Source organism: Pelobates fuscus, chromosome 3 (genome assembly GCF_036172605.1).
Source record: "Pelobates fuscus isolate aPelFus1 chromosome 3, aPelFus1.pri, whole genome shotgun sequence".
Lineage (NCBI taxonomy): Eukaryota > Metazoa > Chordata > Amphibia > Anura > Pelobatidae > Pelobates > Pelobates fuscus.
In genome coordinates this window covers 317,584,100-317,656,188 of record NC_086319.1, presented here as the reverse complement: position 1 = coordinate 317,656,188, position 72,089 = coordinate 317,584,100, and the positions used below count along the sequence as shown (strand labels likewise).

General features: G+C 42.3%; 2 protein-coding genes across 2 annotated transcripts; both read left to right on the top strand.

Moving 5' to 3' along the window:
- The first annotated feature begins 1,348 nt into the window (after positions 1–1,348).
- Positions 1,349–3,229, top strand: LOC134601790 (uncharacterized). The gene is made up of 2 exons (XM_063446290.1): positions 1,349–2,194; positions 3,137–3,229. Exons 1-2 carry the CDS (start codon positions 1,349–1,351, stop codon positions 3,227–3,229), a joined length of 939 nt encoding a protein of 312 aa, XP_063302360.1.
- Positions 3,230–15,662: 12,433 nt separating this feature from the next.
- LOC134601188 (gonadotropin-releasing hormone II receptor-like) lies at positions 15,663–70,757 on the top strand. Its single transcript, XM_063445645.1, has 4 exons — positions 15,663–15,708; positions 20,088–20,632; positions 40,646–40,850; positions 70,198–70,757. The coding sequence occupies exons 2-4, from the start codon at positions 20,090–20,092 to the stop codon at positions 70,671–70,673; spliced, it is 1,224 nt and encodes a 407-aa protein (XP_063301715.1). The 5' UTR covers positions 15,663–15,708; positions 20,088–20,089; the 3' UTR covers positions 70,674–70,757.
- Positions 70,758–72,089: the final 1,332 nt, after the last annotated feature.

The following is a 72,089-nucleotide window of genomic DNA, read 5'->3' as shown; positions in this document are numbered from 1 at the left end:
GTACATAATTATCTGGGTGCACCTTTTATCACGCTTTGAAGCACCTAGAAAGACACTTTGGTCTACTAATGGTCTGTAAACCACTATATATTGGATGTCGTCTGTATCAGATTTACATGGGTTATTTTCTAAAGTGAGAATTCAAATAGAATTTCAAATTTAAGGCCAGATAGCTGCACTGAAAGCATAGTCCGATAGCTGGGAGAATTTGTCCAGTTTGGCTATTTGGCTTATTTCCAATTCACCTTTATGTCTTACCTTAGTGAGAATCATCTCCCTAAAGTTAACCCTGTTAGTCAAACATTTGTAAAGAAGGCCACGTCCCAGAGTGCATATACTAGTTGGGTATTGAAAACAAAATTGCAAAACGTAGCCCATAATAGGTGGTTCCTCTCTGAATTTCATGTCATCGCACATCAATATTATTGGATATATTTATTGAAACGTGAATAAATGACAAGGGCCAAATCTTGTGTTACTCTGCATAAAAAGAACATAAATTAGAAAACAAATAAAATTAAAAAAATAAATACAAAAAATGTACATTGATAAAACTTGCATCCAGCTATTCCCACTTTATCAGGTCCAGAATATGTAGTGCAATAATTGCAGCAATGGAATAACCTAAAGCAATGTATATAAACATTGCAATATCACCACTGTCTGAAAATATGGGATTATCAGCCTCCGTCAATCTCTGCCGTGCTACCAAAGCACAAATATATATAAATCACACATATAGTTTGTATATAAAGAATTAAACAGGTCAACAACAAGTCTGGAAATGTGTAAAGGCAATGATAAGATATCTTTGGAGGATATGTCAATAAGAATAAATACATTTCTGATTTTGGCCTAAATTTAGCAAATCTGATTTTCCATTTAACTCAATTCAATTGCTCATATAATCCTATAGATGTATACAAATATATATAATGTCATGAATAGTACAAGTATATTAATACATTCATGTTATATTGATGTGTTTAATTATTTATATTAAAACTCTTTGTGTGATATAAATACTGTCTGGGGAGAGGAATATATATATTCCATATGTAACCAAATGAAATGAAAATACATCTCATTCCCATAGTTTCCATACATGGCTGCAGTGACCTCTACATTCCTTATTTTAGGTAATTTTCTTAAGGGTGAAAATGCACACTTCCAACTCTGGGAATCTTTTTCCCAAGGACCCCCTGCTCTCTCCCATGAAACCTTGATGCATTTCTGATGACAGTGAAGGTGACAATTCACACCTCTGGAAGCAGTATAAAGGCAGGGCTGCTCTGTGGCTTGCAGCATTCACCAGTGACTGACAAGACAAGCACAGAAATCCAGAGACATGGACTTCTCTCCAGCACAGCTACATCTAAAGGATATTACCGAGTCCCCAGAGTGGAACTCACAGCAGCAATGGGGATACCCTGATTCTGAAGGCTACTGCAGCCTGTCCCCAGCGTCTTCCACAGATTCTTCCAGCTTCTCACCTCCATATGGGTTCTATGCTTTCCCTAAAGAGATGTCCACCAGTTGTAACACAGTTCTGCCTCAGACAGACATGCAGTCAAGAACCAGGAATCTAGCTCCAAAAAAGAGCATGAAGAAGAGGTTTATGTGTGGCCAGAGGCAGAATGCAAGTGAGAGGGAGAAGATGAGGATGAGGAATCTCTCTACTGCCCTTCAGCACGTTAGAAGATACTTACCTCCAGCAGTGGCCCCACCTGGGAAAAACCTAACAAAGATTGAGACTCTGAGGCTCACCATCCGCTACATTGCCCATCTTTCAGAGGTTCTAGGACTTGATGAGGAGGCCCTGGTGAGGAGAAGAGAAGAAGCCATCAGGGGCTCTAACATGTGCCCAGTTGGTCTGAGCTGTTGCCAAGGCAGCATGCATGCCATTTGCCCAGAATCTAGAGACATGCTCCCAGCCACTGCCACCCCATCCTACCTGTCCTACTCACCAGCACCACTTCAAAACCACACAGGCCTTGGCCAAATAGACAGAGAACTGAAGACGGCTGTCCCACAGGCTTATGAATGTGAAGCTCCGGCCATGACAGCAGCAGAGACAATGACATTTTCTCCATGTGCACTAAAAGGCAGGCCATCCCACGGAACAACATACATGGACACCAAGGGTGGACTCACTGCTCCTTCACCTGTCTCTCCAGACCTGGGCTTTTGTTCGGTATGTACAATATAATATTTCTCAAAATAACTTTCTATATCAATGTATATATCTATAACTTTATACCAGCACTGATTAATTCTAGAACAGCTGTCAGACATGTATGATTGAAGGGGTGGATGGATATTAACTTGTTGCAAACATTCATGTTGCTTTGAGTGTAGGATTCCAGTTTCCTCTAGTTCTCTTCCAGACTTATGAATCTTATACAATGTTGCTTCATGCATGGTCACGTTGCTATAGCTACGCCGTTCTTGCACAGTAGTTTTGCTTCATACAGGTGCAAATTCCATTCCATTCCATACTATAATTTTATCATTTTGGCACCCTATTTTGATAACTTTATTTTTCCTGTCTACAAAATAGTCTAACCTGGTTTATTCTATTATGTAGTACTAAGGAAATGTTGCAACATATACTTTTTTTGTGGAGAGGGGGGGAGGATCAGTTCATTATACTCAGTATACTTTAAAAGTTAATACAATATAATTGGCTGGAACCGTAGGAAATTTTTTTCAGTTCAGCATTTTTGCCAAATTGTTGATTTTGGCCTACATTTTGCAAATCTGATTTTCCATTTACCTCAATTCAGTTGATCATATAATACTGCAGATTTTTTAAAACAAATATTTTGTTATCTCTGTAAAGGGTTACTCTAAGCACTATAAACACTTCATTGATTTGAAGTGGTCATGGTGCCTGGAGTCCCTGATGCGGAGCTATGAAAAGCTGCACATACAGAGTTTAGCCCTCTGCTCCTGCTGGTGTAACGGAACCTGTTGTGTTAAAGGTCAGCCATAACTGTTTTAGTTTAACTTATTTGGGGATCCTGCCTAAGGTTTCAGATCTGCAGTAATAACAATAGAATTCAGCAATGCTTGCAATGCATTAGATCTATATCCAAAATGCATGTTCTAACATATCTTATCTTTACTCTTCTAGAACTTCATTGATGACATGTGGGATGATCTTCCAGAAAAAGATCTTTGGACATCGTTTCAGCCAACGGGAGTCCAGCCGCAACAATTCTGTTAAATTCTTTTGTTATACAATACATGCTTTTTTAATTTTTTTTATTATTTTGTGGATTTGTAAATATAAATTATTTAACTACAGAAAATATTGTTTATCTATCTATAAAGGTTTATTACTTATACTACATTTATATAGCATATATTTCATATATATATAAGTAAATATAATTTATATACTATTAAAAAGCATCTCCTGATTTCTGTTGTTGGTTGCATTCTTTGTGTACTTTTCTTTAGTACATGCAAGGGAGGGGTAAAACGGGGAACATGAATAGTATGGGCTTTATGAAATTTGAGTTTAACCCTTTGGGTGCTAGAGATGTGACCAGTACATTACAAAACAATGTGTGGGGTCACCTCTGGCACTCAAAGGGTTAAACCCGGTTTCAGTAAATTATAGAGAACTTCTGTATGTACTTCTTGTACAAGGGTGATGAGTTTGTCCCAAGATAACATTTTACTTGTGGGTGTGTTATCCCTTTAAAGCTCATTTGGCGTCATGACACTGTAGTCCATTTGAAACATGGGGTCTACAATGACTTCATTTTTATGACATAGACATTCACTTATCCTTAAAGGGAAACTATTGATAAAAAAAGAACCCCATATTTTTCAATGCATTTTACATTTTACATACATTTTTGAAAAAAAGATACAACATAAAATGAAAGATATCCTTATGTCCAAAACTCCCAGTGCCAACTGTAAACGTGTGGCCATAACTCGTCTCTCTCAGTTTTTGTTCAGTTTTCGTCTAGTTTGGTGTCTGGACACCACACAACTTCACTGAAATTAACACAGCAAAGGAGACAATTTTATTTTTAAATAGAGGTTTCTTCCAAGCTATACATTTGCTAGTCAATCTGCTAGCACAATGTAATGTAATGCTATACTCTTTCAAAAGCACACGTTGTAGGTACCGGATAACCTTTAATTTTCCTAACTCACATTAAATTAGGTTTCCTGGATTGGTGTCTATGTCTAGCCTGTAGGTACCAGAAGTGGCACCCATGACCCCAGGTTTACCACCACTATCCCATGCTACATACTTACATGTGTGTCTGACACATCTAACTCACCGCTTAAAGGCTTACTGCAACTACCATGACCACTTCTGCTTTTAGAAGTAGTCATGGTGATACAAGTCTGTATCTGTATGTGCAGTGTTTCTGCTTGAAGTGCTGAACATCCAGAGATATTTGGACTTGTGTGCCTTGGCCAGTTATACCCCCGGCACACATGACTCAGGCAGCCCAGAACTCTCTGTTAATTCTAACAAAAAAACAAGGTTAATTCTATCTAAAAATAACTGTCATCAGCGCACACAGCATGCTGGCGACAAACCTGGTCAGATTCTCTCTTGCATTAATTGTTACTGCAAGGGGAAGCTTTCCTGCTTACCCATTTGCAGTCCTGTTCTAAAGATTGTTTTTTTGTTTTCCCCTTACTGGTCCCAGGCATGTGCATGTACCCCAACCTCAGACAATAGAGCACCCTATATCCCCCCACTCCGGGTTGTACACATGCTATATCGCCACCCCAGATAATACATTACCCTATATCCCGCTACCCCACACCCCAGATAATATAGCACCCTATATCCCCGACCCCAGATAATACAGCACCTTATATCCCCCTACCCCAGATAACACAGCACTCTATCCTGCCACCCCAGATAATACAGCACACTATATCCCCCACTCCAGATAATACATCACCCTATATCCCCCACACCAGGTAATACAGCACCCTATACCCCCCACATCAGATAATACAGCACCCTATATCCCCCACACCAGATAATACAGCACCCTATACCCCCCACACCAGATAATACAGCACCCTATATCCCCCCACACCAGGTAATACAGCACCCTATACCCCCCACACCAGATAATACAGCACTCTGTATCCCCACCCCAGATAATACAGCATTCAATATCCCCCCCACCAGATAATACAACACCCTATATCCCCTCCACAAGATTATACAGCTCCCTATATCCCCACCCCAGATAACACAGCACCCTATATCCCCCTACCCCAGATAATATAGCACCCTATATCCCCCTACCCCAGATAATATGGCACCCTATATCCCCTCACCCCAGATAATACAGCACCCTGTGCTCCGGGTCCCAGGAATGTGAAGCCGAGGGAACCGCCGGTAGCCTCAGTGGGAGCCCCAGTGCTTGCAGGAACAGTTTGACATTTTGCAGTGAGGAGAGATTCAGTGTGGTTCCCTTTTTAGTCACCATTAGGGATCTCAGCAGTGTCCACCTGTAGTCGATGTTAGCTTCACGCAGTTGGCTTGTTACGGGCTCCAAGGATCTGCACCATAATAGAGTGGTCTGTGTTAGATCTTGGTAGAAGGTTAGGTGGGATGATTCAAAGGCAAGTGGGATCTCTCCCCGAACTTGTCAGGATCGGGACAGGGATCCAACATGCAGAGTACAAACAGTAGCCAGATACGTATACCGGACCTTAGAATGCCCGGACTAACGTAAGTAGTACAGTATAGAATGGTCAAAGACAAGCCGAGGTCGAGGGTAACAGAAGACAGGTAAGCGAGAGACAAGCCGAATCAAGGGTAACAGAGATAAGCAGAGTAAGGTAAACAAGCCGGGTCAAAACCAAAAGGGATAATAGAATACACAAGCACTGAGTGACTAGAAAAAGCTAGAACCACGACAGGGCAATGAGCTAATGAAAGAAGCTCTGTTAAATACTCTGTTCAGAGCAGTAACCACGCCTCCGAGGCGTCCTGATTGGTCCTGCAGCAATTGAGTGACAGGTTGTTCCGGAGGAGTGTCCTAATGACAACTTCCTGCCTAGATGCTGTAAAAGGCAGTCACTCCCTCGCGGCCGGCCTTGCATGACCGGATAGACCGTGGGGAAGGGAGCCATCAGGCCGTCTGGATGGAGGAACAGCTAAGTCTCTACCTCTTTCGGAGGTAGAGACCACAGGTACCCTGACAGTACCCCCCCTCTCAGATACGCCCACCGGGCGGAATACACCAGGGCGAGAAGGGAATCGAGAGTGAAACGCCCTGCGGAGACGGGGAGCATGCACCTCCTCCTGAGGTACCCAACTTCTCTCCTCAGGACCATAACCCTTCCAATCGACCAGATATTGCAGTTTCCCCCGGGAGATTCGAGAATCAACGATGGAATTGACCTCATACTCCTCCTGACCCTCCACCTGAACTGAGCGGGGAGGGGCGATCGTGGAGGAGAACCTGTTACATATTAATGGTTTTAGCAAGGAAGCATGAAATGAATTAGGAATGCGTAAGGCATTAGGCAACGCTAAACGATACGCAACTGGGTTAATTTGAGACAGTACCCTGTAAGGTCCAATATATCGAGGAGCAAACTTCATGGACGGCACTTTTAACCGAATGTTTCTAGTACTTAACCATACTCTATCGCCTGGAACAAACACCGGTGCTGCCCTTCTACGTTTGTCAGCGTGTTTTTTAACCAGCGTAGAATTGTGCAGAAGGATTTGTCGAGTTTGATCCCACAACTTTCTTAAATTGGCAACATGAACATCCACCGACGGTATCCCTTGAGAAGAAGACTCCGAAGGAAGGATGGAAGGATGAAAGCCATAATTCAAGAAAAAAGGGCTAGAATGCGTAGAATCACAAATGAGATTGTTATGTGCAAATTCCGCCCAAGGAATCAAACCGACCCAATCGTCCTGGTGTTCTGAAACGAAACAACGCAAATATTGTTCAACTTTTTGGTTAGTGCGTTCAGCAGCTCCATTGGACTGAGGATGATAGGCAGAGGAGAAATTCAATTTGATGCCTAGTTGGGAGCAGAATGATCTCCAAAAACGGGAAACAAATTGGGAGCCTCTGTCAGAGACAATTTGGGAAGGTATCCCATGCAACCGGAAAATCTCCCTGGCGAATATCTCCGCTAATTCGGGCGAAGATGGGAGTTTAGGTAAGGGAATGAAGTGAGCCATTTTAGTAAATCTGTCTACCACAGTGAGGATGACAGTCTGCTTTTTAGAGATAGGCAAATCAACAATGAAGTCCATTGCCAGGCAGGACCAAGGCTTTTCAGGAACCTCTAAAGGGTGCAGAAATCCGCATGGAAGCGAATGGGGTAGCTTGGTCTTGGTACAAACTTCACATGCCCCGATGAATTCTTTAATATCCTTGCGTAAGTCAGGCCACCAAAAATCTTTAGAGACCAGCGCATAAGTCTTGCGGATGCCAGGATGCCCAGCCACCTTGCTGTTATGGAGACAGCGTAGCACCTCCAGTTGGAGAGCGGCAGGAACGAAGTGTCGATCCCCAGGAGTCTGTTTGGGTGCCAAATGCTGAAACTTCATGATCTCAGAGAGCAATGGAGAGTGAATCCTAAGATTCGTGTTCGCGATGATATTCCCCTTAGGAACTATGGAGGACAGAAGTGGTTCAGTTATAGTGGATGGTTCATATTGACGAGACAAAGCATCGGCTTTAGAGTTCTTAGAACCAGGTCTATACGTAAGTACATAATTAAAGTGAGTGAGGAACAAGGCCCAGCAAACCTGCCTGGCGGACAAGCGCTTAGCCTCCCCAATATAAGACAAGTTCTTATGATCCGTTAGAATAGTAACAGGGTGTAGTGTCCCTTCCAGTAAATGTCTCCACTCCTTTAAAGCCTTAATGACCGCTAACAGTTCCCTCTCCCCGATGTCATATCTGCTCTCAGGCCCAGAAATTTTTTTAGAGAAGAAACCACAAGGGTGTAACGGTTTATCCACCCCTAACCTTTGAGACAGAACAGCCCCAACTCCTGTCTCAGAAGCATCGACCTCGAGCAAGAAAGGCAGAGTCGTATCAGGATGAACTAGAATGGGAGCTGAGGCAAAAAGTTCCTTGAGAGTCTTAAAAGCACCAAGAGCTTCCTCAGACCAGAACTTAGTATCAGCCCCTTGTTTGGTCATATTGGTAATAGGCGCAATGATAGAGGAGTAACCCTTAATGAAGCGCCTATAGTAGTTGGAAAAACCAATAAACCTTTGGATAGCCTTGAGTCCTTTGGGCAAAGGCCAGTCTAAAATAGATTGGAGTTTACCAGGATCCATTTTAAAACCTTCCCCAGAAATCACGTACCCAAGAAAGTCTACCTGAGACTGATCAAAACTGCACTTCTCCAATTTGCAGTATAGACCATGTTGCAGAAGTTTGTGTAACACCTTCCTGACCTGTCTATGGTGAGTCTCAATCTCCTTAGAGTGTATTAGTATGTCGTCCAGGTAAACAATAACACAATCATGCTGAAACTCCCTAAGTACCTCATTAATCAAATCTTGAAATACTGCAGGAGCATTGCATAGTCCAAATGGCATAACAGTGTATTCGTAATGGCCATACCGGGTATTGAATGCCGTCATCCACTCGTGACCTTGCTGGATTCTCACCAAATTGTAAGCCCCTCTGAGATCTAACTTGGTGAAGATTTTGGAGCCCTTAAGACGATCAAATAACTCGGTAATCAGTGGGATAGGATAGGCATTTCTGACAGTTATTTTATTCAAGCCTCGGTAATCGATACAAGGTCTCAGCGTGCCATCCTTCTTCTTAATGAAAAAGAACCCCGCCCCGGCCGGAGAAGAAGACCTCCTGATGAATCCCTTTTCTAAATTCTCCTGAATATACTCCTCTAGAACCGAGTTTTCCTGAACAGACAAAGGATATACATGGCCCCTCGGAGGCATAGTCCCGGGTTGATTTTACAGTCAAATGACCTGTGTGGCGGCAAAGAATCGGCATTCTTCTTGTCAAACACTGCCCTTAAGTCTAGGTAAAGGTCTGGTATTTGTCTTTCTGTGGACTGAGTAGGATTCTCCTGTATGTTAGTATTAGCTAATGGAGAAACCTTGCACAAACACCGATCCTGGCAGCCCTGGCCCCACGAGAGTATCTCCCCTAACTCCCAATCGATAATAGGGTTATGTTCTTTCAACCATGGGTGCCCCAGAACTATGGGAACGGAAGGAGACGAAATGAGCAGAAGAGATAAATTCTCCACGTGTAGGATACCAACATTTAAATCAATGGGTATGGTCTCACGAAAGATAACAGGGTCTAGTAGTGGTCTACCATCTATGGCCTCAACGGCCAAGGGTGTCTCCCTTAGCTGGGATGGGAAATTGTTTTTACTAGCAAAGGCTTGGTCGATAAAATTCTCAGCAGCACCGGAATCTATCAAAGCCATAGCCCTTACTACTTCCCTCCCGCAAGTTAAGGAAACTGGTAGCAGAAGCCTGTGATCTTTATAATTAGGAGTAGAGGACAAAATAGAAACACCCAAGGCCTGTCCTCTAGAGAGACTTAGGTGCGAGCGTTTCCCGGGGCGGTTAGAACAGTTTGAGAGTAAATGACCCTTAGCTCCACAATACATACACAAACCCTCTCTTCTCCTGTACTGTCTTTCCTCCTCAGAGAGGCGGGTATACCCTATCTGCATAGGTTCAGGAAGCAAAGATACCGTGGAGTCAGGACTTGGAAAAGCGGGGGCTAACCTAAAAGAAGGTCTCCGGTTCCTCTCTTGAGTGTTCTGTCTCTCTCTTAAACGTTCATCTATACGAGAGATGAACGAAATTAAATCCTCTAAATTCTCAGGGAGTTCTCTGGTAGCAACCTCATCAAGGATTACTTCAGATAAGCCATTCAAAAATACATCCATATACGCCTGTTCATTCCACTTGACTTCTGACGCCAGAGACCTGAACTCTAGTGCACAATCCACCAGTGTTCGGTTCTCCTGTTTCAGACGCAACAGTAATCTGGCTGCATTAACCTTTCTACCTGGAGGGTCAAATGTTCTTCTAAAAGCAGCTACAAAGGCGTTATAGTTATAAACTAATGGGTTGTCGTTCTCCCATAATGGGTTGGCCCATCTCAGAGCTTTCTCAATAAGTAGGGTGATAATAAATCCTACCTTTGCCCTATCTGTAGGATAAGAGCAAGGTTGCAATTCAAAGTGGATACTAATTTGGTTTAAGAAACCACGACCCTTCTCAGGAGCCCCACCATAGCGTACTCGGGGGGTAATGCGAGAAGAAGCACCCACTGTGGCTACCTCTAGACCTGAACCGACAGGAGAAACAGGGGTATTACGTATCTCCTCTGGTGGGTTATTGGCACGAGATAATAGAGCCTGTAGCGCAAGCGCCATCTGATCCATTCTGTGATCCATGGCTTCAAACCTAGGATCAGGAGAAGCCAGCTGACTGTTTGTACTTGCAGGATCCATTGGCCCTGTCGTAATGTCAGGATCGGGACAGGGATCCAACACGCAGAGTACAAACAGTAGCCAGATACGTATACCGGACCTTAGAATGGCCGGACTAACGTAAGTAGTACAGTATAGAATGGTCAAAGACAAGCCGAGGTCGAGGGTAACAGAAGACAGGTAAGCGAGAGACAAGCCGAATCAAGGGTAACAGAGATAAGCAGAGTAAGGTAAACAAGCCGGGTCAAAACCAAAAGGGATAATAGAATACACAAGCACTGAGTGACTAGAACAAGCTAGAACCACGACAGGGCAATGAGCTAATGAAAGAAGCTCTGTTAAATACCCTGTTCAGAGCAGTAACCACGCCTCCGAGGCGTCCTGATTGGTCCTGCAGCAATTGAGTGACAGGTTGTTCCGGAGGAGTGTCCTGATGACAACTTCCTGCCTAGATGCTGTAAAAGGCAGTCACTCCCTCGCGGCCGGCCTTGCATGACCGGATAGACCGTGGGGAAGGGAGCCATCAGGCCGTCTGGATGGAGGAACAGCTAAGTCTCTACCACTTTCGGAGGTAGAGACCACAGGTACCCTGACAGAACTGCAGCGAGAAGCCTGATTTTGTCGGTAAAGGAGTGGCACCGTACAATGACATCCTGAAAGACAGCAGATGGTGCTTGTCTAGGTTTTCTGATTCTAAAGAAGCTGTCCAGCACAGGTTTTTCCACCTGGGCGTGTGGTAAGAGTGTGGCACGGAGACATCAAACATAGTGGGGCAGTTTGGTTGAGTAAATAGTGTCAGGGATCCCCCTGATTTTGATGTTAGTGCGTCTATTGCGGTCTTCTGCCATATCTACTCTTGTAGTGAGGGTGGATTGGGAGGCTTGCAGTCATTGAACATTTTCCCTTAGCCCCTTTACTTCCTGCCTCAGGTCCAGTATATCCTCCTCTGAGGCCTGTGTGTGTGAGGTCACCACCTGTATTTCGGTCTTGAGAAAGTCATGGTCCGCGGCATGCATCTGTCTCATTTCTCATTGTCTAATTTCCTTCCGTAGGTCAGCAATGTCTTGCTTAGTAGCTGGGGTTTGCTTGTCCCCCTTTGCTGATGCCACTGTGGTTGGCTGTGCTGTAGAGGACCCCAGCAGATCTACAGGAGGCTCTTCCGAGTCATGTAAATTCGGCCCGCGGTCCGGCGAGGCCGCCATCTTGCATCTTGGGCGCCATCGGACGCTGTAACAGGGCACCTCTGTCTTGGGTGTCCCTGATGACGCTTGGGTAAGGCCTCTGGGACCTTCGTCCCATGTTGTGAGTGTCTGGTGCGGTAGCACTGTTCAGTGGTTGGTTGTCACTTTGTGTACCATCAGTGCTGTTATCTCCGGCGCGGCCTTCGCCGTGCAAAACTCGATGTAGGCCCCAGTTTTCCGTTGGGTCTTCTTGTCCGTTTTCAGGAACAGAAAAGGCATCAGCGTGTTGCTCTTATTCACGGAGTGCCAAGGTGGGTAGCTACTCTCTTTGATGGCACTGTGGGGCATAGATTATTCACCAAGTATCAGGAGCTCTGCAGGATTGCATCCATTCAGATCATGCGCTAGGCTCCGCCCCTCAGCAGCAGTAAGACTTTTCATCAAAACTGCTTCTTTAACCTAGAATTCTTTAAGTGCTTAAAGTAAACATTAAATACAGTATACCATAAGTATATAGTAGTTATAATATAATGCATTTATAGCAGGCTAAAAGTGTCTGAAGTGATGCAAAAATGGAAACGGGCAATGTGCATGCTAGTTCCACCTGTTTCCAAGGTGACTGCTCCCCTTTTAGTACTTTAGATCACTTCTCAGAACGCAGCACTTTTTATATATAACCATCACAGTTCATTAGAATTGACCTACAACTTAGATGACAATGGCTTGTGTTTTATTAATAAAATGTCAATCGATCAAAACGTGTCCACTACATTGTATGTCTGCATGACACCTCAGCCAATACAAAACATCAAAACAAATGTATAATACTACACGAGTTCCAAGTCTACCTAAAATGGTATTAGCTGAAGCCAAGTCAAAATATATAAAAAGAATGGAAATAATCCACCAGATTAATTGAATTCCTGCAGGTTTTCTGGCAGCAAAATATCTCATTCTCTTGAGTTTGATACATAGCCCACCCGGCCTTTAAGAATAACTTTGAAAGAGACTGATGTGATGCAAAAAAACATCAGGAGCTTTTGTCTAGCTGATAAAATTTGCTTTGTGTAGAACGTACCGGTGATTTAATATTCTGTCAATTGGTATCAAGTGGAATAAATTTGCCTCTGAATTAGCTAAGTATTCTGCAATGTGATGATGCATTGATCTAATGTACCATTGGTCTTAAAGGAACACTTCACGCACCATAACCACTAAAAGCCACTGTAGTGGTTATGGTGCCAGGAATTTTAGTATGGTTTGAAAACTTACTGTGAGCCCTAAACGCCTGCACCAATATTTGTTCTTCTCCTGCTGGGGAAGCCAAATTTCCCTATAGAATAAAGCATTTCAAAATACAAAACAGGAACAGCGCATACACTGTGGTGTCACACAAACCAGAAACACTACCAGTTCCTTGAAATATAGCAAATATAGAGAACAGATGACCAGGCACACACAGGATAAGGATGTCCAAAATGCAGAGTTTATTAGAGCGGAATCCCAATGTTTTTGATCACAAAAGACGTCAGCCTAATGTGGATGTGCTGTGAATGACGCGTGTGCATTAGTCTTACATCATAGACAAGCATTGAATCAATGCCTATGGCTCAAATTTTCTACTTGCCCACTGGCCATTGGCGAGTGAAAAATCCACCCTGGTGAGTGGAAATTCTGCCATGAATCTTATATGCTTGCAGGTGCGAGTAACTTTAGGCCTGTCTAGTAGCATAGGGATTGATATTTTGAGTCCTATTAATACCTTTGTATAAACACTATCTCTACAAAAATTTAAACCTGTAACTAGTCACTCTTTGCTTATTGTCTGAGGATTTTATGCCCCCTAGTGGCTATGATCATCTCGTACATAGTAAGACCAGTTGTGGAACTCCTATTCAGGTGGGTTTAGATACAATCGATATCCAGAGACATGGGGTGTGATCAGGGATATCAGCTAGGAGACAGACGCTGGACAGTCACGAGATAGAGGCACATAAACACATGCTGTACAGGATAACAAGGACTAAGGAAATATACATTAAGAACATACAATAACTAATGCAAACATTTCGAGATTTTAAATTAAGTATATAATATATTTTGATACAAGTCCAGATGGTGGACTGAAAAGTCGACTACTGTGTTTATTACTACCGTTGATAAATAAAGGCAGCACAGCAAGCAATTTAAAATAAATCCAGTAACAGGACTTTTATTTTTTGGTTTTGTGTGTATGGCTGTGGTTGCGTGGTGGCCATGAACTATTAAGACATCGAGTGCAGAGACCTTCTCGATTTTATATATATATGTAATTGCCCTGAGATAAAAATAAAACTCTTCACCCTAATACCAGTCATAATGGAAGTTGAAGGATATGATTAAATATATTGAATTCACTTCTAATATCCATTTTCTAGGCATTTACCTCACAGGCAACATGAATTCTTAAGATAATTGCATGTTTCAGTTGAGATTAAAAATTACATTTTTCTTTTCTACGTCATGGATGGGTAAAGACTGAATTAATCATATTGTTGATTTTTTTTTTATACTTACACTTTTCATTGATTTTCACAAGGGCTTTCAACAGGCCATTTTTTTCCTCAGAGGGCGTAATAACCCTAGAAGCCTATGTCTTATTTTGTGCATGAATTTTTATTTTTTTTCAATTTGACGATTTTTATTGTTTTGCACAATGTAGGGGGTACAGAAAGAAAGAGGGAAAAGGGGAGAGGGAAATTGATTCCATCAATACAAAATTCAAAGTTTAGACTCGTACATAGCAGGCAATGGATACAGGTATAGTATACGTGTCGTGCGCATAAGGACATTGTCTTGTCATCAGCTTTCATTATGTGTCTCGTACTATATACATGTTATCTTATCTTATACTTATACTTGGCATAGCTCCATAGGGGGCCTGACGGTCCCGTCCACATCTCTCGCTCCATGTTGACATACAATTCCCTTGTTAGTTTGTATGGTACATTTACAGTTATTTGGTACGCGATCTCCACGTCCCACATACCCCATGTTTTGAGGGAAGTGTGATTTGGTGGGAATAGTGTTTTCAATCCCTGCTCATATGAGCTTTGTGTGTCCAGGTCAGTAAGTAAGCGCCTGAGACACGGGGGTGTCGATTGTTTTCAGTTTTGAGCAATTAACCTCTGTGCTGTCAGCACAACATGTAGTAGTAATTTTTGTGCGCGCCCTTGGTGGTCCTATCGGTAGGTCAGTTAGTAACAGCTGTGTGCATGAAATTTTTAACCGCTGATTGATGGATGGATTTGTGTCTCTAAAGTGTTTTCAAACACTTATTCCCTCAGGCAAGGTGGGGATATATAATGTCACTAGCACAGAGGGAATACTTAATAGGACTGGTAGCTTAGTCATTTTGTTTCTAGGCACAATAGTACAATTACAGCACTTAACACGCAAAAAGAGAAATATTAAATATATTATACTTATCAATAAAACTCTCTCTCCTTGTGTGCATCTCACTCTCTCTTGTAGAATGTTGGTACATGGTAACATTTTTCTAAAGTATTCTATGCACTTCTTCAGCATTAGCACCTTCTTCTGGTAACTCAACAAGCTAAAAGCACACAGAATGATGAAGCTTAAGTGCTAAAAGGTAGAAAGGTCTGTCTGACATTTGGAAAAACCTGATAAGAGGAACTTATTTTTTTTTTTTTTTTTAGCTTTGAAGAAGAATGCCATTTATATCTAAACTTTTTGTCTGGAACCAGAGCAACCTCATTCACCAACAGCCTGTTTGTCAATGAATGACTTCTAAAGAATAAAAAAAAAAAAAAAAAAAAACCAGGGATTCCCAATTTAGCCTTTATTCTTTGACAACTGCTGTGACTTTTAGTATCTTAGCTGCTGCAGGAGGATATTTCCCCGGCAGGGGGTGCTGTGGGCTCTATGACTTGCTTTACATATTTCATCTGCTTTGACTTAAAGGAAGTTTTCAAGCATATACCTTGTATTGCTATTCTCTGCATCCTCTATTCTGTTGCTGGGAGAGGAAAAGGGATCTTTCTTTCAAAAGGTATGCAGCCACCATCATATCACTTTTTTATATCATTATTACATTCTGGAGGGTATGTGTGTAACTCAAAATGTTTGCTTTCCTTCAAGGGGTGAAAATATATTTTCCAATAATTTAATATTAATGCCTCTATGTTATTTGCTCATGTTTCTACATATTTGTAAATATTTGATAAATAACTTTTCAAAAGTAATATTGGATTCAATAAATGGATTATATGTTGTATTTTCTTAATATCATAATCTCCATTAACACTATTACAATTTGTATGGTCTTCAAAACCATCACTTAATACTGGAACTTGCTATAAATGCCAATATTATAATAGTATTTAATACTGACAATATAATATAACACAGATATCTAACTTCCTTCCAAACGCAGCACTAATTTATTAATTATTATTTATGTATTATTTATTATCTAAATATTCATCATTCTGTCTCTGTTATGTTACATTATCACACTATAAGACCCCCATATGTTTCTGCAGGTATGACCTTGATAAACACAAAGCAATATAGACATATGATACAGTGTTTCTGTTTAGAGGTGTATATAAACGTGATAGACCATTGTGTATAATACAGATGTGTATCCTTCTGGAGTTATATCACACCAGGGCTGGGGTAAAGTAGTTCAGCTGTCACAGAGCTCAATCTCCCTTTTCTGGTCAGTCAGTGTTTTCTGAGACAGCATAGTAGGAGTTGCAGTTGAAAGGAAGGTAGGTAATGCCCAGTCCTGACCCATCAGGTAAACTGCTTGCAATGTGTTTAGTATACAGGTACCTACCTGCAATGATTACTAAACTGGCAATATCTCTGATAAAATCCCATGTGTATTTCACTACAACAGCTGACTCATCATATTTAACCATCCTAGAAAGGTGTGAAAAATCATTAGTTCTCAAAGCAATTCAATACCAATTTGTGGTCTCTGCAAGTCTAAAAGAAACTGCTTTGCAGATAGATGGTACTTGGTCATTTTAAAAGATCTTAGTGCCCTTGGCTATGTATTATTTTTTTGAATATCTTCCAGCATCTTTTTGGCTCAAATAAGTGTCCTTGCAGCCTGGCACCTTAGACATACACCTACTGGCAAGCTTGCAATAGCATGATGCATTTGTATTTAACCCTGTCCTAATTATAATATAATCCCCCCTCTTATAGTATTGTAAAGCACTGCGGAATCTGTTGGCGCTATATAAATTAGTAAATTAGCAATTAGTAAATAATAATAATATTAATAATAAAAAGCATTTGGAATACAAAGGATCAGCTGATCATTATTTATTTTTCTAGAGAAACTGTTAGTGATTTGAATTGTGAGAGTTTTCTAGTGGAGATAGTAAGCCTGGCTGACAGGTATCTGTTTTTGGTAATTGACATATTGTAGAAAGTAGAATGTTTTGATGTCTGTGATAATAGCGTTGTCATCAAGTTAATGTATTTCAATTAAGAGTTGAATTGTTATCCTCAAGTAGTGTTTGTCTTCTACATCACTTGAGCTGTAAGAGTCATGATCTAAATTAAAGGACTTTGAAGTAAGGATTCTCTGGTTTGTAGTCCAAGGATTTAGTTTTCATCCAAACTGCAAAATTTAGATAATATAATTAAGCAGGAAGACAATTCAAAATTGGCTTTTTGATAAAGGAAATTAAAGCACCAAAACAACTTTAGTTCAATGCTGTAGTTTTCGTCTAAAGATGAGTTATCCTCTTAATGATTGAGCCAATTGTCTAACAAGAAAAAAAATATGAGGCACAACTTTGGTTCTTTGTTGAGCTCATTTGCATACACCTACCCAGAATCCCTTGCAGTAGTGAGAACATTGTTAAAGTGAGATTTCTGTGGTAAAAGCAAGTTTTATGGCTTGCCTGGTGTGTGTATTTGTGTTTAACATTGCATTAACTAAGAAAAAAAAACTAGAATTTGTGCAATGTGTTTGATCCGCTGTAACTTAAAAGGTTCTCTTTCAGTGCACTATTATATATAGTTTTCAAAAGGACAGAAATGGGTTTCTTTTAATAACTAGTAGCCACCAATCAAGATACACAACAAAATAACCAATATTCATTCCAATTCTGGAAATCAGAAAAATAGACCATAAGAAAATATAATCACTGCACCAAAACTGTCCTGCCTGACACACACCTAGAATGTGTTACAAAGTTACTCTGGCAAACCATATTATTTGTTATAGAAAACAAAAAAACGAAAAAAAAAAACAATCAGATTGTGCTGGACCTTAGTCTCGTGTGGTTGTCAGTAACACCATGTTACTGACAACTGCTCAGCCCGGCAGTTCTCAGTAACAGATATAACAATTGTAGTGAAAGAAAAAAAATCAAATGATTGACACGCTCAGAAATAAGAACATGTGGAATAATCCAGATATTTTCATTGAACAGAAATACATATGTATTGATACAAGCAGGGGACTAAAGAACTAGTAGGTGTAATATCGCAGTAGCAAACTGAGTACTTTTCATTAAATTATTGTCTCTGCTGGTAAATATGTTAAGGCCAGGATTCCTATTAGCAATCATGGCAGGTGATCATACTGCTACCTTTTTTATAGAAAATCTCATGATGAGCCGAAGTGATTTAATATACACACCTATTCCCATCCACGGCTACACTACTGTTATATAGGAGCCAACCACTCTTTTTTTAAAGCTCTCCCCATTTTTGTTCAAATTTTACCCACATTTGGCCATAACCCACCCACTTTACTCCACTGTCCCTCCAACGAAGGTGTTTATTGATGTGTTAGTTTATAATTTGTACTTAGTAATATATTTATCTATCCCAACATTTAACAAATATGAATTTGCAAGGTGTGAAAAATAGAATTAAATGGAAAAATGCGCACCTCTTTATCCTTTAACTGGGCGTCTCCATCTTAGCTCCCTGCCAATCATTGTTCTAAACTCTATACTTTACACCTGGCAGTCAGCATAGAGAAGAAGAGAAATAAAACCATGTTTCCATTTCTTCTTTTCTTTAGCAATGCTACCCCTGGATTTGCCTTGTCTAAACTGAATTATGATGTCAGTTGCCAAATCTTTAACCCCTTAAGGACCAAACTTCTGGAATAAAAGGGAATCATGACATGTCACGCACGTCATGTGTCCTTAAGGGGTTAAAGGGACACTATAGTGCCAGGAATTACAAAGCTGTATTCCTGGCACTATCTCTTTCTGTCTACCCCCTCCCTCATGCACCCCCTACTCTGCTGCTGCTGTAAGTAAAGGGTTAAAAACCCTTTATGTACTTACCTGATCCCTGAACTGATGTCCCTTGGTGCTGAGTTGCGGCTCCACCTCCTCCGACATCCCTTGACGGATGGGCGCTAATGCACATGCCCGGCGAGTGCCACTTGCGCATTAGGCCTCCCCATATGAAAGCATTGAATCAATGTTTTCTTATGTGAAATAAATCTGACCTGGATGTCCTTATGCAGAGCGTGAGGACGTCTAGAATCATTTACCAGACCAAAAGTCTGTTAGGATCCAGGAAGCGCCTCCAGACAGCCACTAGGGGAGGACTTAACCCTGCAAGGTAATTATTGAAGTTTATGAAAACTGCAATAATTACAGTTGCAGGGTTAAGGGTAGTGGGAGTTGGCACCCAGACCACTCCAATGGGCAGAAGTGGTCTGGGTGCCTGGAGTGTCCCTTTAACCCAAGAAACTGGAGTGCTAGCCAATGGAAAAAGAAGAGGTGTGCTATACCTTTCTCTTAACAGATACTTGTTTGGTACTGGGGAAACCAGGGTTAACCCTGCACCCTCCACTTAAATGAAAACCTTTTGCTTATTGTAAGTGTGTGCTGAGTGCTTCGTGCGTTTTTTAAACTGATGTTGCACATCGGAATGAAACGTTGTTGATGGTGGCTTACTAGTTGAATAACATAGTATGAGCAATTAATATTTCTTTTTTACAGTGTTACACACAATCGTAAATATAAAGATAGCATTTTAATCACTCCTAAATCTTAAAAAACGTATAGACAAAATAATGCAGGTAGATCACATTCCAAATGTTCACTGTTATGTGTGAAGAATGCAATGCTCCCTTTCATCATTTCATTAAGACATATAGGAACGTGGTTCCCTCTGAAAATATGGTAAAGGAACTGGGTCCCATATAATCCCACTGCCCTGATAGTAAACTATTTTTCACTATGATGAAGTGGCCAGCTGTGCAATTGGGATGTAATTGTTCTGAAACATAAATAGGATTGATAAAAGCAATCTGAGTCTTAATAGAGTTTTTAACATTCAATAAATATATCAATATGAAACATTTCTGCTGTTGTTTACATTTCTTATTAAATGTTGTATTGTCTTTGTAACTGGATTGTTTCTTATCTGCAGAAATGAATGCCACTCGAAACACGGAGAGGTTGGGATGCACCAATGCTCTCTGGCACAGCACCATCTGTGCACAAGATCGAAACAGAACTTCATTTAATATGACTCACGGAAATCTCCAGCTCCCTACCTTTTCTCCCGCTGCCAAAGCACGTGTGATCATCACATTCGTTATTTTTATTTTGTCTGCCTTCTGCAATCTAGCTGCTCTCTGGGCAGCGGCCCGTACAAGTCGGAAGAAAAGGTCTCACGTGCGAATTCTAATCCTAAACCTTACGGCAGCAGATCTCCTTGTGACCTTCATTGTGATGCCGTTGGATGCTATCTGGAATATTACCGTGCAATGGCAAGCCGGAGATATAGCCTGTAGAATCCTCATGTTTCTGAAGCTTCTATCAATGTACTCCTGCGCGTTTGTCACCGTTGTTATCAGTGTGGATCGCCAGTCTGCCATCCTAAACCCACTTGCCATCAATGATGCCAAGAAGAAGAACAAGATAATGCTATTAGCGGCATGGCTGATGAGTGCTCTGCTATCAGTACCACAGGTACATAGAATATTTAAAGCAGCACTATTATCATTTCATCTCAATGGTGCCCATGGCACTGTCCCTACACTCATTGTTAAAAATGTTTTAAATAGTTTAACATTGTATAAGGATCCCGGCCACCCAGAGCCCAGTCCCTGCTGGAGGTATGTCTAAGGCAGAGATTACATGCTTCCTTCTAGCCATGCCAATTCATATTAACAATGGGCACTGTGTTAGGCTGAAAGCCATCAAGTGATACTCACAGCCAAGCCCAGCCACCCATTGTTGGTTAAACTTATGCTTCTTCAGTAGCCCGAGCAGCAGAGATAACATGCACTTTTCGCAGCAAAACAATACACATACAAAGTTCAGAAAAAAATACCTTAATCCATTGTTATGCTGGTTGCTGAAGTACTTTATATGTCTGATGTCTGTTTTTTTTGTGACAGTTTATAAAAGTGCGAATTTTTTTTTTTTTTGAAACTTAAAGTTTATTTGTTTTTGTTTTTGTTTTGTTCACTTTTTCGCAAACATTGTGGGAGGGGGTAGGGTACAGAAAGGAAAAAGGGAAGGGTTCAGGTATAGGGATACATCAGTTGGTTTTATTTCAACTGTACAGGTAGTAATATTTCAACTTATTACAGCATTGTTCAGATCGACAGTGATGAGCATTGGTTTTGGTAGCATGGTTGTGTACTGCGGCGTACTTACGAGGTAATGTTTGTTTCTGGTTTGGTGTTATGTTGCTTTGCTCTGCGTCTTGGGGGGTTTTGTGCGTCTGAGGGCGGCTATGCCTTTACCAGTGTATGTACCTCTCCGGTGATTGCGGTCTAATGCTCGATACTCCTCCACGTATCTCTTTTTCTTTATTTATCAAGTAACTATTCAGTAATTATGTGATTTTGGGGACAGTCTCTCACCACACGGGCGTGTGGGGGTAGTTTGAGTCGGTGTCTCATTGGGTGTTGCTGAGCGTCCTAATTTTTCCCCACGTCTCGTGGGCCGTTCGGACGCTCGGGCGTGTGCCAAGCTGTGCCGTTGCCATTAGTTCATATGACCAGTTTTGATCAACCTGTTTCACCAGCTCGGTTATCGTTGGCGTGGTGGTTTTTTTCCAGAGCCTAGATATTAGTAGGTGGGCAGAAATCAGAGTGTGATATATAGTGATTTTAATATGTTTTGGGATGCCCCCTGGTATCATGAATAATAGGCATTCCTGTGGCTGGTCCAACCTTGTGTCAGGCAGTAATTTTTGGAGTAAATGAGTCACCGCTTCCCACAGTGGGCTTATTTTGTCACAGGACCACCAGACGTGGAGCATCGTGCCCACCGCCCTTCCGCATCTCCAGCATACATTGCTGGTGTGGGGCCATATTTTATGTAGCTTCGCTGGTACTAGGTACCATCGATACATGATTTTGCGTTGCAATTCTAGGTGGGTGGCGCAGGCAGTGAGCCCACGATGTGCCGAGTACGCCCTGTCCCACTCATCATTAGAAAATGTTTGGCCTATTTCCCCGTGCCATTCTCTTTTTATGTGCTCTAGTGTGTGTGTTTGTGCGGAGACTAGTTTTTGATACCCCCAAGACATTGTCTTTTTGAGAGGCGCCGCTCCCACGCATTGCCTTTCAAATATCGTCATTTCTTTACTGTCGCTGATACCTGTTTGGTGTTTCAGTTTGTCTGCTACATATGATTTGAGTTGTAGGTAGGAGAATGTGGTCTTGGTGGGCAGTGTGTATTCCTTCTGGATGTCTAGCAGTGTTTTTAGTTTTCCCCTGTCTATAACTTGGTATATGTGGTGTATACCCCCTTTCTTCCATGTTTCCCATGCGAATGTGGGGATTTCGATGCCTATTGTTTGTATTGGCGTGGCCATAGATAGTTTAGGGCTCGACATCATTTTATGTTTCATTGTGTCCCACATTCTTAACAGGTTCTGTGTGCTGGGTAGTAGGGCCTCACGTGTGTGCTTAGGGCATCTATGTAACCATAATATAGCTTTGAGGTCTTGTTGAGGTGCCCAGTGGGATTCTATTGTTACCCATTGTGGGGTTTGGGTCGGGAGGTTTATTTGTGCTATGTTATGGAGGTATGCTGCTCTACAGTATGCCGTTAGATTTGGCAGGCCCAACCCCCCTTTGCTCACTGGTTGTTGCAACGTTCCCGCTGCTACCCGTACCTTTTTTCCTTCCCATATGAATGTGTTAAGGGAATGTTGCATATTTTTTAGGAACTTTTTCGGGATGGGTATTTGCAATGTACGAAAGAGATATTGAATTTTGGGTATAAGTGTCATTTTTACCGCAGCTATGCGGCCTGTCCAGGATAGAAACTTTCCCTTCCATTTTTGTATGGTGTCCATGATCACTGTTCGGAGACTTTCGTAGTTTAGTTTAAATAGTCGTGCTGGGTTTCTGGGAATCTTAAGTCCCAGAAACGACACGTAGTCGTCCCTCCAGTCCAGTTGAAATGCCATTTTCAGCCTGTCCACTAGGTCACTATCCAAATTTATCCCCAAAGCTTGCGTCTTAGTGACATTTAACTTGTAGTACGAGACTGCCCCATACTCATGTATTTGTGCCATCAGGTTTGGTAAGGATATTAACGGTTGTGTAATTGTTACCAGGATATCATCCGCGAAGAGGTTTAATTTGTACTCTCTCTCTCCCAGGGTTATTCCCCGTATGGATCGGTCTGCTCTTATGGCTGCTGCCAGTGGTTCCAGCGCTAGAATGTATAGTAACGGGGATAAGGGACATCCCTGTCTCGACCCATTAGTTATCGTAATTTGTTTAGACATGAATCCAGCATTCAGTACCCTTGCCGTGGGACGGGAATACAGTGCTTTTACTGCACTCAAAAACCCCTGGGGGAATTTGTATTTGCGGAGCACAGCTTCCAGAAACGGCCAGGCAAGCCGATCAAAAGCTTTTTCGGCATCCAGGGAGAGTAGAACACCCCCTCCCCGGATCCGAAGCAGGCTGTGCACAAGGTCCACTACCTTCCTTGTGTTGTCGGATCCCTGTCTACCCGTGGTGAAGCCCACTTGGTCGTCATGTATCAGTGTGGGGATGATGTGGGTGAGCCTGGTGGCTTGGACTTTAGCATATAACTTGGTGTCAGTATTGAGCAGCGATATCGGTCTAAAGTTTTGGCTACACGTGGGGGATTTCCCTGGCTTGGGCAATGTAACAATATGCGCTTCTAGCATATCTGCGGGGGTTTTCTCTTTCTGCGTGGATACATTAAACAGGTTGGCTAGGTGTGGGGTCAAGGTGCTGGCAAATTTCTTATAGTAGGCGTTCGTGAGGCCATCCGGCCCTGGTGCTTTCCCAGGAGGGAGATGTGTGATGGCCTGCAGAATTTCGGCCTCGGTTATAGGGGCCTGTAGTGTGTTTATTTGTTCCTCTGTTAGTGAGGGTAGGGTTATTTTTTCCAGGTAGCGTTCTATGTTCCCAAGGGTTGGCTGTATGGTGTTTGGATCTTGCCCTAAATTGTACAGGGTCGTATAGTAGTCTGCAAATATGTCGCTGATGTCTTTGGGCGTTACTCTTTTCTCCCCATTGGAGTTTAGTAGGTACGGGATCTTTGTGTTCATGCTTTTTTGTGTTAGTCTTCTGGCTAGAAGTTTGCTCGCCCTATTGCCTTGTGTATATTGCGTCGCCTTGAGTTTTCTAAGGCTAAATCCCATTACTGCCAGGTCGTGTTCCCTAATGTCATTTAGTTGTTCCTTTATTTTCGTCTGTAGCATTGGTGACGGGGTCAGTTGGTTTTGTTTGTTGAGGCTATACAGTGTTTTCAGCCAGCTTTTCATTTTTGCCTGAGATTTCTGTTTCAGTGCGCTAGCTTTCCCTATGATTAATCCTCTGATTACTGGTTTGTGTGCTTGCCAGAGGGTTTCTGGGGAAATGTCTGGGTGTGTGTTCGTCTCAAAATACTGTTTAATGTCTTCCCCTAAACGCTCGCAGAAACGCTCATCATGTAGTATGGACTCATTCAGGCGCCAAGGGCTGCGATGTTTGTAGTCATAGGCATCCTGTAGTTCTAGGGTTATGGGGGCATGATCGGACCACGTGATGGTACCTATGGAGCAGGCCTTAAGCTGATTTAGGAATGAGCCTTTTATGTAAAACCCGTCTATGCGAGAATACGTGTTGTGTGCTTGAGAAAAGAAAGTATAATCTCTCTCTTCCGGGTGTAGCACCCTCCATGCGTCGTATAAGTCATGGTCTCTAAATAGTCGCGTTAGAGGTTTACATTCTCGTGTCAGTGTTGTGGACCTGGGTGTGTGTGGGGGGACCGTGGTGTCCCATCGCGGATCCAGAATGTGGTTCAGATCTCCACATATGGTGGTAACGCCTCTTTGAACCGGTGTGATTTGTGCAATCAGTTTATGCAAAAAATTTCTCTGATTTGTGTTGGGTGCATACATGTTGATTATCGTGTGTTCCAGATTATTAATTTCACACACTAGTATTATATATCTCCCTTGCGGGTCTATAGATTCGTATAACAGCTTAAAGGACACATCTCTACTGATTAAGATAGATACTCCCCTAGTTTTTGATGTGTAGGTGCTATGGTACTGCGTGGGGAATTGTGCCCGTGCTATGGTTATGGTCTGTTTAAGGTGGGTTTCTTGTAGGCATACAACATCGGGGTGTATTTTGTGCAGATCTCTGGTCAGGCAGTGGCGTTTCACCGGGGTATTCAACCCCTTTACATTATGACAGTATATTCTCATGTTCTATTGGGTATACTGGCGGTTGTTTCGTGGGTCATTGGGTGGCAAGATTTGTCTGTAGGTGCTACCTTCTTTAGTGAGTATCCTGATCCTAAGGGCTCGTGTAGCAGTCCCGCTGCTCATTCCCCATGTGACCAACTTTATTCTCTGGAGGTTCCCTGACATAGGTGTATGCTCTCCCTGATTTGCGCTTGTCTTGTGCTTAAGGGTTGACCTGCGGACTGGTCCCTGTTTGGAGGGTGAGGGTTGGAGAGGTGGGTATAGGTAGGGTGCAACAGTAATGCAGTCTTTTTCCATAACATAGGAAGAAAACATTACAACATTTAACATATATACAGTAAAATCAAGATCAGTGTACATTTCCCAATGAAGGGTGAGGCACTAACTAGATAGTGCCGGGTAGGAGCGTGGTAGTCGTGTGCGTGTATAAGAAGTAGAGATCAGTGGGTGAGCTCGCTAGGCCCGATATGTGCTGTCATTCATCACATGACAGCCATGTCCGTGTCGTGTGTTGATTACTTATCGGTAGATGCGGGTGAAGCCTGGGTTCTTTCTTCCCTTACAATGGCAGCCTGCTTCTACCAGTGTGTGCAACTACTTTTTTTTTTTTTTTTTTTTTTTGTTTTGTTTGTAACGTGTCTCTGCCCTATCAATAGGCACTTTTTTACCCACGGGAACTATCTCTCGTTCCCGGTATCGTCTATACGTTGTTTCATCTGTTTGCATGTGTGTGGTGCAGCCTCATGGTATAGCCTTGTGTTATGCGGATGTGTGGTGTAATTATACTTGCGACTCGTTGGATGACCAGTCTTGGTCGGGACCTCGTTTGGTACCGCAACAGAGTCCATATATTTGTCAGTCAGTTCATTTTTTTTGCTTTTTCCACTCCGGTGGCATTCTGGCTCGTGGTGCAGCGTTCTTTCCCTCTGGGTTCGTTGCAATGTTCCAGCTGCGCAGGATTTTCCGACCCTCCTCTGGTGTGCTGGCCGTCGTCACCGTACCGTTTCTCCTTATTAGAAGGCGGATTGGGTATCCCCATCTGTATTGCACATCGTTCTGTCGCAGTGCTTCCGTGATGTCTTTGAATTCTTTTCTCTTTTGAAGTGTGGCCGCTGATAGATCAGTGAATACTTTGATGTGTCTGTATTTCTGTGGCAATTCACGTTCTCCCCTTGTGGCTTGTAGTAGTGCCTCTTTTACATGGAAGTAGTGCAGATGTGTGAGCACATCCCTGGGGGTATCTTGTGGTAGGAACGTTGGCTTTTGGACCCTGTGGTACCTGTCTAAAAGTAGTACCTCTGCGGGCAGGTCTGGTGCTAGTTCTTTAAAGTACCCTATCAGGAACGCATGGAGCTCCTGCTGCTTCACTTCTTCAGAGATGCCTCTTATTCGTAAGTTCTGGCGCCTAGAGCGATCCTCTAGGTCCATTACCTTGCGCTGTGTGAATTCCAATTGTTGCTGTACATGCTGCATCTGGTCAGCCATGTCATTATGTGCTGCAGCTTGGTCTTCCACTCTCTGTTCCACATGTGTTGTCCTGTCTCCCAGTTCTTGCACTTCTTTGCGAAGTTCCCGCAGGGTGCTCTGGATTGAGGTGAGAATTTTGCTGGACATGTCGTCCAGACAGCTCTGCAGGAAATCCTGCGTGACAGGCAGGTTTTGCGGCCCAGGAGACGATTGCAGCGGCACTGTGTCATTCCCGCCGTCGCCATCTTGGTCCCGTTCCGTGAGGCCTGAAGTTTTAGGCGTCGATGTACGGGTCTGAAAAAAGTCGGATCGGTCCGTTTTTTCCGTTTGTTTTTTCTGCTTCGTGTTAGCCATGATGTTTCCCAGTAGTCAGGTCTTTTGGAGTCAGCGATAAGCTTTTTTCTTAGCTTTGTTGGGCCGGCGGCTTGCGGAGCTCAGATCAGTGCGACCATCCGCGTTGCTCGCTAGGCCACGCCCCAAAAGTGCGAATTTTAATATAAATTATCCTTTTATCATTTGAGCAGAAACACCTGTAGACATCCAGGGAGGTGTTCATCTGCTTTTGCTAGTTCCTCACCCTCATGAGGTGGTACAGGGCTAGCGCGCACCTGCCTTTCACTCTACATTCTCACTGTTCAATTTAGGAGTTAAATCTCTTTGCTTATGCAGCTCTAGACACGCCTCCACTGACTGACACTCACATAGCCTCCCTATACACTTCCTGAACAAAATAACTCACATTTTTAAACTACCCTTATTGGATATTGTTTTCAGTTAAAAGTTTATCGCCTGCAAGAGCTGGAAAAACAGCCCTGTTAGTGTGATTAGAGTTCAGATATTAGTGCAGGAGATTAGAAATTCTAAAGTAAACACACTGAATGTGAATTCAAAATGGAGGTGTGGCTACATAAACAAAAGCGATTTAACAGCTAAATACCAGAGAGGTGAATAGTGAGACTACAGAGCTATGATTTATACACCAAAACTGCTTCATTAAGCTTAAGTTATTTTGGTGTTTAGTCTCTTTAATGCTACCACTCACACAAGGAAAATATCCTGTTTTCATTAATTTAGAGGAGTGCTTTTTAAAAATGTTCACATATCTTGCCTTAAGTGATACTAGAGTCACCCAGACCCATGCATCTCATTATTGGTGCAGTGTCCCTATCACCTTAACCCTGCAATGTAAAACATTGCAATTTCAGAGAAACAGCAGTGTTTTCATTGCAGGGTTAACACTGCCTCTAGTGACTGTCTATCTTCTGTTTTACAGAGTTTAACTCCATGAAATGATGCTGGATGTCCTCACGTTTTGCACGAGGACGTCCAGCACCTTCTAAATCCTCATAGGAACGCATTGATTCAATGCCTCCTGAAGGGAAGGCCTAATTCTCATGGTGTCCTTAGTGTATTTGTATAATTATAAAGACCTTAGAATCCAGGATTCAGGATCATCCATTATTATCCTCTGTGATTTAGGGCCATGTTTCTCAACCAGTGGGCACGCACACCAAAGGCAGAGGGTATGCCAAGCGCTGGCCAGCTGGCCACCTGGCCACTTTAGCACCCCTCAAGAGGCAGCAAGCTGTGCACTAAAGCAGAATAGACACCTGTTTACCCGGACAGCACGTGCCTACGTTGCCCAAATACATTGTGCAGAGCAAGAATGAAGGTGGAGGCTACGAGGGATCTGTAATCTTCATGATCTTCCAGCACTTCCCGCTTGCGTGCTCTGCAGTGATGCCAGGTTATGACGTCACTCAGGACCGATCCTAGGGTCATTGACTAACTCCTCCCCTTCACAAACATAACACTTTTAACCACACTCGTTTTCTATGAAACCACTCCACCTTTTGGGCCCCCCAACTTCACCAGGTAACATGTCACCCACTTCCTGCAGTGACAGCTTTGCTATCAAAAAGCTTATCAGTGCCATCTTTGTGCCCAGCTTCCCAGTGCCATATCTGTCCACATACAGCTTCCCAGTGCCATCTTTGTGCCAAAATAGCCCATCAGTGCCTCGGGCAGAAGCAGAACCTAATCTTGGAAGGTGTACTGGTAGTGGGTTGTAGTACGGTGATAGGGGCTGTAATAGGGGATATTTTCTGCTGTGGAGAGGTAGGGATAGTTGTAGGAGGGTAAGGGGCTGTAGTGAGAAAGAAAAGGGACTGTAGTGGGGGTTAGGAGGCTGTAGTAGGGAGTTAGGGACTATATTTAGGGATAGGGGATGTAGTGTTGGATAGGGGATGCAGTGGGGGTAGAAGCTGCAGTGGGAATAAGGAACTGTAATAGGGAGTTGGGGGCTGTAGTAAGTATAAGGGCTGTACTGGGGGAGTAGGGGGGGAAGAGGGCTGCATTGGGGGAGTAGGGGGGAAAGGGGCTGTTGTGCCAAATCAGTGAGTGCGTGTCTGTCAATGAATGTGTGTGTGTGTCAGTGTGTGTCAAATCAGTGAGAGTGTGTTTGTTGGTGAGTGCGTGTTAGTGCCCTCTGTGTGTATCTGTCAGTGACTGTGTGTCTGTCAATGAATGTGTGTGTGTGTCAGTATGTGTCAAATCAGTGATAATGTTTATCAGTGAGTGTGTCCTTTGTGTTTAAGTGTGTGTGTATGTGTGTGTGTGTGTCTCAGTTTTCTCAGTGAATAAATATGTGTCAGCCAGTGTCCTCTGCATGTAACTATTATAATTTCATTTTGTAATTTTTATAGATCAGATTGATAGTTCATACACTCCTTCTTTCATATACAATATTCACATTATATTTTAAAAATATTCTTTGCTACCTATAATAATGCTTGTTCTCCAATATCGAATTAACTTAAATATCAGTGTTTATACATTTCATTTGGAATTGAAATCAATACAAATTACTTCCTCGAGGCAGGGGTACTTAAAAATCTTTGTTAGACCTACAAGGGTACTTCTACGTAGAAGAAACACTGCTTAAGGGAACATCACTGTAAGAATCAATATTTTATTTCATTCTGTACCATCACAAATCTATTAAGAAATTATAATGGAGGGAAACCATCTAGACAACACACAATAGATAAACCGACTGAAAACTCTTGCCACCTAAAGACTTAAATGTAGGTTTTGATCTCACCCACTGCACCTAACCAATTGGTACATCTGATTCGCTCATGGAAACAAAGCCATTTAATACATAAAACAAAAAAAATAAAATAAAGTAAATAAAATAAAAACTCCACAACCGCCGTAGCTTAACTGGAGCCGCGCCGTCTTCCTTCCACCCTGGATCGGCTTCTGTCCTCCAGGACCGTGTGGGGAAGACCTCTCCTCCAGGAGAGCGTATCCGGAACAAGCTCTTAAAAGAGCTAAGTGATTAAGCTCAGGGGAATATGCAGAGCATAGCAATTCCAGTGTGATACAGCAATTCCCTCCAATAACGAGACAAGGCTACGTTTTGAAGGGTCAAGAAGAACTGAGGTCTGGAATACCCAGCCTGTTTTTTATTACAGTCAGGTACAAATAGAACCAAAATAAAAGTGAAAATAACCAGTTAGATACAAGGTTCTACCCACACATCCCCTCCCCTCAGATAAACAGTTCATTTTTACCCAAGTTCTGGATGTTACAAAAAGTTACACCTCTGACCATAAATAACACCAATCCGAAAAAATAGCAACAGGTGTTCTGGATTGTTGAGAAAAATATGCAATATTTGAGTGTAGTAGAAGTTTGGTCACGGATAGACTGGAGATCAGTATGAGAATGAATGTCTGCCTGAAGCTGTCACGGCGTGCTGGGAGGATTTGGCGTGCCCTGTTCACTCCCTGGGCACCACGTGTCTCTTGGTGTCCCAGGAGTGAGTGGAGCACTCAGAGGTGTAACTAGAAACCACAGGGCCCGGTGCGAACATTGCCCTGGGGCCCCACCCCATATATCTCCCCCCCGCCTCCCCCTCCATTTGTATAATATGACAGATACATACACGGACACACATGCTAATACACAGACACGCAGAATGACACACATTCAGATACACAGAATGACACTTCTACAGATGCAAACACTGACACACATGCAGATACATAGACACACATACAGACAGATACACATATAGACATATGCAGATACACTTACACAGAATGACACACAAACAGATACAAACAGTGACACACATACAGATACATAGGGGCACACACTGACACACATACAGATACATAGGGGCACACACTGACACACATGCAGACAGATACACATACAGACACACGTGCAGAAAAACAGATACAAATACAAACAGACACACATACAGACATACAAATACAAATACAGACATATGCAGATACACATACAGACACATGTGCGGACAAACATATACACATACAGACATACATACAGTCACATATGCAGATAAACATACAGACACAGAGAACACACAGACAAACATGTGGAAACACAGACACACATATAGACACGCATGCAGATACACAGCCACACTTAATGGCAAACATTCAGATACACAGAATGATACGCATACATATATAAACACTGACACATACAGATACATAGGGGCACACACTGACACACAAATTCAGACAAACAGATACACATACAGACACACGTCAGGAAAACAGATACACATACAGACAAACAGATACACATACAGGCACACATGCAAATACAGATACACATACAAACAGATAGGCATACAGACACAGAACACACAGACACACATGTGGATACACAGATACACATACAGACATACACATATAGACATGCATGCAGATACACAGACACACTTAATGACAAACATTCAGATACAAACGCATACAGATAAACTGTGACACATATACAGAGGCATAGGGGCACACACTGACACACATGCAAAAAGATACACATACAGATACCCATACAGACAAACAAATACACATACAGACCCACATGCAGACAAACAGATTAACAGACAAAGATACACATTCAGACACACATGCAGACAGGGATACACATAGAGACAAAGAGTTATACATAGAGACAAAGAGTTATACATACAGACAAACAGATACACACACAGAAACATAGGAACATAGAAACATAGAATGTGACGGCAGATTAGAACCATCCGGCCCATCTAGACACACACACCCACACACACATACAGACATTCACATTCACATACAGATGTTCTCTGCAAAATCTTTCAAACTGTTGCTTGAGTCTCGACAGTTTTGTTTCAGATGTTTGCATGTTGTGATAATGTACTGTGTGTGCTTTTTGCTGCTATGCAACATAGATTCTCTGCATACTTTTTCTCCGGTTTTATGATAGATCCTACTTAAAATGCAATATACACAAAAGAAGAAACTTCAGTATTTAGTGGGAAATGATGCAACATACTGCTTTATGGTTGTCATTTTGCGAATTAGTTTCAGAAATTCACAGATAATCGCTTTTTTTTAATACTCTTTAAATATTGCAAAACATTTTTGTTGTGTGGGATAGATTATATAACTAGGGAAAACTAAACCAAGGTGTTTGAAAGAGTGTATTTTATTGATAAAAATCATTTTGTTTAATATACTACAATTTAGATTTTTTTTGGTAAAGTTAAATTTTTGGCCATGTAGGACTGGTAGTGTTGTTTTCTTCTTTAATAGTTATAAGGATGTGCAACTTACAAAATAAAATTAATACATTAATACAAAATGCATGGTTTAGGGGGCGGAGCCTGAGCTATGAAACGAGCAGACGCGTGGTGTACAGGCTCCCGGCAAAATGGCAGATTTCTTGGGTAAATCCCTAAAAAAAGAGCCTGAACTTGCACCAAAGGGCACTACCTCAGTTGGGGGAGCCCTGATTAACCTCCGGATACTTGCCAGACGGGTTTTAGCACAACCAGTACCCAGAATGGCCCATCACGGCCTACAGAAGATGGCACAGAGGAGAGACGGCAGCTCTCCTCTGGCTAACTCCGGCGAAACAGCACCACTTAGCTCCTCCCCCCTCCCCCCATGGACCGATAGGGGTGATCCCAGTCTGCCCCTGGGAGGCAACCCAGCAGGCTCAGGCCCAGAGGGTGAAGAAAGGCAGGCAGATTACCAGCATAGATGAACACAAAATGGTGGAAGCCATGTTTGCTCTTGCCGGCTACAGCCAGAAATCAGACCTCAAAGCTAAGCTGGACACTATATTCATAGCATTTTGGAGAAAACTGGCAAAGCGAGCAAGACAAGCTGACAAGCACAAACCAGGTACCCACTCTACTAGGGTACCACCCTCATCACCTATTAACAGACATAAGGGGTCCACAAAGTGCAGGGCCCAAAAATGGCAGCGACCTAAGCGACGACTCAAGCCTGAATGCAAGTCCACGCGACTTGGGCCGGATAACACTAAGCACCAGCAGCAGGGACTACTGACCCGCTCTGACTTCATTTACTTGCAGAGGCCAGAATTGCAGCTACACAGAAGCATATGCCGTGAATCATATGTGGCTCAGAAATCAGCATGGCGATCCCTGACAAAGGCACAGAACCAGCCCAGGCACTTAGCGGTGACCACTTTGCACCGGATGAGTTCCAGAGCCTGCACATGGAACTCTTGTGGCCGTACACTATCCCCCAAAGGGGCATTGGATGACTTTGCAGTTATCTCCCACTGGGACCCACGTTTGCTTTGCCTGGGAGGCCTCCTAGGCATTAGCTACACTACACAAGTTTGCATTAAACATATCAATCTTTATTATTTTTCTTATGTTACGCTACACACATGACAGTACTTGGTTATTCTAGTTTTTCATTTTTACGTTAATGCTGAGACCGGTCTACTGTTTTGTTTTATTTCTCAAACGACCAATCAAGCAGTCAGCCAATCTATACAACATCCTCTCTGAATATTTATGGCGACCGTGAAACGCCAACTATATTTCTTGGGGGAACATAAAACGGTGTAACATTATCAGCTAAGCTATAACTATACACTTTCTTTACACCATACTGCCTTGATAACTCACACTGCTTGTGGCGAAACCAACCTCACCACTGGGCATTGGAGAAGCCTGGTTGCCCGCCTCCTGCCTCCTGCCTTCTGACTATGGCCCCTGGGAGATTTGGCCCTTTAAATACAGTATTTGGGCATATTGTATTTTATTATGCTGCTGCTGGCCCTTTAAGAACCATCTGGGGACATACTGTGGAGTTACTGGGTGGCTACCATTTCATGTATCAGAGGCACATGGTGAGAACAATGGATGAAGCACATGGTGAGAACAATGGATGGCGGCCATTTTAACTCACAGATACTGTTTGGACATTTCTACATGGTGCCATCTCGCCGGTATTTGGTGCACAAAGACATTGTGCAGTAGTTTTAAACTATACAACAGGGGACACATTATACAGTAATTATTTTTTATATAGCCTGTATATGTTCTGCGGAATCTGCATTAAACTGTATCTTCCAAACCACTGAACGGATCTGGGTGAATTTTGGATATGTGGTTCACCCAGATCCCCTGGTTCCAAGGATATTTTATGGGGTTATTACATGTTTTGGGGTCCCTGTGATATGTTTTATAAAACTGTATTTCTCTGCCTGTGATAATTATATTACCCATTGTGTTCAGTAATCATATCACAGGCAGAGGGGAGGATTTTGTGTGGGAGTGTCTGTGTGTATTGTATGGATTGATTGGTTGTATTTCAAAACCCTGTGGGCAATACTATGTTTGTGGATTGTGAATAAAAGAGTCTGTATGTGCCAGTACAGTCAGTTTTGCTTGACCTCAAAATGAAGTGTCGTCTCGTTATTGGGGGAATTGGATTGTATGCTGATTGCCAGGAGTGTAAGCTGATTGTATGCTTTTCCTATTCAGCTGTTTACAGCATTCATATGCTTGAGAGCATTCGTATGCTTCTCCGGTTCGGTGGTTGTGGTGTCTGCTGCAGTGCTTGGAGTCCTCAGGAAGCGCTAGGAGCATCCTTCAACGGAGGTACCCAGTCGGGGGGGGCCCGTCGATCCGTTACACTGCTCCTTAGCTCTTAAGAGTTGCCATACAAATTGCTTTTGGTACTTTTGGTATAACAGGTTTGATGTTCCAGGAGGGATAAGCCAAATGGCTAATGATTTAGGTAAACTAGAAAAATGGTCAGAGTTGTGGCAACTGACATTTAATGTGGATAAGTGCAAGATAATGCATCTTGGACGTAAAAACACAAGGGCAGAGTACAGAATATTTGATACAGTCCTAACCTCAACATCTGAGGAAAGGGATTTAGGGGTGATTATTTCTGATAACTTAAAGGTAGGCAGACAATGTAATAGAGCAGCAGGAAATGCTAGCAGAATGCTTGGTTGTATAGGGAAAGGTATTAGCAGTAGAAAGAGGGAAGTGCTCATGCCATTGTACAGAACACTGGTGAGACCTCACTTGGAATATTGTACGCAGTACTGGAGACCGTATCTTCAGAAGGATATTGATACCTTAGAGAGAGTTCAGATAAGGGCTATTAAACTAGTTCATGGATTGCAGGATAAAACTTACCAGGAAAGGTTAAAGGATCTTAACATGTATAGCTTGGAGGAAAGACGAGACAGGGGGGAAATGATAGAAACATTTAAATAGATAAAGGGAATCAACACAGTAAAAGAGGAGACTATATTTAAAGAAGAAAAACTACCACAACAAGAGGACATAGTCTTAAATTAGAGGGACAAAGGTTTAAAAATAATATCAGGAAGTATTACTTTACTGAGAGGGTAGTGGATGCATGTAATAGCCTTCCAGCTGAAGTGGTAGAAGTTAACGCAGTAAAGGAGTTTAATAATGCGTGGGATAGGCATAAGGCTATCCTAACTATACGATAAGGCCAGGGACTAATGAAAGTATTTAGAAAATTGGGCAGACTAGATGGGCCGAATGGTTCTTATCTGCCGTCACATTCTATGTTTCTATTTGTGTTTATGATTTGCTAGTCTCAGTTTTCATCCGATAATACTTGTTTGACACTGCCTAGCATGAACATTGCCTAGCATAGATACATAAAAGGCACCATATAGATGAGCTGTCAGTCTTTCTAGCCAGGCCGTTGATCATCTTGCAGCATTTCAGCGTTACAGTGTTTCTCTGTGATTGTGTGTGTGTCTGTAAGTGTATGTGTGAGTGTGTGTCTGTGAGCAGAGTACTTGTAGAATAGAAGAAAGAAGGAACAGAGTACTTGTAAAAAGGAGAAAAAAGGAAAAGGAGAGAATTGTTGTTGGCTAATAATAGTAAGTGGGCTACCTAGCTCAGCCTTCCTACTGGGCATTGCTATAAGGAAGGTTAAAAAATGGAAAAAAGGGGGAAAAAAGGTGGGGAGGGGAATCTACCACTGGTTTAGATTATAGACCTATATACCTCCTTCTCGCATGTCCATAAAGTTGCGCTCAGCCCTCTATGTGGAATATTGGTGATAAGTGTCAAGTGTAATGAAAGGTTCTGTACTTAAGCCCGAGGCTATAATCCAGACAGGGTTTGAGAATTTATCTAATGTGATATGAAGCATTTACCGGTAATCAAACCATTAAAACCACATTACCGCTCAATATGTTAAATATTACCCGGAAAACCAGTTGTGTTTACTCCATGTCTTGCCTTAAAATGATATTTATAAAAAAATTGTTACATTTTTTTTTGTTTTCACACGTGTAACAGAGGTGCTCATCCAGTTAAAATTTGACACATTTATAGCTTTAGGATCATCATTCCTCTTACCTTTCAATGTCCAAACCCTAGAGAAAAATACTAATTTAATTGTGTCAATTTGTACCCTACTTATATTTTTGACAGGTCTGATTAATTGTAGCCTATAGCCATGTGACGCGAAGAGAGCACAGTGGTTGGCTCAATTTCTGCATCAGATAATACTTCTTAACCCCCTTTGCTACCAATTATCTAAACAACAAATAAAATGGCATTTATTTGAAACATGTATTGCATTTCTGACATAGACATGTAAGATAAAAGAGCACATTTTATTTTCTTCCTTTACAGAAATATTTGGTATACACATTTTAGAGATACTGTGGTATACCTTACATTGCACATTTTTAAACAGGAGCTGATTTATTTATTTTTACAATCTTTATTTAGTCCTATTAGATATACATCGTAACAAAATGAAATGACAAAAAAAGGAATAAATACAATAACGCACAGGGTCTACTTGTACAAGCCAAGGTCGACTTCTATTGTAAATCACTATAACACTGCAGTAGACTGTACTTGATGAAACATACAGATTCAAAATCGACCAGTGCATTATTCTGTGCCAAGAATTTTGTTTAGGGATGAAAAGAAGAAAACAGTAAAAGAAGAGGGACTGCAATATTAGCATGGAAGCGGAAACATCATATTTTCACATTACACCCACATCTGTATTATATAGGTTCTTATAGGCTGTAATTGCATCCTGCAAAAATAAACCCGTTGACTGCACTGTACTGTACGTATTCTATTGAGTGACCTCCATGGCTCCATCATTTTCCTCCTGTGTTGCTAGAATACAACATTGAGATTGACCAACAAAAGGTTGCAGTAAGTGTAGGGAAATGGGAGAACCATTAACTGTACCTCTACTCAGATGCAGATCAGTGGTATAAGCAGTGAGAGGCTTTAGCAGGGCTTTATGTCCTTCGAGATTTTAGTACTCTTTATTATTATATGGATACTGATATATATATATATATATTACAATACTGCCGGATTGTATATTGTCAGCATGATTTTGTAGATTTAATGGCTGCAGCGTAGCTCAGAGCTGAATAACAGCACAGTTTGAGTATCCAGGAACAAATTGATGTATACAGGTATTAGGCATTGTGTTTGGGAAGTAATTGTGGAAGCTTTACGTTGAATGAGTGGTACTTTATGTAGAATACTGCTCTGCCACGAAACCCCACGGCATATTGTGTCAGTCTTACCAGGCTGTAAACAAGTTCCATACATGCGGAAAATAAAATTCAATGTAGAAATCAAAACCTTTTCATCCTGTAACTGAACAACATCCATCTTCCAGGGTTCCTGTCGGTCATTGCTATAAACTATGTCCTTCACACCTGGCAGTCAGCATACAGAATTTATATGAAGAAGAAGAGCAATTAAACAAGCACTATAGGGTCAGGAACACAAACATGTATTCCTGACCCTATATGGTTAAAACCACCATCTAGACCCCCTGGTCCCCTCATGCCTCCCTAAATATAGTAAAATCTTACTTGTATTCAAGTCTGCAGCTGCTTAGTTTGTCCCGGTTTCCTTTAGACCTGCTCACTGCCTGCTGACATCAGCAGAAGTGGTAGCCTGATCCAATCAAAATGCTTCCCCATAGGATTGGCTGAGACTGACAAAGAGGCAGACCAGGGGCAGAGCCAGCACAATTCAAACAAAGCCCTGGCCAATCAGCATCTCCTCATAGAGATGAATTGAATCAATGAATCTCTATGAGGAAAGTTCAGTGTCTGCATGCAGAGGAAGGAGATACTGAATGTTTGGATGCATTTTAGGCAGCCATGACCCAGGAAGGATCTCTAACAGCTATCTGAGGAGTGACCAGTGTAGTTATCACTAGGCTGTAATGTAAACACTGCATTTTCTCTGAAAAGACAGTGTTTACAGCAAAAATCCTGAAGGTAATGATGCTACTCACCAGAACAAATTCAATAAGCTGTAGTTGTTCTGGTGACTATAGTGTCCCTTTAAATTATGTTTCTATTTCTTCTTCACATTTGCAATGCCTGCTCTGGCTGTGCAAGGATAGCAATGGACTGTGATGTCAGGTGCTAAATATTTAAGAAAGATTTAATAGAAAATGGAGCATCTCATCCTAAAAAGGTTAACGTAATCTATAGGTGATTTAAAGGTGTTACTCAGGGTGTAATTTCCAGAGTAAAAGTGACGATTCCCCTTTAAATGGTCACGTCTGACTGGCTCCCCTTATTATCCCATTGTGCAACGCTGCAGAATCTGCTGGCGCTATGTAAATAATAATAATAATAAAATTGTCACCTCTTGCAATGCATACAAGATAATCTATTAGAATAATACTCAAATAACTTTAGATAACAAGTAGGGCATTGCAGCAATTCTGTACCTTGTGCAGAGAGCTGTAAATGGCTGAGATTGTTCCATCAGTCCTGATTTTTACATGGGAGTGCTATGCACACTCCATAAGTCTTGCTGTGGCAGGAATTAGTGCGATTTGTGGTTCAGTGGCCCATGTAGTTTTATTAATGAATATATTTCATTCTTCAACTTTGCCCTGTCCCACCAAAACACACAAAGATAAGATTGAATTCCAAAAAGCAACACTCTGTAAATCGCCAAATATATAATCATGTAGCACGCATCGCACATATTTGGCGACATATCTGCAGGACAAGGGAGAACAAACCTGGGACAGAGAAACAGGAAGCCAAATTCAGGCCTGTCTGCTAAATGCTGAGGTATTGTCCCTACAGTGGTTGCTCCTTATTAGCACTTTTAGCCAATTTGCCTTGATTAATTTCCTACTGCTGCATTTGTTGTGTTTTTCATCCCTGATAACTTCTATACTATAGATCAGGGGTGCCCAAAATGTAGATCCCCAGACGTTGTGAAACTACAACCCCCATGATGCTTTGCATGTCTTTAGAATGCTTTAGAATGGCAAAGCATCATGGAAGTTGTAGTTGCAAAACATCTGTGGATCTACCTTTTGGACACCCCTTCTATAGATCCAAAGCAGGAGGTCCTAGTCTCCTAGATGTACTTCGAACATTACAATATGGCTATCTTTAATATAGATACACACACACACAAACAATATATGTGTTCAATAATCAAAGGCTGAAATAAAGACTGAAACCCGACGCGCGTTTCGGTGCGTCTAATGCACCTTCGTCAGGGGTTAAGACATTGTCATTAGAGACATTTACTTTTGCTTCCCAAACCGCCTGTATACCTACACATTGATTGGCATTACATTTATCCACTCAACCTGACCTAGAGATCAATCACTGCTGGGTCCGGCAGAGTGGGTTATGGCACTCATAGACTCCTCACTTTGATTAATTATTTGGCATATTATATTTTCTTAGCTCTAAGTTTTGCTGTCTCCGTCTAACTTTGAATGAATTACAATAAATCTTTTTTGTTTTTATTTTTGGAGACACTAATTGGATAGTATAATTGTATACTGGAATTTTGTATGCCAATATCGGGGGGCTGTTTCCTCCTTCCAATTGTATATATTCAGTGCTGATGGTTGGGCCAGGGGATATATTTATACTGTATAGTATTCTTCAAATATATTAAAACCAGCCTTTGATTCTCATGTTTTTGAGTTTCAAATAATTTTCTTTGACTCTATAACCTTATTTCGGGTACAAGCCCTATTTGGTGGATCTGGAACCACCATTCTGACCTCAGTGCGTCCTATTCCTCTTCTTGTATGAGGTATAGATGCACTTTCTTTATCTTATTTAATGTGTTCAATAATATCTGAAAATTAAAGAATTCAAAGCAACCCCATACAAATATATATATATATATATATATATATATATATATATATATATATATATATATATACACACACACACATACGCTCTCTCTCTCTCTCTCTCTCTCACTTATATGGGTTTATTTTGCATTCTTTTATTTTAAGATATTATTGGACACAGATTTTGCTTTGTGTCCATGGAACAGCATTGTTTGGCAATGAACTGCATTATATAATAATTATTATTTCCATCATCTATCCAGTCAGATTTCTATAACATGTAATTGAATTTTACAAAGCATTATCCGTGTTGTTTTCTTTTATTTCCCTTTTCTCTAGCTGTTTCTATTCCACACGGTCACCATTACTGAACCACAACATTTCACTCAATGTACTACCAGGGGGAACTTCCGAGAACATTGGCAAGAAACGGTGTACAATATGGTGAGCTTCGTCTGTCTGTTCCTTCTCCCACTGCTGATCATGATCTCCTGTTATTCAAGGATCCTGCTTGAAATCTCTAGACGGATGAGCAAAGGAACAAGTAAGTACTCTCAAGATTTACTGTTATTCCGTTATCTTACATTATTTGCTCTGCTTAAATATGCCATGTGTTCAACTGTATGGCCCAGCTGTTAAATGAAACACTTTGGATCTCTTTCAGTGAAGTCATCATCAGTTGGCTTTCTAATTATAATGGTTTCCTTAGAGATGTGTGGACCGAAGCCATTATTACACCTGTATAGTGCATTGTTTATTCCTCAAGTCATTATCCCTTTATAACACAGTTTTTACTCCCTGATGGACAAGTATCAAAAGTCTTCATTGTTATGAAAAGAACATTGAATCAGATTTGTTTAAAATAGAAAAGAGTTACTCACATCGCAGCTTGTAAAAATAAATGCAAAAGAAATGTGTTTTTTTCCAATTTGTGTTGATATTATAAGAAAAATTAAAAGGCCAGTGTGTCTACATGTGCCATTTAGAGTTTAAAAAAAAATTGACATTAATCTTTAAAAGGAACATTAAAATTTGTTGCATATATATATATATATATATATATATATATATATATACATAATACAAATAGTATGGCTGCACTCACGGATGTTTTCTTGTTAAAATATAACTTTTAATGAAGTTCCATAAAAGAAATCGACGTTTCAGTCCATCATGTGGACTTTCATCAGGATATACAGACATTAAAAAACATGTTGCTTATATAAGGATACAATAATTGTAATAAATCTGTAGAATATGTGTAACTCACCCCAGGTGCTGCTCGTGTAATTGCCGGCGTTCTGTCCGACCGTGTGCGCATGCGCGCCAATGTGCCCGCCCCTTTACGTGATGTCATCACGTTACCGCTGTTGTTATGGAAACGCGGCACAACAAAGTTCCGTCATCATAGCGATGCGGACTTCACCCGGATACAGTGAAAACCTAAGTGATCAAGTGTTAAAAGTGCTGGATGAAATAACAAAGTGCCTAATATTAAAGTGCATGATTAAAGATGATAAAGATAAGTGCTATCATTTACATAAGGGGTCTCATTACTCCCAAATTCCATAGTGTTCAGGGCAGCTACTTAAAGTTGCTATTGCTGTAATTGAAGGTGAAGGAGTCATGTGACTAAAAGTGCTCAATATGGTCATATATGTATACAATGTTAAATTTAAAGTGACAGGTGCTTAAAGTGACAAAGTGAAATCAAATGAAGTGCTGTTGGTGCAAAACCAAGTAGTAACTATTATATACACATATATACACAATCACCAAGAGAAGTCATTAAACTATTGATATTACAAATGGATGGCTGTATTCAAAGGGTTTTTTAAAGGGTTTTTGTTTTGTATACATATAGAGACCAAGGGGATTTATATAGGTGCCTGGTACATGTAGATATAACATCTATATCCAGTTTACTTATGGTTATAAGTGTGGCACTTCCCATTATATATCTACATCATGTGTATATATATACACATATATATATATACACACATATATACACACACACATATATATATATATATATATACACACATACACACACATATATATACACACATATATATACACATATATATATATATATACACACACATATATATATATATACACACATATATATATACATACATATATATATATACACACACATATATATATACATATATATGCATATATATATATACACACATATATATATATATATACATACATATACACACACATATATATATATATACATATATATACACACACACACACACATATATATATATATATATACACACACACACACATATATATATATATATATATACACACACACACACATATATATATATATATATATATATATACACACACACACATACACTGTGTGCAGAATTATTAGGGAAATGAGTATTTTGACCACATCATCCTCTTTATGCATGTTGTCTTACTCCAAGCTGTATAGGCTCGAAAGCCTACTACCAATTAAGCATATTAGGTGATGTGCATCTCTGTAATGAGAAGGGGTGTGGTCTAATGACATCAACACCCTATATCAGGTGTGCATAATTATTAGGCAACTTCCTTTCCTTTGGCAAAATGGGTCAAAAGAAGGACTTGACAGGCTCAGAAAAGTCAAAAATAGTGAGATATCTTGCAGAGGGATGCAGCACTCTTAAAATTGCAAAGCTTCTGAAGCGTGATCATCGAACAATCAAGCGTTTCATTCAAAATAGTCAACAGGGTCGCAAGAAGCGTGTGGAGAAACCAAGGCGCAAAATAACTGCCCATGAACTGAGAAAAGTCAAGCGTGCAGCTGCCAAGATGCCACTTGCCACCAGTTTGGCCATATTTCAGAGCTGCAACATCACTGGAGTGCCCGAAAGCACAAGGTGTGCAATACTCAGAGACATGGCCAAGGTAAGAAAGGCTGAAAGACGACCACCACTGAACAAGACACACAAGCTGAAACGTCAAGACTGGGCCAAGAAATATCTCAAGACTGATTTTTCTAAGGTTTTATGGACTGATGAAATGAGAGTGAGTCTTGATGGGCCAGATGGATGGATTGGTAAAGGGCAGAGAGCTCCAGTCCGACTCAGACGCCAGCAAGGTGGAGGTGGAGTACTGGTTTGGGCTGGTATCATCAAAGATGAGCTTGTGGGGCCTTTTCGGGTTGAGGATGGAGTCAAGCTCAACTCCCAGTTTCTGGAAGACACCTTCTTCAGCAGTGGTACAGGAAGAAGTCTGCATCCTTCAAGAAAAACATGATTTTCATGCAGGTCAATGCTCCATCACACGCGTCCAAGTACTCCACAGCGTGGCTGGCAAGAAAGGGTATAAAAGAAGAAAATCTAATGACATGGCCTCCTTGTTCACCTGATCTGAACCCCATTGAGAACCTGTGGTCCATCATCAAATGTGAGATTTACAAGGAGGGAAAACAGTACACCTCTCTGAACAGTGTCTGGGAGGCTGTGGTTGCTGCTGCACGCAATGTTGATGGTGAACAGATCAAAACACTGACAGAATCCATGGATGGCAGGCTTTTGAGTGTCCTTGCAAAGAAAGGTGGCTATATTGGTCACTGATTTGTTTTTGTTATGTTTTTGAATGCAAGAAATGTATATTTGTGAATGTTGAGATGTTATATTGGTTTCACTGGTAAAAATAAATAATTGAAATGGGTATATATTTGTTTTTTGTTAAGTTGCCTAATAATTATGCACAGTAATAGTCACCTGCACACACAGATATCCCCCTAAAATAGCTATAACTAAAAACAAACTAAAAACTACTTCCAAAAATATTCAGCTTTGATATTAATGAGTTTTTTGGGTTCATTGAGAACATGGTTGTTGTTCAATAATAAAATTAATCCTCAAAAATACAACTTGCCTAATAATTCTGCACTCCCTGTATATATATATATATATATACACACACACACACATATATATATATATATATATATACACACACACACACATATATATATATATATATACATATATATACACACACACACACATATATATATATATATATACACACACACACACACACATATATATATATATACATATATATACACACACACACACATATATATATATATATATATATACACACACACACACATATATATATATATATATATACACACACACACACACATATATATATATATATATACACACACACACACATATATATATATATATATATACACACACACACATATATATATATATATATATACACACACACACACATATATATATATATATATATATATATGTGACCCATCCCCTATACTCAGACTGAGTATATCCGTTGAGAGGTTCTCCCTATTCCTGCAGAATGAAAGTCTCTATAGCTCCCACCCAAACATCAGCCTAGACTTTTGAAAGGTGAAATGTATTGTGTGTTTATTGGTAAAAGCGCAAGGTTTTATACACAGACCCCTAGCATGTGGTGTCTACTCATCATGCATCAAGCCCTCCCAGGCGCCTCTGTGTTTAGGAGATAATTGAGTCAGCTCTCAGATAAACTAATTATCTGCCGGATACAGAGAGCGCTTACACAAATAACCCAAAATACAATGGAAAATCAGTAAGAACCCCCCACAGATGTAGTATCCTCAGCGCCCAATCGCTGAAAATAGGGCTCTGATCCCATGCCCACAGAAGAAACGCCACCCAGTTAAACTTTTGATTGGCCGCTCCAAAAGTCCTATCTGCAAATAGTTCCATGTTGCAGATGCAACACATCGGTCTTTATCGGGAGCGCTAGCTGCTCAGGAAAGGGGAGCTCCCCCCTGCTCATAGGGAGCGGTTGGTCACTGAGATTGGTAGTAACTTCCCTCCAAAAAGCACCTTCATAGGACGGGAAAGGGTTGAAAACAGAGAGTTAATATGTCTGGGTTGAGGTGCTGAGAGTAGCCGAGCCAGAGTTCCAGAGGAAATGTCAGTAGCTCCCGCTGGAGGTGTTATTTTTTCTGACTCTCTGAAGTAAGCAAATGGGCAAGGGAAAGGGGTTTCTGGTTGGGAGGCATGTATCTGAGGGGAACTAGGAGAGGAAATAAAGTCTCTGGCAGTGATTATGGCCTTTTGGGACACAGTTCTTTACAATAGGGATCACCATGTATGGTATCCCCCATATATAAATAAGAAGGGGTAGTAGTTAGAAATGAGAAAAAGTGTATAAAGAGAGGGATAATAATAGAGCAGTTATTTTGCCAAAAACCATGGTTCATGCATGACGACCATGGAACATTCACTAAGTAGGTGGTCTGTTTCACCACAATACAAAAATTATAAGGGTCATCACTCGTCCAATGTTGCTGCATAATGAAGATGAAAATCAGGCAACCTCTATAATGAAGATGAAAATCAGGCAACGTCTATAAGTTGGTTTTAAAAGGTTTTAAGCCCTTACTGAATCCATGGCGTCTTATTTGGCCACACATATCATATTTATATCTAACCTGATAAGCTATATTAACCTACGTCCTGGCGTCTCTGTGGGTCTATACACTGAGCAGGGATAATTAACAAAGGAATAGCACATTTAAGACCAAAATAGCCGCATTTTAAAAGTAATCAGCATATCAGTATCCAGGGCCGGACTGGGAATTAAAAGCAGCCCTGGAAAAAAATATTTACCGGCCCCATAATGCGTCGCGACCTGGGGTCTGCTGGGATATGGGGCTGTAGTAGGGTATTGGAGCAGTGGTGCAATGTGTGAGGGGTACAGTGTGTGTGTGTATGGGGGGGCTGTGAATGTGTGTGTATGGGGGCTGTGTATGTGTGTGGGGCAATGTGTAAATGTGTATGGGGGGTAGTGTGTGTATGGGGGGGTAGTGTGTGTATGGGGGGGTAGTGTGTGTATGGGGGGGTAGTGTGTGTATGGGGGGTAGTGTGTGTATGGGGGGTAGTTTGTGTATGGGGGGGTAGTGTGTGTATGGGGGGGTAGTGTGTGTAGGGGGGTAGTGTGTGTATGGGCTGGAGTTCACTCTCAACACTGCGACCACCAGGAATTCATGGTGGTCGCAGTGGTGAGAGTGAACTCTAGCCCATAGCTCCAGGGCTAGAGTTCACTCTCGTGAGAGCCGGAGCATTGCCGTGGTAACCGCGGCAACGCTCTGTGCTCGTGCGAGAAGGACGCAGAGGAGCTGCAGGTTGAGCTCCCGGTCCTCTCTTCCTCCCTCCCCTGCCGGCTGCCCGCATGGTGCCTGTGGAACGGGGAGGGAGATCGGCTGGCAGGGAAGAGCCTCGTGGGGCTCTTCCTCCCCTTGTGTGTCTCTCTCCTTTCTCCCTCTGTTTCTCTCTTCCCCTCTGTCTCTTTCTCCTCCCTTTCCCTGTCTCTCTCTCCCCACATCTCTCTTCCCCTCTGTCTCTCTCTCCCCCGATTCACCTGTGTCTCTCTCTCTCTCCCCCACATCTCTCTTCCCCTCTGTCTCTCTCTCCTCCACATCTTTCTCCCCCCTTTCTCTGTGTCTCTCTCTCTCCCACATCTCTCTTCCTTTCTGTCTCTCTCTCCCCCACATCTCTCTTCCTCTCTGTCTCTCTCTCCCCCACATCTCTCTTCCTCTCTGCCTCTCTCTTCCTCTCTGTCTCTCTCCCCCCTCTGTCTCTCTCCCCCTCTGTCTCCCCCTTCTCTCTCTCTGTCTCCCCTTCTCTCTCTCTGTCTCCCCCCTTCTCTCTCTCTCTCTCTCCCCCTTCTCTCTCTCTCTCCCCCCCTTCTCTCTCTCTCTCCCCCTTCTCTCTCTCTCTCCCCCCTCTCTCTCCCCCTTCTCTCTCTCCCCCTTCTCTCTCTCTCTCCCCCTTCTCTCTCCCCTTTTCTCTCCCCCTTCTCTCTCTCTCACCCCTTCTCTCTCTCTCTCTCTCCCCCCTCTCTCTCTCTCTCTCTCTTTTCCCCCCTTCTCTCTCTCTTTCCCCTTCTCTCTCTCTTTTTTTCCCCTTACCTGCGAGTAGTGAGTAGGGTTTTTTGCTGGAGCCACCGGACCGGGTGGCAGCCTCGCCGGTCCGGCGGCACTCCTGTCAGGCTGTCACTAGCGCTGGGGGCTGAAGGAGGAGGGAGGAGCATGTCTCTGTACCATGCTCCCTCGCGGTTTCTGTGCTGGGAATTGTGGGAACCGCGAGGGAGCATGGTACAGAGACATGCTCCTCCCTCCTCCTTCAGCCCCCAGCGCTAGTGACAGCCTGACAGGAGTGCCGCCGGACCGGCGAGGCTGCCACCCGGTCCGGCGGATCCAGCGTGGAATGCGGCCGCCGGCCGCCCCTTCAGAGTGTGTGCCACCGGACCGGCCACCCGGTGGCACATACATGGTCAGTGCAGCCCCCAGGTGCCGCGGCCCACCGGGAAATTTCCCGGTATCCCGGTGGGCCAGTCCGGCCCTGTCAGTATCTAATTTCCTGATTAGATACAATTGCAGTTCCCCTTCAAAAGACACTTTAGACCATGGGTTGTCAACCTGATCCCTACCGCCCACTAGTGGGCGGTTTTAGGATTCCAGGTGGGCGGTAGGGATTTCGGCGGCTAAATCCTCTTTTTGAGATGATTTCTCCTTTTTAGAGTGGGTGGGCGGGTGCGAGCAGCTTGGGGGCGCAAGATTTCAGTGACCCTCCTGCCAGGCCACCTCCTGGACCCCTGGCGCGGCGGAGTTCTAATCCGAGGCGGCAAGGGAGCTTTAACCTCTCTGCTCCCTTGCGCGATGTTTGCGGGAGCCGGAATATGACGTCAGTAGACAGCCCGCGAGGGAGCAGAGCAGAGAGGTTAGAGCTCCCTCACCGCCTTGGATTAGAACTCTGCCGCCCGCCGAAGTGAAGCCCCACTGGACCCCAGGGACAGATCCACACCAGCTCTCCAGGTAGGGAGGCTGGGTGTACATTTAATATTAATAATTTGTGTGTCTGTAAGTGTATGTGTGAGTGTGTGTGTCTGTGAGTGAGTGTGTGTATGTCTGTAAGTGTATGTGTGAGTGTGTAGTTGAGTGCTGAATAGAGGGATGGCACCATGGGACTCCAGCCACTATAACTACTTGAGATGAAGCACTTATGGTGACTACAGTGTTCCTTTAAATGCTTCAGATTATTTAATTTTCTGAATGTAACCTGGGGGTGGGTGGAATGTATATTGCAATGTTCCTCAAGTTATTTCAATGTTCACTTCTATATTTATAAACCTAAAATTTTTCAACAAGAATTTCATAACCAATAGACTGTTACAAGCCACAGACCTTTAAATCAACATAAAGTAAGCAGCAAGGCGGTATACAAAAAGGGTTGAGTAGACTTATATAAGTGATAAATGAAAGAGTGAAAACTACACAAAATTATCCACCACTTATTCACTGTACATACTGTACTGCACTATTATTTCTTTTGTCTTTTTTATCTTTGAAGTCAACTGTGTATACAACTTGTGTATACAAGATCTATGTACAAAGTGGAACATTTATTCATACTTACCGTAATTTTCTTTTCCTGACTATTATTCATGGCAGCATATACACATGGGTTAGCTCCTCCCCTTACAGCCGATAGGACAGGAAAACCACCAAGGTTTTAAAAGGAGGCTCCATCCCTTAAGTCCTCAGTCAGTTTACAAGCTCTACAGTACATAAATAGAGACATTAATGGGTGGGAAGTATATGCTGCCATGAATAATAGCCAGGAAAAGAAAATTACGGTAAGTATGAATACATTTTCCACTTTCCTGGCTAATCATGGCAGCATATACACATGGGGAATACCCAAGCTTACAAAGGGAGGGACAGAATAGCCAATCAAATAATCTGAATAATTCAACATAGATAGAAGAATGAACTGAGGTAAGGTACTTGAGTACCAAATTGTGCATCATAGACTGTTTTAACGAACAGTATGAAATGCCAGACAAACGTGTCTAAAGAGGTTCAAATGCTAGCTTACGAAAAGTGTCAGCAGAAACCATTGCCATGGAAACCCACAATGCTGCAACATCCCTGATACCCTCCAGCACAGGTAGAGAATGGACGTGATGTCCAAATTGTGCCTCATTAATTGCTTCAATGTCCAATATGTAGTGCAGGACAAACTAGTTCAAAAAGCTCCAAATGCCAACTTTACGAAGTTTCAGCAGAGACCATTGCCATGGAAGCCCACAAGACGCTGTAACAGCACTAGTGGAGAATGCCCCAAATCCTTTGGTACAGGTAGAGAATGGCATTGAAAGGCTCTCACTTTAGGCAGGATCTCTGGTGCTACATGCAAGACAACCATATCCTGTTGAAATTCAGTGAATGGGGGTACACAGGATCAAGCCTGGAGTTTACACATTCACCCTGCTGAGGTACCAGCCACCAGCAACAGCAACGTCTGTGCGAACATCATGGAAGCTCCTGCTAGAGGTTCAAATGATTGTTTAGTCAGAGCCTGTGAGACCAGTGGTATGTCACATATTGGTTTCAACACCCTCAGCGGAGGCTTGAGTTCAATTGTTGCTTACCTGAAGCAAAGCACCAGGAGCATCAACACTCAATGGGTACCCTTCAGTACAGGTAGAGAATGACATAGATAAGCATTCGCCATAGGCAGGATCTTCAGGTGCCAAATGCAAGATGACCATATCTGTTGAAAAGTAGTGAAAGAGGGTTCACAGGATCAAGCCTGGAGTTCACCCATTTTCCTTGCTGGGGTACCAGCCACCAGCACTTTCTGTGCTAGCACCATGGAAGCTCCTTCTAGAGGTTCGAATAATGGTTTAGTCAGGGCCCGTGAGACCAGTGGTACGTCACATATTGGCTTCACCACACTCAGTGGAGGCATGATTTCAATCAATGCCTATATGAAGCAAATTGCAGCTAAGTGTTCCTCTAGAGTGTTATAACACAGAACCTTTCAAGGCCTGAACGAGGAGCAATTCCAACAGACAAAAGCATGTCAAGCTTTGTAAAGCCTGTATAGGATTGGAAGAGGATCTCAATGACCGTCTCAGGGATGCCTATACTAATATGGACTCCCGCATCAACACCAGAACTTGAGGATCCTGGTGTGTCAAGGGGCCTTGTAATAGGTCTGGACGTACTGGAATTTCCCTTGGAGGTTTCAGAATCATCATAATAATTAGAGTCGACACGGTCTTCCACTGTCACCTTTTGCATTACCTTTTTAGGAAAGTCGAAAACAGGAAAATATGTACATCAGACTAAAATTCTAAATTTGAGTCAGTGTATCCTGAACCTGAGCATTCTGGTCCTAGGATGTAGAAAATACTTCTGGACCTGGTAGTTCCAAGAAATGGCCATCAGATCTATGTAGGGTATCAGACAAATCTGCGTCAACCCCGAGGATACGTCGTGACATGGTTGCCAATCCACCTTGTCTACAGTTATTTGGCTCAAGCACCTGATGTAGATTAATTTAGAAATAAACAAATATGTTTAAATGTCTATCTGTTCCTGTCCAAATCTGAGATGATTCAATTGCGTATACGCAGAAGTAAATTCACACTGACACACGGAGTTCAGGTTAAAATAACTTCGAGAAAATGTAATGGCATCTGGTAAAAAACAGGCTTGCAAGCCCTTATAAGAGCAAAATTACATCATCATTGAATATCAAGATATCAGTAAATAAACATCATTAATTGGATTAAGTGTTAAGTGGTTAGTTAAATGCCCTCCCATCTGTATTAGTAATTGGCTCAGGGATTTGAGTGACTAGTGGGGCATCCTCCCATCATGGGATGTCGTAATTTCTGACAAGGATTCAGTCGCCATTGCTCTTTAGCACGAGGCTCTCTCGATGGGAGGGGGAATCTGGCAGCTAGCCATTTTGAGTACTTGGCACCGTTTTTGGGCAGTTAGTGATGTCAGACTCGTGGTCAGATTCAGGGTCCTTTTTATGAATAGAACATTTCATCTGGGCAGCTTTCTCATGGCCTTGGCTATACTTTGTTGCATGTTACAGGAGCTCAATAATTCTGGTTTGTTAGTCATGTCTTTCTAGAAAATACATTCTCTATTCAGTATTCTAAATGCTGTTAGGAAATCTTGTCATGTAATGAAGTTAAAATGGAGAATCTGTCATGAAATGTAGTTAAAATGGAGTTAGTACAACAATTCAATACAGGTTTAATAAAGGTTTTTAATAATTCTACATCAGTCCCCCCTATGAAATGTTAGATTCTAAAAAAGATAAACTTTATTGGTTAGTTCCAGAAGACATGTTAGCCCAAAGGCACAAAACCCTATGAAGTAACGGTTCTTAAAGTCTTCTTAGTTCTTCAGAGGGACATCATAAAATAGACAAGCTTACATTACCATATGGACCTGTGTTATCTGGAGTATAGGCACAACAAGTCATGGTGACAGGTAAACGTTGTTGGTTGCAATAGATATAATAAATGCAAATCAAAATATTATTATCAGTGACGGTTGGGAAAATGGACTCAAACTTTTCTTTAACTGCAAAATCATCTGGTACCCCCCTTGGCACACCTATGGCATCAATATATATGTATATATGTGTCAAACTTCCCTTTAGAGGGGTGCTCCTCTTTGTGTTCTGAAGCATGAATGTGGTGTGTCAAGAGTACCTTGTCATGTTTTATGTGTATGGACATAATAACCTTGGCTAGGGCACATTTGCTTATTCATCATAGTATTAAACCTGTCCCACGCTACATCAGTGTAGGTGGACTCGGATCATTTAGTCAATATTAATATCACCACAAACTCAGGATGGGCAAATAATCCTGAGGAAGCTTGGCGTTTGGATGTCTTTAGCTTCACGAGGTCTCCTTTTGGGGTCCTCGGCTTTCCATCGATGGCAGGTGGTCAGGCATTATTATGGCCATCAAACACCTACTTGTTGGTATCTTTTTGTTTTTTTAACAAGTCATTTTTCCTTTAGAGTCAAAAGTTTGTCAAAATCAACAAATGTTACTTCCCATGTTGCAGAGAGAGTCTTGAATCTGCAACAGTGAATCCACTGGGTGATCTCTGCAACTTTCACAATGCACTATTGGGTATATGGTCTTGGTTGTCACATTGATGACCGGCTAGGCTTCTGGCCATCCTGGCAAAATGTCTATTATAACTAGTGCATATTTGACCCAGCAGCTCTTTGGCACCTGGATATAGTCACTTGGATTCTTGAAAGGGATAGTGAGAGTTAGCTAGGTGCTTAGGATTCTCCTTCTCTTCTGCCTGAGCTGTCCTTGGCACAAATGACACAGGATCGACAGTAACTGATGATTAGAGGAGTAATTCTAGGCGCTTCAGAGTATTTAGAGATCAAAGAGTTCATGAGGGTCTTGGATAGGTATAAAGTTCCATGGGCCCACTGCCCAGTACATGTTTTTGGGTAAACAGAACTTGAGAGTGTTGGAGTACAGCCCGTCTTCAAGGGTTGCCCCTTTCTGTTTTCCAGCTTTGTATTTCTTCAGGGTCAGCAGCTGCTTGTCATTCTTTCAGAAGCTTGAGATCTGTGGATAGGATCTACATGGTGAGTATGGAAGTTTCTTCAGCGGACACCCTTCCGTCCACTTCCCTTGGTGCACTTGTGGCTTGGTTGGCAGTTTAGTCATCTGAGTGGTGCTTCTTATCTTCCAGATTGATCCAAAATCATGTGCCGTACCCAGGGCATATCTTGAGTCAGTGTAGGTATTGGCATGTCTTCCTTCAGGCATTTTGTATGCCACTGAGAAGGCTGTCAATTCAGCGTCTTGAGCAGATGTGGGTGAGGAAAGTGAAGATACTTGACGTACCTGATCTTCTGTAACAACAGCAAATCCAGTATGGTACCTTTCCTCTTTATCCGCAAACAGAGTGGAGTCAGGATCTGGTAAAGCTACTGCATGCCTTGTTGAGAGGTGTCCTGTTTATTCTTTCATCTGTTCAAAGCAACCATGAGGAGCAGTAGAAGAGGTTTCCTCACCTATTTCTGTGTGAGATTGGGGGTATTTGTCTTTCTATTTACAGTTCTCTTGCTGACCCCCCTCTGTAGAGAGCTGATATCGATTGTTAGTGTTTCATGTTTTGTTCTAATGAGTCAGGTTCCTTTCATGAGATTTCTGGGGACTTAGTGAAGAAAACATGAGGGACAGCCACCTCCCAGTGATGATACAGGTGTCTTACTTCCATGGGAATCTGGGTCAGGACCGCACTATTTCCTCGAGAGTGTCCAAAACAGGTCTTTCATGATGAAGTGCACCTCCACCAGTCTGAATAATTTTTCGTTAGTGTGGTATTCCCCCCTGGGAAGTAGCGGAAGAGTGGCCAGAGCAACTTTACTTCAAAATATAATGTTGTCAGGTAGAGGCAGAGTTGTCTATGGGCGGAGGAAATTGGTAAGGAATAAGAAGGGAGGAAGCATATAAAGGATATAGATATGGTGGTGGGGAGATGGAGGAATGAGTAGTGGATAGAGCGAGAGGGGAAGAAGGTGGAGTAGGAAGACAGGGGAAGTTGGAAGAGGAGAAGGTGGAGTAGGAGGAGGAGAAGGTGGAGTAGAGGGAGGAGCAGGAGGAGGGGTAGAGGACAAGGTGGAGTAGAGAGAGGAGTAGGAGGAGGAGGAAGGAGTAGAAGGAGGAGAAGGTGGAGTAGGAGGAGGGGTAGAGGAGAAGTAGGAGGAGAGAGGAGAAGGTGGAGTAGAGGGAGGAGTAGGAGGAGAAAGTGGAGTAGAGGGAGGAGTAGAAAGAGGAGGGAGGAGTAAGAGCAGGAAGAAGGAGTAGGAGGAGGAGAAGGTGGAGTAGAGGGAGGAGTAGGAGGAGGAGGGAGGAGTAAGAGCAGGAGGAAGGAGTAGGAGGAGGAGAAGGAGGAGTAGAGGAGAAGTAGGAGGAGAGAGGAGAAGGTGGAGTAGAGGGTGGAGTAGGAGGAGAAAGTGGAGTAGAGGGAGGAGTAGAAAGAGGAGGGAGGAGTAAGAGCAGGAAGAAGGAGTAGGAGGAGGAGTAGAGGAGAAGTAGGAGGAGAGAGGAGAAGGTGGAGTAGAGGGAGGAGTAGGAGGAGAAAGTGGAGTAGAGGGAGGAGTAGAAAGAGGAGGGAGGAGTAAGAGCAGGAAGAAGGAGTAGGAAGAGGAGAAGGTGGAGTAGAGGGAGGAGTAGTAGGAGGAGTAGAGGAGAAGTAGGAGGAGAGAGGAGAAGGTGGAGTAGAGGGAGGAGTAGGAGGAGAAAGTGGGGGACTGTAGATGAAGGGGAGGGATCGGTGGAAGGAGTAAGCGGGGGTGGGCAGGTAAGGGAGCAGACAGGTGATGTAGCAATGGAGGATACATCAGAAATCAAGACTAGGTAGAAATGCAATGGAGGCTGCAAATAGCCCATGTACAACAACTATTAACTGGCCCTATGCTTTCCCTAGAGAAAAATAATAAAAGGCTAACATGCTCATCTTGTCTGCACAGGCCTCGAACGCTTCACTCCGTGGGTGCCCCGCAGTGGCTAGCCCACTATTTCTCCCACACCAGACTTGTGCCCGTGGAGACAGACGCTATCCCTGACTCTCGTTCTTTATTTTATTTTATTTATATCTAACTTCTCAAAATGTAATTCTTACTTATATCACAAATATACATTATCACAATTTTATGTCTTGCAAATGGGATAAAATTTATTCTACTCTTCACTGATAATGTATTTTTAAAACATACAAAATAGACAAATAACATTGTCTTCTGCGAAATAAATGAAAAAAAAAATAATGGAGGTTTTGTTAGGCTTATAAATAGCTATACATTAATTCACATTTCTTGTTTTCCAGTTTCTGGCTGTTAATGACAATGTACAATGTAATAGAGCAGCAGGAAATGCTAGCAGAGTGCTTGGTTGCATAGGGAGAGGTATTAGCAGTAGAAAGAGGGAAATGCTCATGCCATTGTACAGAACACTGGTGAGACCTCACTTAGAGTACTGTATACAGTACTGGAGACCATATCTTCAGAAGGATATGGATACCTTAGAGAGAGTTCAAAGAAGGGCTACTAAACTGGTTCATGGATTGTAGGATAAAACTTACCAGGAAAGGTTAAAGGATCTTAACAGGTATAGCTTGGTGGAAAGACGAGACAGGGGAAATATGATAAAAGCATTTTAAATACATAAAGGGAATCAACACAGTAAAAGTGGAGACTATATTTAAAAGAAGGAAAACTACCACAAGAGGACATAGTCTTAAAAATAGAGGGACAAAGGTTTAAAAATAATATCAGGAAGTATTACATTACTGAGAGGGTAGTGGATGCATGGACTAGCCTTCCTACTGAAGCGGTAGAGGTTAACACAGTTAAAGAGTTTAAGCATGCGTGGGATAGGCATAAGGCTATCCTAACTATAAGATAATGCCAGGGACTAATGAAAGCATTTATAAAACGGGGCAGACTAGATGGGCCGAATGGTTCTTATCTGCCGTCACATTCCATGTTTCTATGTAAAGCACTTGCTGCTAGTAACAGATCTAGAATCAATACACTATAATGCCCAAAGTCTCAACTTCTATGCATATGCAATAATAAAATATCTGGGCTTACAACAAAAATTATGTTAGTCAGTCTTTAATCTTGGAGGCAATCATTATCCAATAAAGACAGATTGGAGCACACTCCCCCCTTATCCATTTGTTAATAGTTATGCTTATAATGTTTACTGGTTCTTTTTTCAATTAGATCAAAACATTTTGAGACCAATCCTTAATTGTATCACCATTTGTTCAAGAAATCTTTGTTTATTAGAAATTTCTTTTAGTAAATATTCTTTAAGATAACCCTTCTTCCAGCATGTTATCAATATTTGTACACAAAGTTAAAACACATTTGTTACTTACACGTGAATCGATATATATATATATATATATATATATTCTATCTACATATTAACCATCACTTGTCACAGACACTTTTCTGATATAGGGAAACTAATAGCAGAATTATTATAGTAATTGTAACTTTCTTGTTCATAATATGCGGGAATTTAAGGAAATCAGCATGTCTTAAGATAGGATGAGCATGACACGATATATGGGCGGATATGACCTCACTGATATGGTAAGGGCAGAGTGAGGGCAGGAGCCAGGACTGACATGTCACTTAAGGACAACCTTCTTTTGTTCTAGGGGCCATTTTCTTTTAGGGCATTTCAGCTTTACACTAAATTATAGCTTAATAAAATAAATCAGAGAAGCAACATTCTGTTCAGCAAAAATGAAATACCAAACTATGGACAGACTTGACGGATTAAATAAGACAAATTCCATTGCTAACACTGGAAAGACAAAAAACTGAACCGCAAGAATGCCACCCCCCTCACCCCTCCCCCGAACCCCCGCACGGAAACCAGAAGCCAGAGAGAGAGAGAGAAGGAGGGGGGGGAAAGGGGAAGAGTGAGACAGGCAAGAGAATTTACAGGCATAAGATTTAACCATGTCACTGCTGGAAGGACAGTAACAAAACAGAAAGATAGATACATTACAATTATTGCAAAAGCAAAGAGACACAAAAACACAACATTTAGTAATACTCTCAGTGAAACTGGGCTTTTACCATCTAATGGCTAACACAAAATACAAAAACCCCACAGCATTTAAGATTGGGGACCAGGGATGGTGACCGTCATTACTGACGGGATGATGGGAGTGGTCACCTCCTGGACGCCATGACAGGGCTCTGGCTGGGAGAGCTTCCCAGTAACACAATTATTATGATATACATACATTCTTAACCCTTTGTGATCTAGTTCTTCCTCAACCCAACCTTCCTGCTGAATAGCTTTTGCTACTCTGTACCAGTAAAGCATTATCTGTAAGCTTGCTTTCTTCTCTGTCAGTAATCTACGCCAGCTCTCTGGCTGCAATCTACCACATGAAGGCACAGCAATTTCACACACTTTAGCAATCTTTTCAACTCCCTTAACCATCTCTTCACCCTCTCTGTCTTCAACTAGATCACACGCTAGCCAGCCCTTACCGGGCTTTCCCAATCCCTGTCCCATACCCCCTATAAAAGGCGTCCCAGATATAGGGGAAAGAAGATGAAACAGAGTGTCTACAATGGTCGACTGCCACTCAGAAAGGGTGGGTCCCCCCCAAGTGCGTCTTCCCAAAACGTAGACTAGTCACTAATTCCGCCTAGGAGCGAGGTGAGAAGTGTGTGACCAATCACTTCTCTCACAAGAGAAATAGGAGTGGATAGTGTAAATAACACAGGAAGTAGAGTAAAAAGTTAAAGTGAAGTGAAAGTAGAGACAGACACAGGAGTTTGAATGACTCCCAAATAAAACAACAATTCAATTGAAATAAAGTGCATGCATCACAGTTCAAATAAATTCAACAGTAATCCCTTTCCTTTACTCATGTGACCAAAGTCACCTCCCTCAACCTCGTAGTGTCCCCGCTCGGAGAACAACTTTTGTAAGTTTCACTACCAGCGGCCACAGGAAACAGCAACCATCTCCGACTTGAATCCTGTATAGCCTCCCTTGTTACAGCAGTTCACTAAGTGTGGCCACCACTATCCTCACCCCTGTAGCGCCCCTACGGACCCACCCGTAAGTCTCACTACCACGTGGTGCTGGAGACAGCAATGCCTGCTTGAATCCACCCGCCACAAATAAAATTGGAATTCCACCAGCCTCAGCGGTCGAAGCTGGAGGGTACCACCTCTCTGCAAGCAGAGTTATGTGCACAATGAGGCTAGCTAGGCTATCAAAGTGACACCATGGGGAATCCCCAGGAAGCAATGAGTCTACACCCCTCCACAGATCCCCCCTCCTCTTTTTCCTTACTGCTGCAGCTACCCAGCACCTAAAAGAGGTAAACAGGCAAAGAAGACCCCCAGGAAAACTTCCACAGGTCCACCCCCCTTTTTCCCTACAGCCAAAGCCACGTGGCTCCTAAAAGGAGTAAACAGGCAACAGAGGACCCCCAGGCAAACACCCACAGGTCCACCCCCCTTTATCCCAAAAGGGGTAAACAGACAAACAGAGGACCCCCAGGCAAACTACCATAGGTCCACCCCCCCTTTATCCCAAAAGGGGTACACAGATAAACACTCTACCCGGGCACTTAAGCTAAAGACAGACCAATACAAACACACCCAGGCAACAGATAGACTAAATGCAGGTAAACAGGTGGGTAACAACAAGACACCGGGCAAGATATTACCTGTCTTTGATGTCCTCCCGGTAGCAGTCACAGACACTTGGACGGGTTAATCAAAGGGGCTGGAACATACCGGCTAGGCTCTGCAGTAGTCTCTACCGTGTACAGGGAGGTGATCAGTCTCCTTTCCTTCCCCCAGGATTCCCCCGTCCAACAGCATCTTCCTTAGGACGGCTTACCGGCCAGAGGCCATAGCCCGGTGCCCCACGTTGGGCGCCAAATTGATGTAGATTAATTTAGAAATAAACAAATATGTTTAAATGTCTATCTGTTCCTGTCCAAATCTGAGATGATTAAATTGCGTATACGCAGAAGTAAATTCACACTGACACACGGAGTTCAGGTTAAAATAACTTCGAGAAAATTTAATGGCATCTGGTAAAAAACAGGCTTGCAAGCCCTTATAAGAGCAAAATTACATCATCATTGAATATCAAGATATCAGTAAATAAACATCATTAATTGGATTAAGTGTTAGGTGGTTAGTTAAATGCCCTCCCATCTGTATTAGTAATTGGCTCAGGGATTTGAGTGGCTAGTGGGGCATCCTCCCATCATGGGATGTCGTAATTTCTGACAAGGATTCAGTCGCCATTGCTCTTTAGCACGAGGCTCTCTCGATGGGAGGGGGAATCTGGCAGCTAGCCATTTTGAGTACTTGGCACCGTTTTTGGGCGGTTAGTGATGTCAGACTCGTGGTCAGATTCAGGGTCCTTTTTATGAATAGAACATTTCATCTGGGCAGCTTTCTCATGGCCTTGGCTATACTTTGTTGCATGTTACAGGAGCTCAATAATTCCGGTTTGTTAGTCATGTCTTTCTAGAAAATACATTCTCTATTCAGTATTCTAAATGCTGTTAGGAAATCTTGTCATGTAATGAAGTTAAAATGGAGAATCTGTCATGAAATGTAGTTAAAATGGAGTTAGTACAACAATTCAATACAGGTTTAATAAAGGTTTTTAATAATTCTACATCACACCCCGCCATTGTATTCTGAGCCCTTGGTTGTTCATCTGTGCCCTGATCATTATGGGCTGGAATTCCATCAATACATTTCTGTGAGACCCATCTTGATAGATATAGGATACAGTTGCATTGATATTTGAGCAAATTTGGACCCACTCGTTCTTCAGCAAGCCTCTGAAGTGAAGAAGAGCCTTGAAAATGACTCGTAATTCCATACAAATGAATGGAAATATTGTGCAACATGGTCCAAACACTGTGCAACCAATCTTATAAAAACTGGAATTCGAGCTAATAATTGACCAATGAGGTTCTGTTCACTGGAAACTCAGAGATCTAATCCCTCTTTTCAGCTACCAGGTAAGGTGTAACTCCACTGATGGGGACATAGTCAGTGGCTGGCTCCAATAATCTTTCTCTTGTTAAACCAAGATAGGAAGGATATGTGAGGAATCCAGAGATGCCATTGGGCCCATCTGGCAAGTCTGCTGGTGGAAGCCAGGATTCCTAGTAGTTGCATCTATTTTCTTGCTTTTACCAAGCAGAAATGAAGAAACTGGGAGAGAAAACCTTCACAATCTGTGGAACTGTTCCGGAGATATGGAAAAGCATAGCATAGAATTTTCCACTCGGGAATGTCAACCACTGAGCTGTGAAACTGCTTTTCTTGATATTCAAGCAGTCAAACGTTAGGAGTTATGAAAGAATTATATACCTCTGTTGCCTGCCTTCTGAGATTCTAAGGCTATCAGAAGTAGATCCTCCAGATAATGGAACCAGGTGGAGTTCTGGACTCTCAATAAAACTATAAGCACATATAAAAATTCTTTGGCCCGCATTGAGGCTGTCAGGATCCCGCGGGCGGCTGCGAGGGGAGGCTGCAGTCTGCTCGCGGCACTCACCCTCCAGCCGTCCGTGGTCCCCTTCCTGCCATGCGCTCGGCGGGCGGCATCCTCCCAGCCACGGATGCCGCCCGCGTCTTCCTCCACGTCCCCCAGCGGCAGCATGCATGATGCTGCACGCTGGGAGACTGCCCATTATCATAAACGCCGGGGTCAGCCACCTGACCCGGCGTTAATGGCACAGTGCCTCAATCACAGTGGGAGGTCTAGATATCTCCCATGTGTGATTGTTAATTCTGATTGGAAATTATCCAATCAGAATTAATCAATAGGTTTAAATACTTACCTTTCCTGTCTTTCCCTGCCCTGTTGTGGTCTTTGCTTGCTAATATTGCTACTGAATCTTTTGCTTCTGGTTACGTACTCTCTGGCTTGTTTATCTGACTTTGTGACTTTCTCCTACCCTTTGACCTCGGCTTGTTTCTCGTTATTCTGTCTTCTGGTTCCCCTTACTCGGCTTGTCTCCTGACTATTCTTTGTGTGCTTAGCCCGGCCACTCTAAGGCCCGGTACAGCACCTTTTTTGTGTGTGTGTGTTAGCGTGTTTGGTTCCCAGAATCGTGACAGAGGCCCAATGGTAGGGCACTAACTTTCAGATTGGACTGAAAGTAAGCATCCTTGAGATATATAGAGGTAAGGAAATTATCCTTCCAGATTGCTTGAGATATGGATCTGATTGACTCCATCCCGTAAACTCTGACATTCAGCCTCTTGTTGGCCCCTCTTAGGTCCAGTGTAGGCTTCCATGTGCTTTTCCTCTTAGCCCCAGAAGAGAGGCGAAACCTGCCCCTCGAACTGCTCTTGTTCTGGGACGTAAAAAAAAATCACCTCTTCGTCCAGAAGGCTTCTTCCTTCAGTGCTTTAACTTTTGATTCATTGGTCTTAATACTCCTGTTGGTATGGAGACTCCTGTGCCTGAAGAAAAAACTCCAGTCTATATCAATCTGGACTATGGATACCACTCAAGCCTCCAGAGTATGACGAGCCCAGGTATGTGTGATCAGAAAAATGAGGCTCCTAGTACTGGAGGAGACATATTCATTGCTGAAGAGCTCCATTAGAACCTTGAAAGGCAGGTTTACCAACTGCCATGAGTTACCTCTGGATTATACCCCGCAGGGTCAGTAGCTCCATGTATCTCAGAAATACTGGTCACTGGAGGTTCTCTGGTCAGACTATGAGGAGCTGGGATCCTTGGAACTTCCGTCCTGAGGTACAAATATCTTGCAGCCCTCATTCGCCTTTTCAATGGAATTATCCAAAGTTTCCCAAACAGCACCACCCCTTCAAATAGAATGGTGTAGAAGGTAGACTTGGAGGATGAGTCATCATCCCAGAAACAGAACAATAATGCTTTCTTAGCGGCTATAGATAAAGCCATTTGATCCAGAGAATATCCTAGTTACATCTAGGGAAGTTTCTGTGAAGAAGTCAGTTGTAACCTGAAGACTTCAGACTGCCTCTTCAATCTTGGCTTTTAATATCTCTCTCCATAGTAGCCTGTAGATCTTTAATCACATATTTCATGTTTGTAGAAACAGCAGCGGAAGTCACAGCTGGCTGGCCTCCTGCAATGGTAGGCGTAAAATTTTGGACAGGTCTGCGTCCACCTATGATCCTTAAGTTTGCAACTTAGGTGGTGTAGTTCTGGGGTTGGAAATAATTTCCTCCACAGGGTAAAGCCTGGCCTCTTTTCTTACCCGTAAGGCCTCTGGAACTTACTTTGTAAGACCTGCCTGCATGTCATGTGGCTGCACAGTGATAGGTCATGCTGAAGCGACAACCTTCTGGAGGCAGTCAGTGCATAACCGATTCCTTACACTGTTTTCTCCTCATAACCAGATCCTGGTGAAGAATCAGACATCTGACAAATAATAATAACTAAATATTACCTGTGGTAAAGTATTAAGTAAAAAAGTGCACTGTTAAATTCTATAAGAAACAAGTGAAACAGCTTTAAAACAGGCTGAAGACAGCACTTATCCATGTCTGGAGACCCTGCAAATACTTACCAAATAAGTGTGGTATGTTTACTGTAATTTTCCCTTTATTTTAGGAACTTTCTGGCAATTGCCCTTATCCAAGATGGCTGCCACAACTTTTATTCCCACAATGCAAGTCATCTGTATTAGGCCCATTAAGGCTCAAACTGCACACATGTGGGCCTATTCCGAGTGTGTTTGCTGTTTAGAGACCAGGGAGAGGACTCTGTCTGAAGCATACATGGCCCCTAAACACCCAGGGAACAGATCACTGGGGCCAGTGGCGTACATACCAGGGTCGCAGGGGTCGCGGCTGCGACCGGGCCCGGCCCACGAGGGGGCGACCCTGTATGTACCCACTGGGCCAGCCTCTTCTCCTGGGGGCCCCAGGAGCCGGCCACCTCAGGGCCCCCCGAGGCTGGCCCTGCTTACACCCGGCGGGCAGTCAGGCTGGCCGGTGCGCAAGGGAGCACTCTCCCCTGAGTGCTTCCTCTTCAGCTCCCTCGCGCACCGCACTGATACCGGAGCCGGAAGATGACGTCATCTTCCGGCGCCGGCATCCCTGCGCGGCGCGCGAGGGAGCTGAAGAGGAAGCACTCAGGGGAGACTGCTCCCTCGCGCACCAGCCTGACCGGCCGCCTAGGAGCCCAGCAGCACCACTGGACCCCAGGGAATCCCCTCAGCACTCCAAAAGGTAGGGAGGCTGGGGGGATTAAATAAAAAAAAAACATGTATAAGTGTGTGTGAGTGTTAGTGTGTGTGTGTGTGAGTGTGTGTGAGTGAGTGTGAGTGTGTGTGTGTGAGTGTTGGTGTTTGTGTTAGAGTGTGTGTGTCTGCTAGTGAGTGTCAGTGAGTGTGTTACTGTGTGTGTCTGTTACTGAGTGTGTTTGTGTGTGTGTGTTAGTGAGTCTGTTTGATGTCTGTTAGTGAGTGTGTGTTTGTCAGTGAGAGTGTGTGTTTTGTAAGTGAGTGTGTATGTATGTCTGCCGCTGAGTGTGTCTCTGTCAGTAAATGTGTGTGTCTGTTAGCTAGTGTGTATGCATTTGTTCGTGAGAGTGTGTGTGTGTGTCTTCAGCACTTACCTTTCTCCAGCGCCGGACTCCCATGGCGCTGGGGATCCCTCCGTCTCTCAGCTCCGAATGCGCATGCACGGCAAGAGCCGCGCACGCATTCAAACCGCCCATAGGAAAGCATTACTTAATGCTTTCCTATGGACGTTCAGTGTCTTAAAATGGCGGTGAGACAGCCACTAGAGGCTGGATTAACCCTCAGTGAAACATAACAGTTTCTCTGAAACTGCTATGCTTTCAGCTGCAGGGTTAAAACTAGAGGGACCTGACACCCAGACCACTTCATTGAGCTGATGTGATCTGGGTGTCTGTAGTGGTCCTTTAAGTGTGTGTGCATCTGCATGCACTGGTGTACATACCGCGGTCGCAGCCCTGCAACCCCTGCGACCAGGTGCCCGCCGCAATGTGTTGCTGCCCCGGCCCGCGCAGAGTAAGCGCGAGGGGGGGGGGGCCCACGGATCCATTTTCGCACCGGGGCCCCATGGGTCATGTGTACGCCACTGACTGGGGCCGAGGGGAAGCAAAATAGATAACAAAAGTGCCTGCAAGGAAGTTTAAAAGGCAACCAGGTGCAAAAAATCAAAGTTTAAAAGCACCACAGTCTAAAGGCCTCAAGGTATAAAAGGTAACACAGTTTCCAAAATGTATCACAGTTTTTAAAATATCAGTTTTCAAACGCACTGCAGTCTTCAAAAGTACTGCAGTTTTCCAATGCACTGCAGTTTCCAATGACTTGCGGTATTACATGCAACAGTATTAAATGCAAATTTTAATGAAACAGTTTTAAATGCCACACAGCTTGAATGCTTCCTAGTAAAAGCACAACCGCATAATGTACCACAATCTTAAAAATAAGGTACAGCTGTATAATGCACTAGTTTAAAGATATCAAAGCTTAAATGCATCACAGCATAAAAGCACAACTGCATAATGTACTACAGTAAAACAGGCAATAAAGTAATGAAGATAAAAAAAAAAAAAAACATACATCTCCGTAAGTAAAGGGAGCAAATTGCTCACGTCCTAAGGACTGTAGGACAGGAAAAAGACTGAGGACTTTAGTGATGGAGCCTCCTTTTAAAACCTTGGTGGTTTTCCTGTCCTATCGGCTGTAAGGGGAGATGCTAACCCATGTCTATATGCTGCCATGATTAGCCAGGAAATCAATTTCTGTACACAAGCTTTTTTGGCGCGGTTTCCCCTACCCCTTTCATATTTTACTAATTACAAGGTTTGGGAATCCTTGAACCAGTTATTGCAGCCCATATCCATCCTGTGTTAAATAATATAGTGAATGCCTATTTCCTTCCTTTTTTGACGTTATATAAGTGATAGACATCCCTTATCCCACTCCACACCTGGTATCTTTCAAAGTTACGACTCACATTTTTTTTCTGCCATTCCTACTAATTGGATTCTAGGCATTGGTGACATTTGGGTACAATTTAACCCAGTTTGCCTGTATAGCGCAAGATATCATAGAAGCTGAATTCTATTTGTTAATTTACGTTTTGCAGAATAAATTAGATGACACAATAATCATCTTCTTGCCTGATGATTGAAGGATCCAACAGTCAAGTAAAAGTATATTTCCTTTCCTGCATTATATATGATTCTATTAACTAGTAGAAAAATAATTTGAGGGGGCGGGGCCGGGCCACCTAGCGGAGCGGCATCCATCTTCTTCAGCTCCGATCTTTGCTCTCTAAAGATGGTGATTTACTGCCAAAAGTGCCCAGCAGACCACTAACTATTACTACATATGCCTGTTGGAACCCACCAGAGACCACAGAAATACCAAGCCTGTAGAAATACCAAGCCTGCCGTTGTCTCCAGGCTCCACTCCGACGCCTCGATAAACAGCAATGGTGGAACATGCCAGCCTGCTCCTAAATGTGCCTGTGGCTGCTCCCTATAGCCCTGTGGGACATGATGCTGAAGGCAGGGGGCGGCCCGGTCCCGCTCCCCCCCCACCTAAATGGGGGATTGTCCCGCAACTTAAGTTACATCCAAGAATGGCGATCCCCCATCCTCCCACCAGACCTATGGGGCGTGAACAACCATCACGCTGTGCCCGGGAATGCCGGTACAAGAAGACACACTCACGTGCCGTAGGGGGCTGCAACATGTCGCATAAGCCCTGGGGACTGTGGACCTGTGGAAAGAGCCACCCCGAACTTCCACCCATCGGAGGCATGTTGTCCTCAACCTCTGGGTTTGTGGGGGGCCTGGAGAGACTTGTCCCCAGCACCGCGAGCCCTGTGGAACCGGATAGTGTGGAGCAGCGGTGTACCGGTGGCCGCGAGCGAAACATGACGGAATCAAGTGTGTGGCCGGAGCTGGGAGAGACATCTCAGGGGATGACGTCTCACAGAGTCCCTGAAGGTGTAGGGGAGGTGCAGGAGATGAGCGGCCTGTGGACCCTGGGAGGGGCCCGCGGACTGTTTCACTCTCCGAGTGCCCACTTTGCCACAGATCACTCTGCTTGAGGGATGGAACGGAGGGGGGATCAGGAAAGAGACCCTCTGGGAGCCAAAGCTACCATGTTGCAGGCAGCCTACCAAGGCTTACCTTTACCAGACTATGGACTGCCATAACTAAATGAGGGGGGGGGGGAGCCTGTGTACTGTGTACTGTCTGTATTCCCCTTGTGTTCTTCTTAATTTTACTTAAATTGTTTCTTATCTCCCTTTATTATTTTAATTCAGGGTGTTCTGATATGCCCGGCTGCGTGTGCATGGCACAAGGCCCCTTGAGGCACAGGGAAAATATTCCACTGGCGCTTAACAGGGGACCTCACGTAGGCCCTTTTTCGTAACCCATGTTTCCCCTTCCTAGAAGACTGAAACAAAAAGTTTTTTTTTTTTTTTTGTGTTGTCATATTTAGACATACATGTATATAATCTGACGCAACTCACAATACGCCTTACCTAGCTCTATGCCAAATAAGCTCCGCTATATATCACACCAGTGTGCAAGTAGTGTCGTACCCAACGGTTTAACTAACACTGGCAACCTGTATACGCTCCCAGGGACCGATCTCTGCTATGATTTCCATTTTACTTATCTTCTCATTTTTAGCAGACACAGGATTTAAGTCAATACGCCTAACTATGAAGTTTTAGCAACCTGTGCTACTACCCACCTACCAACGTAACCTACCAAGGCATTAACCTGTGGGGTTACAGTTACAGTGTGAAGGAATACATAGCCACACTATCACTTTACTAGTTTGGGCACGCATGGCTAACATCACTTACATACAGCCTTATTATCATCAGGGCATTTATATATAGTTAGGCTACGGCTCAGGAAGATTGCTTATACTACCAATTTTTTTTTTCTCTCAATATATGCAGAAACTAGACAGACACAGTGGCGCTTACTTACATCGCTTTCTCACCGTAATCACCACCTTGGACACGCATACATGCATCTCCTATGTGATTACCATGTAGACTGTTATCTATACCTTACATTTAACCAGTTTTGACATACCAACTGTAAGTAATTATTACTGTCCATTTCTTGTTGTCTATGCGTATATATTAATAATAGGATGTTAGGAACTATGACATTATAATTGAACATTTATTGTAAGCATAAATTTTGTTTTACTTTAGGCACCAACTTATGCCATGCTACACGTTATCTGCTACTCAAATCTAGGAGCAGCATGTACTCTTCGAATATATAAAAAATTGTGCAGTAATCTTTGACATGTATAGAGAAATGTCGACACTTTTTTGATGCTATTCCTGATGTGCCTTCTCTTAACTGTTGTCCTTGCACTGCACAACAAAAATAAAGAAAAATAATTTGAATGAATTCTCACGTCATGCTGTACATCAGGTGTAGTCAAACATCTGTGGTTCACGTACCACTCCAACTATTCCATGCCAGGAATGGTCGATCTTTATAACAGTTGAAGCCCCCCAGCATGTATAAAGTGTCAGCTTGAAATCCCTGTATTTTTTCATAGCGTATTTTTGAAAACTGAGAAAGAAAAGACTCACCGGCAAAGTATAATCTGCAAGTGCTAATATTAAAGAAAGTGTGACAGAAGGTGACAGAGAATGGAATGAAATGGAATATAAAATACATAAAGAGTAGCGTAATGTTCAGTAATTTTCTCAGGGGACTGTGTTAGTCATCACGTATTCAGCACTAACACTTAGTCTGTTGTATAGTTCACTGCCTCAGGCAGAACTGTAGGAAATTGCAGATGATTCCAGTTCCAGGTTGTGTCTTGTGTATCACGTTCTTCTGATAAGTGAATATTAATCCGCCCCCTCATTCTAAATGGTTTATAAACTCTTTATATGTAGTAATTTATCATATCCAGGTTATAAGCACAGCACAATGCCCCTACACCATGTAGTTTAGTAAATAGCTACGCTCTATATTTATTAAAATCATCTGGTGAGATGAGTCAAATCTCGGGTTCAAAGCTAACTCTTTACTGAAATAAAACAGAAAATCTGTAAACATAACATAACAAAAAACAAAAACAGATTCATCATAAGTAAGGTTTCTAATTCATTTTCTGGTATCGGGAACATGACATATGTTAATATATATGTGCTTAAAAATTGCAAAACGTTAAATTATTAGCATAGATGGACAACTCAACCATGTGCATTTTAGTGTCCATCATTGCTTGAAGAGCCAGAGGCTATTTGTATAAGATTTATTGCAAAAATAATTTTAGTGCTGATTGCAAGCCTTCAGATTTTGGATGGATGAACAGTGGTGTAAAATAGGCTATTGATCAAGGCATCGTGGTGTGTGAGATACCTTCTGGCTTTTGCAACAAATATTACGTTTAGCTTTTCGCTAGTTGTTCAGTATATCCTGGGGTGTAGATGTCATATTACACATTTTATGAGGCCTATATTAAGGGATATTATAGTCCCCAAAATAATTCAGGTTAATTAAGCAGTTATGGTGTATACAGCCCTAGTCACACCTCCCTGCATGTGACTTACACAGCCTTACCAAACACTTCCTGTAAAGAGATCTAATAGAAACATAGAATGTGACGGCAGATAAGAACCATTCTGCCCATCTAGTCTGCCTAATTTTCTAAATACTTTTATTAGTCTCTCTCTGTGTTAACCTCTACCACGTCAGCTTCCTGATATTATTTTTAAACCTTTGCCCCTCTAATTTAATAATATGTCCTCTTGTTGTGGTAGTTTTTCTTCTTTTAAATATAGTCTCATCCATTACTGTGTTGATTCCCTTTATGTATTTAAATGTTTCTATCATATCCCCCCTGTCTCATCTTTCCTCAAAGCTATACATGTTAAGGTCATTTAACCTTTCCTGGTAAGTTTTATCCTGTAATCCATGAACCAGTTTAGTAGCCCTTCTCTGAACTCTCTCTAAAGTATAAATAACCTTCTGGAGATACGGTCTCCAGTGCTGCGTACAATATTCCAAGTTAGTCTCACCAGTCTTATGTACAATGGCATGAGCACTTCCCTCTTTCTACTGCTAATACCTCTCCCTATACAACCAAGCATTCTGCTAACATTCCCTGCTGCTCTATTACACTGTTTGCCTACCTTTAAGTCATTTGAAATAATCCCCCCTAAATCCCTTTCTTCAGATGTTGAGGTTAGGACTCTATCAAATATTCTGTACTCTGCCCTTGGGTTTGTATATCCAAGATGCATTAACTTGCACTTATCCACATTAAATGTCAGTTGCCACAGCTCTGACCGTTTTTCTAGTTTAACTAACATCAACCATGTTATGTTTAGATTTTCTTTATTGCACAGTCTGTTTAATTTAGAAATTCTTATCTCCTGATCTGTCAATAGGCTTCTAAACATTGCAGGAGGCTTTTTGTGTATGATTAAAGTTCAAATGACAAAGCAGGAGATAATAGCTTCTTAAGTACGTAAGTTATGATCTGATTAAAAATTAAACCATTTTTTTTCTCATGCAGGCTGTGTGAGTTACAGCCAGGGGAGGTGTGTTTAGGGCTGCATAGGATGAAACAGAGGTGATTTAATTCCTTACCAGAAAATTGTTTGTGAGGCTGCAGGGGTATGATCTATACACTAAGACTGCTTCACTAAACTAAGCTTGTATTGATGCCTATAGCAGGGGTAGGCAATATTCGGCACTACTTCTCCCATGATGCCTTGTCAGCATTACGACTGTAAGGGGATGATGGGAGAAGTAGTCCAAAACATTTGGAGTGCCTAAGGTTGCCTATCCCTGACCTATAGTGTCCCTTTAATCGTTAGAGCACAGAATAAGATGTATGCATGTTGAGTACAGATATAAATAAAAGACAACTCCAGGCACCATAGCAACTTCATCTTATTGAAGTTGTTGTGGAGTCTATAGGACATGGGCACTGTCTTACCTTATGAGGTTAAACAGTTTGAGAATGTTTTAACCACAAAATCAATTTGTATTCTAAATCCCATAATGGACTACTTTTCCAATGATGCCTTGCAAGAACTAAGACTGTAAAGGGATGATGGGAGATGTAGTCCAAAACATTTGGAGTGTCGAAGGTTGCCTATCCCTAATCTATAGTATCCCTTTCATCTTTAGAGCACAGAATAAGATGATTACTTATCTTTCTTTAAGTGACAAACGTCAAGCAAGCATATCTTATGTATGTTGGGTAAAGATATGACTCAAACACAACTCCAAGCACCATAGCAACTTCCTCTTATTGCAGTTGTTGTGAAGTCTAGAGGACCTAGGCACTGACTTATCTTATGAGGTTAAACCGTTTTGGAATGTTTTAACCGCAAAGTCAAATTTCCAAAAATAATTATTTGAAATTATTTCTATTTCTTCCATTCTAGTTTCCTCAAAGGAAGTTTACTTACGTCGCTCCAAGAACAACATCCCAAAAGCAAGAATGAGGACACTGAAGATGAGCATCGTAATTGTAAGCTCATTTATCATATGTTGGACACCTTACTATCTACTGGGCTTATGGTACTGGTTCTATCCTGAAATAATGGAAGAGAAAGTTTCGCAGTCTTTAACCCACATTCTTTTCATCTTCGGCTTAGTCAATGCTTGCTTGGATCCCATTACTTATGGACTTTTTACCATACATTTTCGTAAAGGCCTTCAGCGATACTGTAAAGGAGGGAGGACGCCAGACCCTGACACTAGTTCAACAGTGACTGGCTCCTTCCGCTGTTCAATATCCTCATTTCGTGCTAAGAAAATGATGGTTTTGAATCAAGAACTGCAAGGAATACAGGCTTACAATGGATTGTCGTTTAACTCAGAAATTAGGACAAATGGCCTAAACAGCAGCTGTCTGTGAGCCTATGAAAGGAGAGCAGGAAACTATAGAATTCTTCTATAGACTGCAGACATTCTAAATCTTAACATAAAGATTGTACAGTACGTTGGCTAAAACGATGGTTGTACATATATGTTCAATTTATATGTTCTTTGAATTTATTATACTGAATCTCTGGTCTCCTGCAAGATGTGAACCCTGTGAACATATGTGGTAATATAGAGGAAGGCATCAGTGAGTACTTTACCCTGTAAATTACTTTAATAAATATTTAAAAGATGCTCTTATAATTTTGAAATATCCGGGTGTTTCTACTCTGCTAGCCAGTGAAAACTGGGTTATTTAAAGGGACACAATAGGCACCAAAACAACTTTAGCTTAATGAAGCAGTTTTGATGTATATATCATGCCCCTGTAGTCTCACTGCTTAATTCTCTGTCATTAAGTAATTAAATAACTTTGTTTGTACAGCCCTAGCCACACCTCCCAGCATGTCTCTTGGATAGCATTCCTAAACACTTCCTGTAAAGAGAGATCTTATGTTAAAATGTCCTGTATAGCACATTCTGCTTAATTTAGGAATTATCAAATCCTGCTCTGTTAACAGCCTTCTAGACTCTGCAGGAGCCTCAAGTGTGTGATTAAAGTATATTTTACAGAGCAGGGGAAACATCTATCACTATTCTGGAATGGCTGCAAAGGCTATGAATGTGTTTTTCAGGAGCACATGGCGCTCATTGCCCTGATGAGATCATCCATACCAAATCACCTTCCCAGATAGTTTACTCAGTCACAACTCACATGAAAGAAGCTCTGGCAATGTTTATTCGTCGTATGATCTGTAGAATGTGCAGTAACAACAGGTAAAAGAACGATTCTTCCATACAGGTAGGAGAGATATCACAAGTCACATATAGATGTACAGAATAGAATACACTAGAACAGAAGAGGTGGAGGGGAGAATCTGAAGCATCATGCAAACTATGGAGTGGCCCAAGAGACAAACTTAAGATGAACATTAAAGAAACAGTACATTATAATAAAACAATATCATGTAACATGACACTCCCCGCCTGAAATCTTTAGATTTCAAAGCCTATTATATATATACAAGGACAAGTCCAAATGTCTAAAAGTCCAACTTGAACCTGTAAGTGAAGAAAACATTGGGAAATAATACTGGTGTGTAAACCATAAATACAAGATACCTGCAAAACAGAGAAGGTATGCAGTAAATAAACAATAAAACATAAAGTCCAATAACGGATGGCTAAAGTCCTGTAGTCTACGGTTTATAGCCGTGGAGCTTCAACAGTGGCATAGTTAACAGTTATAGTGGCGTTCTCCCCGCCATAGTACCGAACAGTCTGGTACTCTTGCATAAGTCACTCGCTTGGGAGAAGAAGTACCAATTCTGTGGTTGGTCGTGAGAAAGTC

Excerpts from the sequence above, each read along its gene's own strand:
- LOC134601790 (XM_063446290.1), top strand. The coding sequence starts at position 1,349 with ATGGACTTCTCTCCAGCACAGCTACATCTAAAGGATATTACCGAGTCC. Across the intron at positions 2,195-3,136 it reads CAGACCTGGGCTTTTGTTCG|AACTTCATTGATGACATGTG; the intron begins GTATGTACAATA and ends TTACTCTTCTAG.
- LOC134601188 (XM_063445645.1), top strand. The coding sequence starts at position 20,090 with ATGAATGCCACTCGAAACACGGAGAGGTTGGGATGCACCAATGCTCTC. Across the intron at positions 20,633-40,645 it reads CTCTGCTATCAGTACCACAG|CTGTTTCTATTCCACACGGT; the intron begins GTACATAGAATA and ends CCTTTTCTCTAG. Across the intron at positions 40,851-70,197 it reads ACGGATGAGCAAAGGAACAA|TTTCCTCAAAGGAAGTTTAC; the intron begins GTAAGTACTCTC and ends CTTCCATTCTAG.